This window comes from Chenopodium quinoa, unplaced genomic scaffold (assembly GCF_001683475.1).
Source record: "Chenopodium quinoa cultivar QQ74 unplaced genomic scaffold, ASM168347v1, whole genome shotgun sequence".
NCBI lineage: Eukaryota > Viridiplantae > Streptophyta > Magnoliopsida > Caryophyllales > Amaranthaceae > Chenopodium > Chenopodium quinoa.
This window is the reverse complement of record NW_018742720.1, coordinates 1,672,951-1,745,039: the sequence shown is the minus strand read 5'-3', so window position 1 is coordinate 1,745,039 and position 72,089 is coordinate 1,672,951. Positions and strand designations below refer to the sequence as shown.

Here is a 72,089-nt window from a genome sequence, read left to right as displayed (position 1 = left end):
ACCCCTACGGACTTTAGTCTCATCACAGGACTAGAGTTCACCTCTGTGCCACTGCCGTTTGACAGTGGAATCGACGTCTTTTCTTCGGAGGTCGAGGAGCTATTGGGGTCGATCGCTATTCGGGCCCGAGCTGAGGTCGAGACGACTCAGTTTAGCGCTAGGGGAATTCGCCGCTCGGCGCTGGCAACGGCTCTTGATGACGATGCGACCACCCGAGAGCAGCGGGTGCGCATCTTTGCGTTGATGTTGTTGTCAGGGACATTCTCCCCTGACAAAGGTAGTAGGGCGTTGCTTTACAATCTTCCTGCTGTCCGTGATCTTCATCGGATCGGGACTTATAACTGGGCCAGCTTGGCCTACGCTGACTTCGTTCGTGCACTTAGGGACTCGTGTCGGCACCAATCCTTTGGGACGAATGTTGCTTTATCTGCCTTTTGGAAGGTCGTAGAGGTAAACATCATTCCTTATAAGGTTTAGCTCTATATATTAGTTAGCATTTACTCACACTTTTAACTCTTTGTAGATCTGGTTCTACGAGCACTTCCCTTCTACTGCGCCGGCGAGACCATCGCCGCGCGGATTTCCAGTGAGCGCCTCTTGGGGTGGCCGCCATGTGGATATGTCTACTACACATGTCCGGAACTGGATCATCGCGGTACGACTTTTATTGTTTACTTGCTTTTCCGCGATGTTTTAGGTATACTCTCGCCTGATTGATGTTCGTTGTAGGGTCCTGAGGTGGTGTACCAGCCGTGGGGCGGTTGGACAGTCCCTGGATTAGCCGCACAGTATTCTGCTGAGCATCGCTATTTCTTGGGGACTTATGGAGCGATCGCGTACTTAGGAGAGAGGGTTGCTAGACAGCATTCCTATGATGTCTTCGTCGTTCCTACTCCTCCATCACGTCATATGTTCGATGACGCGCGTTTGTCGAGCATATCTGAGGGAGCTGGTACCCTTGGCAGTCCTATGTGATCCTCGGGTGGTGCTATGCTGAGGAGCTACTACCTTTGTTAGCTCCAGCCCCTGTACCGGCTGAGGATGTGAGGGTAAGATATTTCAGTTTTTACTTTCCATAAAGTAGCCCCAAAGTAACGTTTTACTGACTTTTTTGTTTTATCAGGACGGTGCTGCTGAGTTCGTGCCACCCCGTATGTCCATCCACTACCAGGGGATGTACGGGCCGATTGAGGAGAAGATTTCTCCGGCTCCCGAGGGCGAGCGCTTCGTAGAGCGGTCGATCCCTCGCCACCAGACTCGAGTAAGCCTAGTTATTCACAATTTTGTGTTCATATGTCATGCATGTTTACTGACTTATTTTTCTGACAGTTTTCGCGCGAGGTGGTTTCGGCGGTGGCACGATGCATAGATGCCTTCCGGAGCCAGCTCGTCCGGATGAGGAATGCGACCACTTGTCGTCGGGACGACGTCATTCGAGAGGTAGTCTTTCTTTATATTTTTTGTATTACCGCTTCAATTTTGTCTTGTTTCTGATTTAATTCTTTTTGCAGGGCCAGCCTATTGCTTCTCACACCCGGGCGAGACCTGAGGGGCGGAGGGATCCGGCGAGGTCCAGCTCGAGACGTCGTCGTACTTCGTCAGGGGGTAGAGGTGGTCGCTCTGAGGCTGCTCGTGCTGACGGTGCAGAGGGCTCGGGATCTTCTTCTGAGGGTGCTCATGCTGCACCGGTAGGAGAGGCTACCTCGGCTTTCAGAGGTGGTGGGATGTACGAGGTAGGCTCGTCATCACGACAGCCTGCGCAGCCTCAGCCTCAGGTTGATCCTGGGTGGAGTGGACCTACATTGAGTCTTCCTCCTCCTACAGAGACTGGAGCTGGAGATGGAGCTGGTGGAGAGGTGACTCCTCGTACGGCGCAATTTTATGATATGATGGGCCTACGTCCTCAAGCGTCGTAGTTTGTTCCTGCGTATATTTTATTTTGACTTTTCATAGAACTTTGCCTTAGACTCACTATTTATAGACACATTTTGTATATTCATGCTATTATAAGTTTATTTGTTTGTTATTATTATGTGTATGTTTGTGTGTGCAAGAGAAGTGTGATAAACAATTTTGCGCAAAAATTCCGTCATTTTTATTATTGATGGAGGGTATCCGACTCTCTCCCCCAAAAAGAAAAAATAAAAAGGAAAAAATAAAAAAAAAATGTCGGGTGTTTATAAAAAGAAAAAACTTGGAAATTAATCTAGATAAAATCCAAATAAAAGAATAATATAATTAATATAATAGCTATTTTAATTAATTAAGAAAGAGGATAAGAAAGATAATCGGAGCCATAAAGTCATTAGTCGACTTGAGTTTAGGATTAAAAACGCAAGTTAAGCACGCGCGTCTGTTGTGACAACTTGGCGCAAGCTGGCGCCACAATATGGCGCGTGGCGCCAGGCGCTACACTTGGCGTGTGGCGCCAAGCGCTGGCAGCTGGCGCCAATTACAGGGTTTTGACGCCAATTGACGCTGATACCGTATTTCATTCTGATTAAAACTTCTCGCAATTTGTGTATAAATAGCCCCCTGCCCAGCTGATTCTTCTCATAATTCCAGCGAAATAAAATAATTCTTTTCTTTAGAAAAAAATAATAACCATGTCTTTAGTCACCAAAACCTTCACCTAATACACTCATGAATGGTGTCGATCTTTTAATGCTAGGGAGAGAAAATAATTAGATTTATTTCACTTGGGGGGAATTTATGGCATCAAAGGGGTAGATCTTGATGACTTAGATTTCATACATACCGCTCTAAAATTTTGGAATGTTGATACTCATTGTTTCATAATAGGGTATGATGAGATTAGCCCTTTGCCAGAGGAATTTGATGCTATTTTAGGCTTCTCTGCAATAGACCTCATAGTAATCCCTAGAGTAGATGCATACTATTATAAGGATTTTGAGCGCTTCTTTAATTTAAAAGAAAGGGATTTATCAAAAATAGTAGATGGCAACATAGTTAATTTGAAAGAATTTTCACGCCATTATTTTGATAAACCTCTTTCTAAATCTTTTCATATATATAGAAGAAGGGCGTTCGTATTTTGCATGCTTAACCAATTTTTTCTTAGGAGTGGTAAAAACAATGAAGGCCAATCAATTATAACCACTGTTTTAGAACAAATTGAATCAGGGAGAAATCCAATGCCATTGATAGTTGGAGAGACTATGATTAGTCTTGATGAACTGAAAAGGGACCCAAAAGCACCTTTTCGCGGTTCTCCAATTTTATTACAGGTAGAAAAATAATATTTTTAATTACAGAAATCAAAAAATATATTTTTGTATTGTAATAATGATTTATTTGAATTGCAATTTTTACAGATGTGGCTAATGGAAAGGCTAGGATTAATTAGCCCTCCGGACGATATTGAGAAGTATACTCCTAATTGCTTCGTGAGAAGGAAGAAACGTTTCCCTAAGATTGGGCGCCATGGGTGGAGAAAAGTCTTCGAATCACGTGATTTTGCTATCAAGTGGGTCGTCCCATGGTGGAAAATAGAAAGGATGGTTGGTGTTAACAAGCAACCTTTCTGCCGTCTTCCAAGCTTGTCTCGTGTGACTTATTATTACCCCTGCAGGGTAAAAAGACAATACGGCTTGCTTCAGAATATTCCTTCCGGGGATCTTCGTCCACCCTATGAGTACCCTGTTTCTCAAGAAGTAGACAGATTTGATGCTTACTGGAGTGCTAGACCTTTATGGGAAGTGATTACCCAAAAGGTTCCTCCTTCTTTGCCCAATGATGTGAAGACGTGGTTGCTGAAGAAACCTTCGAAGGATTCGAAGAAAGATCAGGGTAGAACTGATGTAAAGAGTCGTCTGGGTGACAGGGTGATTCCTGCCAAGGAACGTCTAGGTGCAAGAATTGAATTCAAAACACCTGCAATGCCTAGGAAGAAAGGTGCTATCAAAGATAAAGGAAAAAGGAAAGCTAACACCACAAATAAAAAGACTTGGGTGGAAAAGAAACATGGAGTATTAGCTGAAGGGGAGACTATCTATTCTAAGATTGAATGTAGGTCCTCTAAAGGGTGCCTACTAGCTAAAGTTATGGATGAGGAGGAGGAAGCAGACAAGAATTGGAAAAGGGCTAGAAAGGAAAAGAAAGATTAGGAGCATTGCTTGACTTTCAATTTATTAGACTTAGTTTATTATTTTTTATTTAAAATTTATTTCAGCTTTATTTAAATTCCATCAATAATAATGTAATCTTATTTTATTAATGAAATTTCAGCTTTCAATTAAATTATTTACTTAAAATTTATTTTATTAAAGCAACGGAAACCGAAAAATTAATTTTCCAGAAATTCTTCGAATACGGAAGTCGAAAATTTTCCGAAAAAACACTGAACTTCGCCCAGAATTTATTTCCAAATTGGCGCCAGTTATTTTCAATTGGCGCCTGTCATTGAAGTCCGATGGCTGTTGGCTGGCGCCAAGCTCTTCTCTGCGACGCCGATAATTCGCCGATCTTCTGTTGAATTTTTAATTAATTCTGGAACGCGGAGATGTCGAAAAAATAAAGTGGCCGCACCCGTAAAGGTTGCCTACGTATCCTTTCTTAAGGAATCAAGCCGAACGTAGCTCTCTTGAGTATCCTACTCAAGTAATTATGGGTAGTATTTCTTAAGTTGGTCAAGATTTGTCATGTTTGAGAATTCATTGTCATCTATATCAGTTAGTTTTGTTGCACCTCCTGACAGGATTGTTTTGACAATGTAGGGTCCAGACCAATTAGGTCTAAATTTACCCCTTGGATCTAAAACATTTTTCCTTAGTGCTTTTAACACCAAGTATCCTACTTTGATATTTCTCGTCTTGACCTTCTTATTAAAATGCCTAGCCATACGAGTCTGGTAACACTGAGTGTGATGTAGAGCTTCTAGTCGTTTCTCATCGAGTAGAATCAATTCTACATATCTTGCCCTAGTCCATTCAAATTCATCGAGTTTACTCTCTGACGCAATGCGTAGAGATGGTATTTCTAGTTCGACAGGTTGTACGGCATCCATTCCATATATCAAGGAAAATGGCGTATTTCCTGTTGATGTACGGATTGACGTGCGGTAACCCCACAATGCGAAGTGAAGTTTGTCAAGCTAATCCTTATAATTCTCCGTCATTTTTTCGATGATAGTTTTTAAATTTTTATTAGCTGCCTCGATTACTCCATTTGCTTAAGGTCTGTAAGGAGAAGAATGATGATGTTGAATGCCGTATTTTTGTAGCAATTCTTCACATTCGGCTTGAAAGTGAGTTCCATTGTCACTTATCATTTCATGTGGGACTCCGTATAGACAAATAATATTTCTCTCGATAAAGAGTGCTACATGTTTTGCAGTGATTTTAGTGTATGATTGCGCTTCGACCCACTTTGTGAAGTAATCTATTGCTACTAGGATATATTCATGGCCTCCTGTTCCCGGGGAAGTGATTTTGCCAATGATGTCAATTCCCCATGTAGAGAATGGCCATGGCGATGTGTAGGTGTAGAGCAAGGATGGAGGGACATGTTGTAAATTGGCATAAATTTGGCACTTAGGGCATCTTTTTACGTATTGATGGCAATCCCTATTCATTGTAGTCCAATAATATCCTTCTCGCATTATCTTCTGGACTAGCATTTTGCCATTTATATGAGTGCCACAGATCCCTTCGTGGACTATTCTCATTGCTCTTTGCGCATCCTTCTTTCCTACACATAGGAGAGCTCGACCTTTAGGTACCCTTTTATGTAGCTCGTTGTCTATGAGTACATATTGGGAAGCCAAAAGCCTTAATGCTCGTTTTGCTCTTTTGTCAGCATGAGGAGGGTATTCTCCTTTGGTGACATAATTGAGTATGTCTGTGTACCACGGTTCTTCTTCTTCTTCTTCGCCTTGGATTACTTCGTCGTCTTCTATAGATTGGATGTATGCTGGTTTGTGCCTTTTTTCTATAGTTAGGGGCAATTTCTCGATTTCCGTGGGAATCCTAACCATTGAGGCTAATCTTGCCAAGGCATCAGCAAACTGATTTTCCTCTCTAGGTAGATATGTATATTTTACCTTGTCTAATTGATTGGTAAGAGTTTCCAGATAGGTTTGGCAAGGGGCTAGGCTTTCGCTCCTTACTTTCCACCTTTTAGATATCTGATTGATGATCAAAGAAGAGTCTCCGAATATCCTTAAATTTTTTACTCCTAATGCCAAAGCTGTTTCAAGGCCTACCACGCATGCTTCATATTCAGCAGAATTGTTGGTAACGTCGAAGTCAAGCTTTATGGAGATTGGAACATGCTCTTCTTTAGGTGATACTAGCAGCACTCCAACGCCACATCCCTTTTGGTTTGAGGCTCCGTCGAAGTACAAGGTCCAAGTATCATCTTCGGTAACCATTAGGCTTCGTCTGGAAATTCATTATCTTGCATTGGCGTCGAGTCTTCTATTGGAAAATCTGCTAGGAAGTCTGACACCACGGATCCTTTAATAGCTTTTTGTGGCATAAACCTTACATCAAACTGGGCTAGATTGACTATCCATCTTGAAATGTGTCCATTGAGTGTAGATTTCTCAAATAGATACTTGAGTGGATCTAATCGGGAGACTACGAAGACGGTTTGCACCAACATGTAATGTCTTAACTTAGTTGTGGCCCACACCAAGGCGAGGCACAACTTCTCGAGCGGTGTATAGCGTGCTTCGTATTTGAGCATCTTTTTGCTTAGGTAGTAGATTGCGTTCTCTTTGCCTTCTACTTCTTGTGCTAGCATAGCTCCCATTGTCTCTTTGGTAACCGTCAAATATAACCTAAGAGGTATTCCGAGAAGTGCTGGTGCTAATACAGAAGGATTTGCGAGATAGGCTTTTATCTTTTCAAAGGCTTTTTGACATTCGTCATCCCATATTACTAGTACATTCTTCTTGAGCTTTTTGAAGATTGGTTCACATATTGTCGTCAATTTTGATATGAACCTACTTATGTATTGTAACCGGCCAATAAATCCTCAAATCTGTTTCTCAGTCTTGGGTGGTGGCATTGGCATGATTGCTTTGATCTTGGTTAGGTCTATCTCTATTCCTCTAGAGCTTATGACATATCCCAAAAGCTTGCCTAAGGTGACTCCAAAAGAACACTTAGCTAGATTCAACCTCATATTATATTTTCTTAGCCTTTCGAAAAATTTCCTTAAGGCTACTTGATGGCCTGGACGGTCTTTTGATTTTACAATCATGTCATCAACATATACTTCGACTTCTTTATGCATCATGTCATGGAGTAAGGCAGTTGCTGCACGTTGGTAAGCAGCACCCGCGTTTTTCAACCCGAATGGCATTACTGTGTAGTAGTAAGTGCCCCATCGAGTTATAAAGGTTGTTTTCTCCATGTCTTCTTCTGCCATAAGAATCTAGTTGTAACCTGCGTATCCATCCATAAACAAAAGAAGCGCGTGATTTGCCGTGTTATCTACCAGAATATCGATGTGTGGCAAAGGGAAGTCGTCCTTTGGACTTGCCTTATTTAGATCTCGATAGTCGACACACATCCTTACCCTTCCGTCTTTCTTCGGAACTAGGACGACGTTGGCGACCCATTCGGGGTATTTGGATACCATGATGAAACCTGCAGTTATCTGTTTTTGAACTTCTTCTTTTATTTTAAGTGCTACGTCGGGTTTCATTCGACGTAAATTTTTTTTTACAAGTTTCATTCCTGGAATTAGTGGTATAGTGTGTTGAGCTATTTCTCTCTTAATTCCTGGCATATCTTCATATGACCAAGAAAATACATTGATAAATTCTTTAAGTAAGTTAATTAAATCGGTTCTTTCTTGCTTATTCAATGTTAATCCGATTTTAACTTCTCTTTTATGAGTTAAATCATTTGAGATATCAACTGTTTCAGTTTCTTCAATTATCGGTGTTTTCTTTTAGAGTGTTTCCATTGCTTTAATAATCTCTTTGCTTCATTGTTAGTTAAGCAATGCTCGTCATCTTGGGTTAGAGAAGAACACGAGAGGTAAGGAGAATGAGAAATATTATTATACTCTGAGATCATTACATCAAAGAGTGATATGTCCTCAGGGACTAGATCACTAACTATCCTAGGAGAAGAAATAAGAGGGGGAGGTGTTACTACTAAAGACTTAGAAAACTCTAGAGGGAGAGACTCCGACTCAGACTCTGACTCAGACAACTCCTCAAACATCGGTCCTTGCCCTGTCGTGATGGATATCTTCCTTCCGCTTGGAGTAGTCACCTTGATAGTCTTGCGCCACCCTTGTAGTGATCCTTCAGCTGGAGTAATTAGCTTCGAGGGATCGAAGCTTTCACTTTGTAGGATTGTTTGAATGAGTGAGGAGTTATCTTCTTTATAAGTTGGCTCATTCTTTTCTTGCCCGAACGTTAATCCCATGACGTTAAAGTCAAAGCATGGGGGTACTTTCTCCTTGTGGATAGGAGTTGGAATTTCATCAGTGAAGTAGCAATCCAAGAAAATCTCGAGTCCTGGTTTTCGTATGCCGCTTACAACAAATGGCTCGGGAAATTCATGGCATGGATAGTCCTCTCCTTCTTTTATGAACTGGCCATTAAGCGTAAGAGGGTACTGATCCATTGGAATTGCTTTCTTTTGAATGCGAGTGTCCCTACGTGCCTTTGCCTTTTCCTGGGCTCGCTTGAGATCTTTCCGAGTCGGTTCGAAACCAAGTCCAAAAGTGTCTAATTAGGGAGGTAGGTGACTCCAGCGGTTTTGCCATTCCTTTCTTCTTCCCTAGGGTCATCCCAGGAAAGTGTCCTTGTTTCTTCAGCATGGCGTTGACAATCATGTTAGAATGGGGGTCATGGGAAAGAGGCCTAGATTAAGGAGACTTCTTCGTTAAAGCCCCATAAATCTTCATCATCCTCTTCGTGCTCCACATTAATAATTAGATTCTCTATGGATTTGATTCTCATAGGCGAAGCATCTATGGTGATTGGAATTCCCCCAACTATAGCTTTTACTTGTTGGTGGAGAGATGAAGGGACGGCCTTTAGATCAAGAAGCCAAGGGCGTCCCAGCAGCAAGTTGAAGGAAGCTTTGATGTCCACTACTTGGAAAGTAGTAGCATGTTCTATTGCTCCTCCCGTTACATTTAGGGTAATCTTGCCAAGAGCTTGACGACGAGTGTTATCGTAGGCCCTTATTCCTTGTGTGGACGGAGTTAAGTCTTCGTCCCTTATGCCGAGCATCCTCGCATTTCTAAGTGGACAGACGTAAATGGCTGATCCATTGTCTACAAGAGTCATAGGAACATTCGTCCTCTTGCAAACTACCGTGAGATTTAATGCCTTGTAGTGTTTGTCACCTTCTGGGGGTAAATCTTTTTCAGAAAAGGTGATCAAATTAATCGGACTAGGAAGGTCACTTGTGAGGAAGTTGGATAGTCCCTCAGGAGTAGTGTCAGAGTCTATCCCAATTTTGTCCAAGGCATTCATTACAGCCAACCTATGTTCTCGAGATGTTGCCAGAAGTTTCCATACATTCATCTCAACTTTTGTCTTCTTAAACTACTTAACAATACATTGTCTTCAATGATAGGTATGGGAACTTGTTGTGTGGTTGGCATAGGTTGTGTTGAAACGGGAGGTTGCATTCTCCCAGATCTTGTGAGGACGTCTATTGATGAGTCTTCTTCACCCCAAATGTCATCTGTGGTATATGACACAGAAGGTGTAGGTCCTACTACATCCTTTAGATAGACATCTTCTTCATCACTGTCCCAAACTCCATTAATGGTTGCATCTTCTTCTTGTTGAATTTGGACTAGTTTCTTTTCATCAATCATTTTATGTACCAAATCCTTGAATTTGAAACAGTTTTCTATAGTGTGACCCCCTGATTAATGATACTGACAATAATATCTATCTGTCCTTTTCAATTATTCGAATGGTCTTGGTTCGAGAGGTTTGACCTCGCCACTCTTGGAGAGAATTTCGAACATTTGTGCATATGGATCCCAATTGGAGTGTAGATTCTATTGCTCTTCTTGGGTTTTTCAGTGACTTGTAAGGGAAAATGCTTTGCCTTATAAGTCGTTCCCTTGCCAATTAGAGGTAATGAGATCTTATTAGCTTCCACAAGATCTTGAATGAGGTTTTGAAACCTGTAGCATTCATCAGTGGTATGACCGTTTCCTCGATGGTATTTGCAGTAGGATTTGGGATCCCACCTTGGAGATCGCTTTTCTAATATTGGAGCTTCTGTTGGACCAATAGGTTTGATTAGTCCTTGATCATAAAGATGATAAAAAATAGCATCATAGGTCATTCCTATGGGTGTGAATTCTCTTTTATCTTTCGGAAGTGGAAGCTCATCATATTTCTTATGGAGTTCGTTCATAGCTTTGAGAGCTTCACGTAGTAGTTGCGATACTTCCCTCATAGACAGTGTGAGCAATTGTATATCTTCCTTATTTGCCGGTTCTGGAAGGTTATCCTTAACATCGAAAAAGATTTCCTCTTATTTTTCTTTGACACGGATTTCTTTGACAGGTCTAATGAGAGATGAGGGGTCAACCTCGTTTTCCTCATCGGAGATAGCCAGGGTATGAGCGAGAAATGCTTGGCTTCTTACTGGCAGGGGGCAACGGCAGCTTGTTGTTGTCGATTAGGTCTTGGATAGCTTCCTTAAGCTTCCAACAGTTTTCAGTGAGATGGCCCCTACCTTGGTGATACTTGCAGTGTGCATTGGGGTTCCAATTAGCCGACCTCTTATCAAGTGGTGGGTCCCCAAATGGTCCAATAGGAGTTATAAGACCTTTTGCATTTAATCGATCAAATACGGTGTCATAACTCATACCAATAGGAGTGAAGTTCCTCCTAAATGGTTTCTTCTGTCCTTGATTGTTCATGGCAATGACTTCTCCTAAATTAAAGGTGCTAACATTGTTTGAGTGGGCGGTTTTGGAAGAAGAAGGATTATCTATCTTCTTTCCTTTCCAGCCACTATTGGAGTTATTGTTGGCAGCTTTTAACTTAGCCAAGTCATCTTCAATATTGATCCCAATGTCATAAACGGCTTTGAAGGTATGGAGGTTATTTTGATATTTGAGATGCTTGGAATATTTTTCTTGGAGATTTTTGATGAACAGTCTCACAGACTCTTTTTCACTTGGCACCTCAATCATTTTTGCTGAGTTTTCTCTCCACTTGTTAAAGAAAGAGGTGAAGCCTTCATTCTCTTTCTGCTTGAGGATTTCAAGTTCTCTATGGTTAGTCTCGACTTGAATGTTGCACTTGTACTTATCAACGAAAGCGTTTGCTATAGACTCCCAGGTAGAGGTCTTTTCTTTCTCGAGAGAAAAGAACCATTGTTGGAAAACGGTCTCGAGAGATAGTGAGAACAGAGAAGGGAACACTTTCTTATCAATACCCTTAATACTCATTATTGTTTCAAATGCTCTTAAATGAAAGTAAGGGTTGTCAGTTGCTCTGAATTTTGGGATGTCGTTGGCGTTGAACTTCTGCTGAAGAAGGTCTTTGTCCACCGAGACCCCTTGTGATGTAAGCTCTTGAAACTTGTAGTCGCTAGACAACTTGCTTAAACTCTCTTGCATGAGGTCCATCTGTTGTTGCTTCACGGGATCATCGATCTTGAGTGCGAGAAGTTTCAGTGTCTCAGTCACGGTAGCTAGTTGGTTCTTAAGATCATTGACTTCTTCTTGTGTTGCCATTATAGTCTTAGCTTTCCTCTTACGAGCTATGGGTTTGTCGAAAAGTTGGACTTGTACGAAGAGGTTGTCTTTGATTAACCGTCCTTCCTTTCTTGACCACGCGCTGTAAATTAAACCATTTTGCGTTTTAATTACTCGACTCGAATCAACTTGACTTTACGGTTTATTTTAAGGAAGAAAAAGAAAAAAAAAAAAGAAAAAGGGTGCATATTTTTGGCAAAAATAACGTACATATTTTTAGGGAACTAAGTATAGTTTTTTTTTTTTATTGGAGGATTAATATCCGACTTACCCCCCTAAAAAAATGACGGAAAAACGCGCACACAAGACTCTCTTAAACATGGACAAAGTATGTGTATTGGTGTGTGCGTTGAGTGTAAGTGACATGCTTGGAATCTTGTGTAAGACCATGGGACTTAGTGCCTAAACTCGATCATTGACTCAAATAAATACTATTGACAGAAAAAATTAACCGAATTAAATAGAAAGCTGATTAATTAGACTCTAGTTGATGACTTTACCAATAATCCGAACTGTCGGCCAAGCGACAGGACTGGCGTCGCATTGTGGAGCTTGGCGCCAGGCGACAGAACTGTCGCTAGGCGCTACACTCCATAATGTGACGCTACAACTCAGACCTTGGCGCCAATATTGGAGCTTCGATCTGGGACTGTTATCGGTGTTATAAGTCAATTAGGATATGCCTAAAGTCGTACTAGGTCAATTTCGATTAAAAATTAGACTTTATTGACTCAAATTAATTAATTAATTAATTAAATAGGCAAAGTTCTTTAAGTCATTAATTTTTTAGTCTCAACACAAGTCAACAAACGGTTAAGAGAAACATAGAATATATATGCACAACAAATAATGCACACTTAGTCAAGTAGGCACAATATGATGCAATGCGTTTGCAACCTAACCATGGCTCTAGTTCTCTAAAGTTCGGGATATGGTTTAGTCAATAGAGGGTCCATGGTTAATTTTCCGGATGCACCGCGCGGAAGCCTAACCGTGAAGGGTTGGCGCGAGTGGATGGGACACCGCGAGTTTTAGAAAAAACTCGCTTCCATGGTTTGGTGAATTCAACATCTCGGATGTACCCTTTGTTGCACGGAGCGTTCAATTGGTTAGATGGAGCATGAATTCCCAGAGGGTTATGTCCATATGTAGAACACATATGGGTTTTAAAAAAGTGAGAAAAAATTCAATCAGGAAGTAGGATCGAGCAAACAATACGAAAAATCGGTCGAAAATAGAACGCATATTTCTGGCTCGGTATTAGAGGAGGTTGGCGCCAGCTTTTAACTGTAACGCCTGGTGCCAATACTGGCGTCTAGCGCTACAATTAAAATACTGGCGCCAAGCTCTGGCCCCTGATGCTACTTCCCACATGCTTCAGCAACTTTCTGTGCTCGATAAAATTTTCCAGTTTTGCACGGTGTTATTTCGGTCCTAGTTGTGAAAGATATTTCTCAAATTTCCTACGTGTAAAATCCTATGTTTTTAACTCATTACGGATGGTCTTTCCAATGAGATCTTTTTTATGCATATGACAATAATGTTAATCAAAATTACGCACATGAAATACTTAGAACGTTTCGAGTCTCATCCACTCATTCTAAATCATTGCCGAATAAAATTCAGGAATTAAAATAGAAATCCTTCCCAGCGGAGTCGCCAAAAACTGTAGGGAATAATTTCAAGCTTTAAATCCCACTAGCTTGAACCCCACTGTGATCATACACTAAAGTACGGTGGCGTCCAAAAGGGAAGAAGATAGAGCAAAAGAGTCGCCAACAAGTTTTTTAAGGAACTTGTAAGCCGTTCACGAGGTGAAGGTTACACCCCTTAACGATCCAAGAGATCGTCAACTCCATAAGGTCTAGAAACAAATAAGGGTTCGGGGATGAAGGTACAAATCCAACCTAAAAGAGATTGAACCTGCCCTAATAATAGGCCTCTACTTTATTCTGATCGTACTCATGTGCGCTTTTTAATTAACATGCAATCATTAGGATTAGCCCTAAACCTGTTTAATCTATGTTGGTTGAATTTAATGCACAAATAAATCTATTATTGGTGATCACTTGAAATTTTAATCACAATTAACCCTAAACAAGATTATTAAATATGTTATTTAGCGTGATTACAAGTACAAATTCCCTTTAAACATGCATAAAAGGTGTGATCAAGAAATAAAAATAAATAATCAAGCAACATAATAATAATAATAATAATAATAACCAATCATTAAAATAGTCATAATAATAATCATGTTCATGTTAATATTAAAGCATAATAATAATAGCAAGATCCTAGGCATGATACTAACAAGATTAATAACAAACCCTAGCATGTCACTAAGCAATAAAAATCAAATCTTTAGCCCTAACATGATACTAACAATCATAAATATTAGGAAGAACATAGGAAGCATCATAACAATCATATTTAATATTAAAGTTACCGTAGACATGACACTAGGAATATCATAATAAATTTAAACATGATTTCTACATCATAATATCAATAAATCAATTAAAGTACTTACTTCGATGCCTCGTACCTCTTTCTAATAACAAAATACACACGTTAGTAACTTCAAGGAAAATAATAAACCAAACAATTAAATTAAATAATTGAAATAGAGATTTGGGACCAAACCCTCAGAAATTAAACCTTTCACGTCTAGGGCGAAGGCAACTTCGAATATGGCTAGGTATTTCTAGATCTTGCGAATACGGAATTTTGTATGTAAAAAGCAAAGTTTAGAGAAAGATAGAAAGAATTGAAATATAAAAGAATGCTAATTAAAACTGATTGTAGATGAGAACTTGTGAATGAAGAGAATTGGTGAATTAAAGATTGCGAATGAAAACTGATTGTAGGTGAATCTAGATGATTGAAAACGGAGTTTTTAATACGATATTTATAGAGAAAATCAGCCAAAAAGATAAAATAAACAAAACAAAGTCTGACGCACAAAAAACAGAGTTGGCGCAAACCCTAGCTAACTGGCGTCAGGCGCCAACACTGGCGCCAGACCTGGTTCCAAGCGCCAAAGCCTGGGGTCAGACGCCAAGCCTATTTTCAACGCGTTTTCGAAAATCAGATAAGTTTGTCGTACTGGAGTATAAAATTATATAATTTCCTCGAAAATGCTATTTGATTTTGATTAAAACTCTGAAAAGTCAAAAGTCAATTTATCAATGCTAATTGAATTAGGAATGAAAAGAACCTTCTAGAAGATTCTAGAAGACTAAAACCATTCCTAATTGCATTAGGAATGATAAATCATATTAGGCCCTCCCCAAGATCATTGGGCCGCACATAAAGCTCAATATTCATCGGAATTGGGCTTATAATATATCGTTGGAAAGGTCTTTGCAAGCCCCATCCAACTACACTACTATTGGACCCATATCATGGACCAATCAAACTAGATTGGCTGTTTTCTTAAAATAAGTTTTCAAAAACAGAGAGGAGAGAAAAGAAATTAAAACTTTCCGCAACACTAGACTTTCAACACTTTCGCTTCATTCGATTATGATTCGACGTGAAAGGTACTCATCACCGGGTTTGGTTTTGGGGAGACACAAATGGGTGTCTACAAGGGGTGATCAATGAAGTTGGGTCAAAAGCTTCATCTTGGATGGCATTTTGATTGGTCATCGCAGCGACATGATTTTGTTCTAGTCCAAATAGCAAGTTAAATGCTTGCCTATCATAGCACCCTAGAATTGGGTATTTTGATTTGACGATACTAAAATCGTCATCCAAGAAGTAGCAATCGTGAAATATTTCAAATACAGGCTTCTTGATTCCTTCCAAAACTAGTGGTTCTGGAAAGTCATAGCATGGGTAGTCTTTTCCCTCCCTAATGAATTGTCCATTAAGGGTTTGTTAGTAGGATGGGAGTAAAGTGACTATCCCTTTCTTGTTGTTATCTCTACGAGCTTTGTTTTTCGCATCGTGAGACTACAATTCTTCTTTGGTTGGTTTATATCCCAATCCAAAGGAGAAGCTTTTCTTTGGGATAGGAAGTAAGAAATATTTCTTCATTCCTATTCCTAAAGGCATCCCAGGAAAGTAACTACTCTTGAGTAAGATGTTGTTTACTATCAGAGTGGAATATGGATCAAGCTTGAAAGGTTCTTCCAAGTCTTCTTCCATTTCTATTGTGTAGATTGGCTTCACGGAAAATCCCCACATGTCCTCTTCATCATTATCGTGGTTTATTTCTAAGAGTGATGGATCATTTATTGCTATTTTAAGTGGAGAAACATGTATAGTCATAGGAAGCCCTTGATAGTTCAACCTAATCATTTGATGAAGTGAGGATGGTATTGCACCAAGCTCATGTATCCAAGGACGTCCAAGTAGAAGTTGAATGTAGGTTTCATAACGTGGAACTCAACCATCTTTTGTATTAGGCTTTTGGTAATTGGTAGCTTAACAGTTTCACACACCGATCTTCTCGAATTGTCATAGGCCCTAATGCTTTGTGTTGTTGATTGAAAATCTTTTTCTGGATTAAGGCCTAAGTATTTTGCAGTTTGCAATGGGCACACGTTTACAGCTGACCCATTGTCTACCAAAGTTAGAGGGATGTTGTATCTCTTGCACCCCACAGTTAAATATAATGCATTATTGTGGGTAGTGTCTTTTGAAGGCAAATCATCATTGGTGAAAATGATTGATTTGTTATATTTCTCGCTAGTAAGCAAGCTAACGAGATCTTGAGGGGTTGTGTCTGTGCTTACAGACAAAGCCGTCAGAGCGTTCATAAGGGAATTCCTATGTTCTTTAGAAGTACTAAGGAGTTCCCAAATGCTAACATTCGCCTTGGATTGGCGAAGTTGTTTGACCAATGGATCTTCCGCCTCAAGTGGAAGTGGTATTATATTTTGCATTTAACCTTGAGTTTGATTTTGTGTGGTCGAAGATCCATTTGGTGGTGGTGCTTGGTAAACTCGCCCAGAACGAGTTAGATGATCTATCTCGTTTGGAGTAGCTGTAGGACTCATAAACCAACTTTCTTCTAGAGGCTTTGAGCGTGCCTCCATTTTAAGATGTTCCATAAGTTGAGCTTGATGCCATTGTTCATCAAATGAGATATTTGATAAGTCTTGTAACTTCCCCAAGAAATGATCTCAATCAAACGCTCCATTTGTTTCATTTTGTAAACAAGATGGAGGTGGGACGGCGGCATACTTAGAGACATATAAGTCTTGAAAGTCGTTGTCCCATAGTCCACATACTTCATTAGTTGCCCCTATGAGTATTGTGGATAGAGGTTTTCCTATAGGTGTGATATAATTCAAAGGATTGAACATATCACTTCCCATATGGTCCTCATTGATGTGAAACACCCCTAAGGGGGATGCATTATTATTAGGTTCATGCGTGGGAATTCTCCCATCGTCTACCAAATCTTGTATTTTATGCTTTAAGACAAAGCAACGTTCAGTATCGTGCCCATTGCCTCTATGATAAGCGCAATACGCATTACCATCCCAATTAGCAAATCGTCTTTCTGGTGGAGTGGGCGGTGTTGGTCCTGTTGGTGCAAGTAAACCTTTTTCATTTAATTTCTCTAGCAACTCTTTATAGCTCACGGGAAATGGAGTAAATTTTCTTTCTCTTGTCATCTTTTCCTAGGATCATTGTATTGATTCGTGTTATTGTATTGCGTGGTGGTCGCAAATACATCAATAAAGGATGATGTTCTATCATTCCCCTTCTTGTAGTTATTTTTGGGTTGATGATGATGATGGGGTTTATTTGCTTTTTCTTTAGCAAGATCATCTTCAATCCTAGTAGCCATGGAATAGACCTTTTGAAAAGTGTCTAAACCAAGGTAACGTAGATGTTTATTGTACTTTTCATGACAGTTGTCAATGAATTTTTGTACTAATTCGAGTTCAAGTGGCCTTTGGGCAAGGTGGGCCGCCTTTTCTCGCCATCTACCATAGAAAGCAAGGAAACCTTCATCGTCGCCTTGCTTTAGCATTTCGAGTTCACGTAGAGTGGATTTGAACTCTACGTTACTCTTATATTGGGTAATGAAAGCCGAAACTACATCTTCCCATGTTGCCTTGAACTTTGGATCTAGCCCATAGTACCACACTCTTGCGGTTGGGTCTAGAGATAAAGGGAAAGTCAAAGCATAAAGCTTAGGATCAACTCCCTTTAATGCCATGGTGCCAGTAAAACACATTAAATGATTTTGAGGATTATTGGTCACCTTAAATATTGGCAAGTCCGTAGCTACGAACTTTTCTGGTAAAGCAAGTCCTGTGGGAGGAGAAAACTTTTCTACGTCGAAGTACTTGTTCCCCATTGTAGAACAAAGAACTAGCTTCTCCAACGACTTTTCTTTGATGGATAATTGTTCCATCTGTTCTTGCAAGGCTAAGGCTTCAGCATTTTTCTTATTAGCCTTTTCAATTTTCTTAATTCTTTTCTCCTCGGCTTCTTGATCCTTTTTCTCTCTCAAACGAAGAATCTCCTCTTGAAGTTCTTCAATGGTTGACATTGTTATTGGACTACGACTAGTTGTCAAACAAAAATGGTTTGAAAGGGGTTGATCTTTGGATGGTAAACGTAGAAGGCGAGTGCCCGGGAGTCTTCTTTCCCAAGATTGGAAACCGGCCCTAAAAGAAGTACGAAAGAATACGTAAACCGATACGCTTGTTTAGAAGGGGAAAAAAGAAAAAGAAAATGACACAAGATATATTCGAACGGATAACATCACCCTTAACAATTCTTGAATAAAGATATCGTTTTGACGGGTCAATTTGTTTTTTGAAAAATCAAAATTGATTCGTACAGTGGGCGCGCGCAAGTGATTCAGTTGCGCGCGGATGTCGCGCGTAACGAAATGACTTGCACTGGGAGGGGTCACGCAACTCAATGAGTTGCGCGCGCCACCTGCTCGTATGATTTTTTTTTAATTCGAGCGCTTTTTTTTTTTGTTTTCCTTTTTTTTTTGCATTGTTCTTTTTTGTTTTTTTTTTTGTTACCCTTCGAATATGACTCTAAATCACGAAGAGACAACTTCGTAATTGGAAACCTAGACCAAACTAAAAGAAAAAAAAAAAAAAAAAGACTATCCTAACACGTTGCATATAGTCACATAATCACATAAACATGCCACAAGTCAAGATTCACGTATTGCCATTCTAAGGTCAAAAAAGGCTTGGGTGTCCAAGGTACCATATCTTAAGAAACGAAGCACAAATCAATCACTCAACGAGTTGACCTATGACATCGTCCTCCCAACATTTTGTTGGCAATATGGGTGGGATGATTGTTATTGATTTCGGGATAGAAGCCTAGTGTTGGCAACCCCTAGTCAATGAGCCAATCCCCAATGTTTAAGTGTGCTATACTTATGCATGATGCAATGTTGCTTTTTTGGTTTTTTCTTTTGTGCAAAAGGAAGATATTATGCGTTCAAGTCTCTCTCTCTCTCTTACTAGAGATTATCCAAGTTAGTTCTCGTTACAACCCATAGGCAACCTGGTGTTGGAAACCTTGGACAATAACTACGAACTAATCATGTAACCTCTAAGTCCCCAGTGGAGTCGCCACTGTAAGGAGGGTGATCCCGTCTAAGGGGTACTCTCCTTAAATGCCCATGGCCCTTTAAAAGCCTAGGATTGTACACTTGTTAGGGTGTATTAGGATTTGAATTCCTGACTGATTGGGGGACCTTGAATTAGAAATGATTCTATCATACACACTTTTTTGTAAGGAACAAGTAGGAGTCGCCAATGAGTTTTAGGAAAACCCATAAACCTCATTCATGCCTTTCTCCCAAGTAGAGTTCAAAGGATATTTAGCATGAATCATAAGTTTACCCATGCCCAAATTGGTCTACATAAACCATAAATGAGTTCGGGAGCGAGGGTACTAAGATAACGTTCCCTTTAGTGGAGAATCGCGATCCTAGCCCTAGTGCGGCCTCTACTAGCTCTTCCTTTTCACAATTTCATCACCAAACAATATGCAACGTGATACCTAAAGCTATGTTAATTGATTTTATTTACACACATCAATTCACGTAGGAATTACATCGTAAGGTCATTATTCTTATTTAATTAAATTCGTGAAACGAACAAGAAAAAAAATAATATTCGCCTTGGCTTAAGTGATCAACCAACAATTATTTTATTCAATTCTAATCTTTATTTAACAGAAGATACTATATGGAATTAATTAATTATTTATTTTAAAGGTGATCACTTAACACTAATTAATTAATTAAGGTTCTTTTAAACAAGAAAATAAACGTGATTTAACTAAGTGCTCGTGAATTTACCACTTCTCTTTGCTAGATCTCCTTTTAGAACACTTATAGATTCCTTCTTATTGGGGAACCTCCACCGTAGTAACAAGGTATCAAAGGGGTGAATGTTTAGGAAGCACAAGTTCACAAGTATTATGCCAGCGTTTTAGGTTATTTTCTGTGTGTTTAAGCCTCGGGTTATGAGGTCTTATTTGTAGGTAATGATTAGGTTTAGGGTTATGAGCATTCTGCCGTAGCAGGTGTCGCGAGCAACTGAATGAGTTGCGCTCGGCTGTCACGCACAAGTGAATACGTCGCGCGCAAATGATGCGCGCAGTTATTTGTCTTGCGCGTAGCTTTATGGTAAGATTCGATTTTCAAATATTTTGATATTCTAAATCTTTTGCGAGCGCATCTCCAGAAGTTGCGCGGAGTGCTGCGCGCAACTGAATAAGTTGCGCGGAGTGCTGCGCGCAACTGAATAAGCTGCGCGCGATAGCTGAGTGCGACTTAGTGAGATGCGCGCGACATTTTCCGCAGCAGCTTAAATTTTAACCTAGAAGCTCCTAAATCCGTCATTATTGGGTTTTAAGCACGGGCTTAATCCTAATTATGATCAAGTTTAGTTAATTAGACCTTGTATTGGCCTTGTTCTTTTATTCGGGCTAGTCTTTTGTGTTTTGTGGCTTAACCAGTTATCCATAAGTATTCTTCACTTTGATGCAACACGAAGATGGCTTTATTTATCGTCATTGCACTTCCTTTCGGGACAGGAGGCCAAAAGTAGATGTCTACAGTGCACTTTTGGAGTAATGACAATCAAGGGTTAGGGTACACGGGGTATTAGCCGTGTACTTTTCTCGAGGTCGTCTGATCTATGAGTCTCTTATTTCAAATATTTTTCAAAACTAGGAGTTAGGTGAGATCTCATACTAACTACGGTCACGGAGTCGCGCCCGTGGTCGTTGGTTGTTTATTGATGTTTCCGAAAGGAGGCATGGGGTTTTTCTTTTATTGATGTTCCAAATGGAGCATGGGTTGGACAACCTTGTCTATTGTGTAATCCAATGAATAAAAATAACGAATTACCTACTATTAATTAATGGAGTCTTAGTAATATAAATAGTTGAGTCATGTGTCGAGTGTATAAACTAATGATGCGTGAGATTGATTATTAGTAGCATGTTAGGGATTTCTTTTATGTTTTGCAGCTTGTATGTACTCAGCTTTGCTGATTGCGTGCTTTGTGTGTCTTTCTTTGGTCGTGGCCTTCGCCTTTCAATGACCCTGTAATGATCCAATCTTTACACTTGTAATATTGGGGAGCAGACTCATCACAGGTGTTTACGTAGTTTGGACTTGCATCAAGGTGGTGGGATTTTGAGTGGAGTGTTGATTACCATTCACAGTTTACTTTATTTCTTACTTTTGAATTTATTTAAACTCTGGTTTTATTTATTTACTACTTTTGTGGGGTTTTGGATAAGGGCCTTAATGGTTCCAAGTTGTAAGATTTAATTTGGTTTTAGTTATTGGTTTTGAAATTTATTTATAACTGATTTAGTTTTTCCGCTGCTAATTTCTGATAAAGCCTTAACGTTTGAACACGTGGCGGTAGCACGCCAGTAATTCTCTTGGATTTTGTTAAGGGTATTCACAGGTTTAAAGAGAGAATTATTGGGGTGTTACAAAGTGGTATTAGAGTTTAGGTTCGATTTAACTACCACTAAAGTCAATTCAAAGTTTTTAGGCGCCTATTGTTTTTAAATCTTACAATTTTGGATTTAATTACTTGATTTAAAGTTCAACTTTTATTTTTAAAAAATTATTTTATTTAAAAAAAATTAATTTGGAATTTTATTTAAATAATAGTTATGTATTTATATATATAAATTATTGTGTTACTTAATTATTTTTGAAGTAAAATTAATCATAATTCTTTGAACCTTAGTATTATTTATTTATTTTTATTGGTGAGTTTTGGGTATTCTTAGGATGGACATATAGGATTGATGATTTCTTTCTATGTGCATTGTATTTAATGCTTCTTGTGTTGTCTATTTTTGAATGAAGTGATTATGCAAGGGGTTTAAAATTATGTATGTGTTATTTAATTTTGCAAATTTGAGTGTTGTTATCACCTAGTATCATGTTTATGGATTAAAGAATGTAATATAGATTAATTTGTGATGAATTGTGCAATGTAATAGGTTTGTGTGATCATTATGTGAAGCTTATATTTATGTGACTATTAATTTACGTTTCTTGAATGATATTATTTATTTAATGCCTGGCTTTTTAGGGAGGATATTTCTTTCTTTAATTTGACTAACCTCCAAACCTTACACCCAACGAAAGATTATTATTAAGAAACCCTGTGATGTTATTGTGGATATACTTAGAGAAGTGATGAAACATTTGGTTATGATGGACTATGGAGGTTGACAATCAAGGAGAGCTAGAGAGATTATTAAGTGTCGTATTAATTGAACCGTCCATATTTGGGGAAATTGGAGAAACGCAAGTTGAGGATAGATTATTGAAGAAATAAGAGATGGTAAGGAAGTGTCTAGTGAGTTGTTTATTAATGGAGGTGAGTTATGGGGGCGTAACACTTTTCTTTAAGAGGGGTAGAATGCGATATAATTTCGCGCTTTTTACCTAATTCATGCTATTTATTGCTTAATTTTGCATGATTTTTCTCGTTATTGCTTAATGGTATTTTGTTTACATGCAATTAAAGTATGTAAACTTTGGCCAAGTACGAGTTTATAGAGTATAAAGTTTAGTTTGTTGAGTATACATGTTGAGGATCAATCAATTTACAACAATATAAAACAAAAAAGTTTGAATAATTTTGGAGAAATTATGGTTTTTGGGTTAAGTTTCGAGGACGAAACTTCTTTTAAGAGGGGTAGATTGTAATCCCCCATATTTTTAAATATTTTATAAATGAAAATTTATTTTATTTATAAGATTTATTTGCATTTTTCCGAAATTTAATTTCAAAAGTTTGAAATTATTAATTTGGGTCGTAAATTATTTTGGTACAAATTATTTTATGCACTTTTATTCTACAATTTATGTCAAAACAAACAAAGCTTAGTCCATTGTTATTCACTTATTTGGCCCATTGATTTCATAAGGCCCAATCTTCCTACTTACTCTACAACTCTCTCTCCTATAAATACCCCATACATCCCCAAAATTTTTCCCACACAAAAAGGTTAGTCTTATTTTCTTTTCTCTTTATTTTATTTTATTTCTTTATTTTTCTTTATTTTTCTTTTCTTTTCTTTTTTCCTTCTTTCCTTTTACTTCTCGTGAGAATTCACCTTGCTGCTCACCATTGTTGCAGCTGTTGCCACCCGGGCTGCCAGAGTTGACGTCGACCACCAGTCCGTCGGCGCACCACCACTGACCAGCTATGGCCTAGCCGTGCTCCCCTTTTTCTTCCTCCTTTGTTTCTTTTGCTCAATATTTAATCTAATTGTTTTAGGTTTTTGTTTTAATTGTTTGAAATTGATTAATTTAATATGAAAAATTATATTTTGATAGTATAAAGATTATAATTTCAGATTTATAATTGTTGTTAATTTTTCAGGTTTTATGAATTATAAAACCTAGGGTTTTAATTTATTTAAATTGAGATTCTAGGGTTCTTATGATCAAATTAATTTGGGGCTTTTGTTCTTATTGCATTTCTAATGATTAATTAAGTATAAAAACATGTTTTAAAGGAAGTTTTAAGGAGTTTTAATCAAATATATATTGCTGGAATTTTATTTAAAGAAGTAGTGTTGTGATTTTAATGAAAGGGGTTTGAGGACTCATTAAAAGAGAGATTAATTAAGTGTTTTAAAATAATTTTCAGATTTTTATAAAGTTTTAAACTTGCTCTAATTCCATTAAAAAGGTGTATTTTAAGGTTTTCATGAAGGAAATTTAAAGAACTATATATAAACCTTTAAAAAAACTAAAGGGAAGGTTTTAAAGTGTTGTTTGATTTGGAGTTTGAAGGTTTTAAAAGTAAGTTAGTATTGCTGTAAATTTGATTGATTGGGTATTGATTGAGATGTTATTGTTTGGTTTAGGAGAGGAGTTTACTGAAGGTGATTTCTAGATAGTAAAGTGACATACCAATTCGTTTATTCAAGGTATGTACAAGTTACGAAACCTTGCTTTTAGGTGCATGTTTAAGGACGGATCGAGAACTTAGTATCATGTATAGGGATGACTGAGTTAAATTGTTTGGTTATACATTGTGAATTTCGCATGACGTGCACCATTTTATATTGCAAGAATTATTTGTGCTCTAATTATGCAAGGTGCGCTTAGAGGCAAAGGTATGTGATTTGTGGAATGATTTATTTATTACTCATTCATGATTATTGAAATAGGATGAGTAACGGAAGAATTCAAGTCTTATAAAGACGAGGTTAAGGTTTTGGGGTGCCTTATGCACTCAAGGTGTTTATACACCGAGGTAGTTAAAGGAATAAATAATAAATGTTGCTTGTCACTAATAAATCAAGAATTGAAATTGAAAAGATGTTTTACTTGATTGAATTGATATTGGATTGATTGTATTGTTTGCATATGAGTCATCACCAAGTCTAAAACTGTAAATCATGTAAAGTGCAAGATAGATGAGCAATAAAACTCTGGATTGGTGCACTTCTGGAGTAATGACATTTAGGGGTTGGGGTACACGGGGTATTAGCCGTTTACTTTTCTAGAGGCCGTCTGATCTACGAGTCTCTTATTTCAAATATTTTTCAAAACTAGGAGTTAGGTGAGATCTCATACTAACTAAGGTCACGGAGTCGCACCCGTGGTTGTTGGATGTTTATTGATGTTTCCGAAAGGAAGCATGGGTTTTTCTTTTTTTGATGTTCCAAATGGATCATGGGTTGGACAACCTTGTCTATTGCGTAATCCAATGGCTAAAAATAATGAATTACCTATTATTAATTAATGGAGTCTTAGTAATATAAATAGTTGAGTCATGTGTCGAGTCTATAAACTAATGATACGTGATGATTGATTATTAGTAGCATGTTAGGGATTTCTTTTATGTTTTGCAGCTTGTATGTACTCAGCTTTGCTGATTGCGTGCTTTGTGTGTCTTTTTTTGGTCATGGCCTTCGCCTTTCAATGACCCTGTAATGATCCAATCTTTACACTTGTAATATTGGGGAGCAGACTCATCACAGGTGTTTACATAGTTTGGACTTGCATCAAGGTGGTGGGATTTTGAGTGGAGTGTTGATTACCATTCACAGTTTACTTTATTTCTTACTTTTGAATTTATTTAAACTCTGGTTTTATTTATTTACTACTTTTGTGGGGTTTTGGATAAGGGCCTTAATGGTTTCAAGTTGTAAGATTTAATTTGATTTTGGTTATTGGTTTTGAAATTTATTTATAACTGATTTAGTTTTTCGCTGCTAATTTCTGATAAAGCCTTAACGTTTGAACACGTGGCGGTAGCATGCCAGTAATTCTCTTGAATTTTATTCGGGGTATTCATAGGTTTAAAGAGAGAATTATTGGGGTGTTACAAGAGCAATCTTATCCTACACCATTTACTAGAGGTGATCAAAGTTAGCCCGGCCCGCTAGCCTAGCCCGACTCGATTTTGGGCGGGTTTTGGGTAGAATTTGCCCAAAAATTTATTTTTTTTGGGCGGGTTTGGAAATGCGTTTTTATACATATTTAGTTTTAGGCCCGACCAGAAAATGGCCTGAAAAGCCCCCATGACATGAGCATTTTGGGCGGGTACAAAAATTCCGTCCAAAGCTTGGCCTGACCCGACCCGACCCGACCCAACTTGAGAAGTGGGCTTATATTTTGGCTTCGGCCTGGCCCGCCCAATGATCACCTCTACCATTTACCTACTTGTTCTTTGCCAAGTCAAGGAAGCATAGTCATCTTCCGTATTTATATTGTATCCCCTCTCCCCGGTATAGTTCTTGTGTTAGTTTAGTAAAGAGAGCTAAACTCTCTTCTTGTTTATCTTGTAATCTCAAGTCTATTGGGAGCTAGCCTCCTTTTCTGCTCGTTGTCAAAAATAATAATAATAATAATAATAATTTAAAAAAAAACGGATATAGTCTATCCAAAACCAAATTGAACATAAAACCCCTCAAAAAAAAAAAAAAAATTGAACATAAATGTTCATCTATTTTAAGACTGCACATCAAGTGAACAGTTATATCAATCAGGATGATAAAGCATAATTCAGGCCTAATTGGGGCAATAGACCAATAGTACATTACTTTATACAGATAAAACTTGCGAGGAGCCCGAAAATGGCTTATTGTTGTGCGAGTCAAAAACATAGATAAATTTTACAGGTTAGAATTTTCTTATCCTAAAATAGTCACTATCAGAAACTATTCCTAATCAAAAGATATCACGCAGCTCTTTGCTTTGTTTTCTTAATCTTCATGTTACTTGCTGTTATAAGCTTGTAGTCAGAGGATGGCATTTCACTGAATTTACCAAAGTGTAGCTCATAGAAATTCCAAATTTCCCACCTGATAACAGCAGCACACGAAAGAAACAATTCCAATCAGTGTCTTTGAACACCCGCTTGGGAATAAGAAAACTAAAATCCCTCGATTGGGAAAAAGAATGAGTACCAGTATGCTAAGAATTGATATGGCTCGTATCTTCTATACATCTCTTCAACAACTTTTTGAATGTTCTTGACAGTGGTGGTTTTCCCATGAACCTGCAGTAAAGAAAAAGTTGAGATTAATAGATACCTGTAAATCAACAGCAGGAATAGGTGAGTAGAAGCTAAAGGAGCTGTGCCTGTTTCAGATGCCTAATAGTTTCAGAATCACTTGGTACAACATTATAAAACCCTAAGCACATCAGCACATTCGCACGTGTGAATGGACCATAACCCTCAATCTCTTTCAGCTTCTCATCCACTTTACTGTAGTTGTTCAGGCTAGCCTCCTCACAGAGCTCTTCAAGTTGGTCAAGTTGGATCCTTCCCTCAATAACACCCTGTGCAAGTTTTGATACACGACCAGCTCTGTACCCGAGACCACAACGCTTCGCTAGATACTTCTCATCTAAGCAAGCTAATTCTATTGGGCTAGGAAAGTTTCCTATGGACATCACTATTTCTTTAGAAGCAACTCCAGAACTTTCAATAAGACCAAGACCAAGAGTAGACGACTCAGAAATTTCATCTCTAGTTGATGAGCCAAGAGTTGTTACCACATTTCCCTCAACCTGAATCCCATTTGCTATATGGGCAGCATTTACCTTTGCAATTACAGAATCATTGGAATCATACACAACACCTGCATTTTCCTTGCTTACAATTTCATTCATTTTGCGCTTTCTCACTGACTCTTTTACTGCTGGTGTTCCTGGAGCAAAGCTTTCAGGCCTGTTTGTAGCAACTTCTGATTTTGTATTACCAAGAGAATTCACAGATACTGTGGATGAACAACGCTGCAGTTCCAGCTGAAGATCGCAAAGAGCTTTAGCCATGCTTAGGGTTCTAGGCCACCTACAAGGAGTAGGGAAGCTTAATGTAAAATGTAAATAACTCTCAATAAAAACAAGATATACAACCAGACATCTGTAAAACTAATATTTGATATCAAGAGAACAGAAATACAGAATGTAGATAATTCTATGATAAGGTGTCAGTCACATTCTGTATCAGCATGGAGTATTTATTAGGAAATCTCAATATGCTACTGTACTTCGTTTCATGGTAGCAGCATAACTGAGCTTTGATTTTCGGTAGCTATGCAAAACACAGGGGCTACGAAGCCTATGATCAGATAACGGCTCAAAAGAAGATACAGTAAATGCCCTGCAAAAATGGAGTATCAATTTTTAAAAAGTTTATTAAAAAAAAAAAGAATCATTTATAGAAAATAAGCTTGGTTATAGATGGGCTGGGTCAGTTCTGCTAGTTCATAATTAATAACGAGTTAGCCACAGCAAATAGTCAGTTCACTTAGTTGTAAATGAATGATAATACTCACTTTATACTTATTTGCTTTGTCCCATTTGTGGTCCACTTTACTTAAATGCATTTTCATATGATCGATCATCTTTCACAAATTTCACTATTCTATAACTTTGCCAAAGGTCCAAACAATTATGTGGAATTCCCTTGACATTAGTGCAATAGTTAGATAAATACTCCACAATTAACAAAAAATGGAGTAACACAACACTGAGTCAAGTCAGTCAACCTATTTAAAACACCTTATAATGGAAAGTGAGTCAAATTTTCAGCCACAGACGGAGTAACTCTGCAGACATTTAGCAAGAAAATGGACCATATATCACCAATCATTGGCCCAATTCCTATTTGAACTTGCAATCAAAATTGATTCGGTTCACTTCCTAGGGAATGAACCTTAAAAATTTAATCAATCACATCTGCATACACTGAAATTTAGCTAAACCTCACCGAGATTTCTTAACACATATATCCCCACTTCTTGGCCCTCTAATTTACCTTTTCACCTTGCTCATAATTAGAAGCATCTAAGCACGATTAGATGGGTGCAATGAATCAGACTACTACAACTAGGGGGTGTTAACGACCTATGCATGTTCGTGAACTACTCGAGACTCGACTCGATCAAAACTCTGCATAGGCTCGACTCGAGCTTGGGCACGGTTTGGGCTCGAAGCTCATGAGCAAGCTCTAGTTTTTTATTTTTGTATACTTCCTCCGTTTTTCAATTATTACACCATTTGCCTTTTACGGAAGTTTCACAAATATTGCACCATATCTATTTTAGGAAATAAAATATATGTGTTCACACTTCAAATATCAAATATAGCCTAACTTTTAACACTTGATTCTATAGTTTATGTTTACATCACATGGATAATTTTGTACTTTTACCCCTCTCTCTTTTTTTTTTTTACACTATAAAAAAGAGTGTGCCCAAACTATATGGTGTAATATTAAAAAAAAACAAAGCACGTAATATTATTTTTTGTAATAAATTAATTATTAGCATAAACTTTTCATCATTTTTAAGACTTAGGGACTCAAATTAATCTTCAAAACTTTAGTGTTCTTGCTAGGTGTTGGAGCTTTTGTTGATGATTTTGGTTGTTTATATAGGAAAACCAAAAAAAAAAAAAAAAAGGAGAGAAAATAAGTAGTCCTCATTGAAAGATAGAAGCAAGTGAGATATAATATGAGAGTAATAAAAAGAAACTTTGATTGTCTTAGAGTGAATGACTAAGGGCACCACTTGGACCTTGGTTAAATGGACTAAATGCTTAAGTCTAGTTGTATTATGATAAAAAAAAAAAAAAAAAAAAAAAATAACCTTATTTAAAATTTGTTGAGCTTGACAAGCCTTGATAGAACTTTGAGCTGAATGGAATAGAATCGAGCTAAGTCGAGCCTTTAGGAGTCTCGAGGAAGGTTGTTGAGCCTAAAAGCCTGAAAAATCAAGCTCGAAGCTTAGCTCAAGCCGAGCCTACACCTAGGCTCAGTCTCGGCTCGGCATAACAACACCCCTAACTACAACCTTCCCATGTGGCTACCCGATTTGCTGCCCTCATTTCCACTAATAATTTAGGAAACAGAGAAAATTTGTTCTTTGAAAATGAACTTGCTACTTTTGGCAAACAACACTAAAGCCAACACAGTTGGTTCTAAAACTCAGAGCACTAAAGAATATTACAGGGCTACATGCTATAATTCTCTTTTCAATCTTAAACTCATATATTGCCAATTATTTAATACACAATTCTAACTATCTAAAACTTCACCATGTAGTAGACTAGTAGTGACACATCTATCTCCAAAGCATTACCAATAATATAATATCTTTCCTATACAAAATGGCTAGCTTATTAATGTAATATCTTGGTGTAATCTAAACAAAATAGCTAATTTGTAGGGTGACAGTACTGATACAAGGTTGGATAGTGTGTTTAATGTTTCTAAAGCACAAATCAGCATGAACTTTAGAAAAAGCTATCACTGAAGACTTAGATGGCTACAATAAGCATGGAGCCGAAATGCTACTCAAATGATTGATTACTTGAAAAAGATGACAAATCACAAGGTTCTAGGCACACTAAGCATCAGATGGAAAAACTTGATAATAAACAAAAAAACAGAGATAGTCACACATTTTCTTTGTTTAATCGATACAATCAAATTCAATATGGAGAACTACGCTACACAAGTAACATTAATAATGTTAACAAGAATGAAAAACAATACAAAACAAGAAAACAAATGTACAATGGAAGGATTCATAAGGTTGTTGTTAATATCATACTTCGTATGTCTCATGTTAGTGAAAGTAAAACAGAAAACTAACGGAAAAAGCATGTTGATGATGAATATGATTATACCAAATGCACATTATGTGGCTTTTCAATTTTTCATCTTTTGTTAAATCCGACCCAAGTTCAAAAGTTTTAAAACAGAGGAAACACACATGGAATCCAAATGATGTTCAAATAAACGCCACAACGCCGTTAGTGAAGTTGGTTTATAGCAAATGATCACACACCATTTCACAAGCTACAAAATAGTTCATATATAGAATTGAAGACCAGAACAACTATTCCTAACACTATGATTTCAATTTTCAATCTGAGAAAAACTATACAATATAATTACAAAAAAAAAAAAAAAAAAAAAAAAAAAAAAAAAAAAAATGAATGTAAAATGTAAAAATTAAAAGAGAAAAAGAAACATACTGACAATTGCAAAAGAGAATTGCCTTAACCATATCTTCAAACAAAGTGGGTGACCTAAAAACCCTACCAAAACCCACCATCTTAGCTTCACAATGCAATTCATTGAATTCCCTCACTTTCCTCTCTTCTTTCTCCGACAATCTCAGCATTCTCCGCACTTGAGACACCACAGCTTCCTTCTCTTTTGGAGAGAGACACGGCACACCGTAGACGCGGACGAGGACCGTGTCACGGCACTGCCCGGAAGATATGCGGATGAGGACGGAGGCAGCGGCGGCGGAGGAGGAGAGAGAAAGATGGAGGGGTCGGAATAGGGATTTAGAAAGTGGGTCCCAATGGTTGGGTGCCATGAGGAAGAGGCCATGGCTGCAAACTGCGTTTTGGAGGTTGAAGGTTGAGGAGGATTCTTGCAATGGTATGTGTATGTCGTAGTAGATTGATGGGGGTTTTGGGTTGGAATTTGTAGGATTGTTGTTGTTGTGTTCTTGGTCGTTGGGGTTTTTGGGAGTGTTGGACATTTTTGTTGAGTTTTTTTGGTTTTGAATGCATAATCGATTACATTAATAACAAGAAAGTCCAACAGTATCATGGAATCATGGATTCTTTGCAAAAAAAAAAAAAAAAAATAAAATAAAATAATAATCTTACCTTTGTCAATTTTGCTTAAAATAATCTTAGCTTGTTAAAATCTAAAAACAATCTCATCTTTTGACACTATCTTCTCAAAATAGGCCTTTAAGCGAATAATTAAATTGGTTACCTACTAACCTATTAGAGAAAGTTACTAACCACGTGTCACCTTTTGATTGAATTTTTTTTCAATTTTAATTAATTAATAAAAGTTAAAATAAAATAACAATTTGCAATCCAACCCCTCTTTCACCAACCCCACTCCAAAGTAACACCAATCGAAGCAACAACCTCCACTGCTAGAGCAACCCTCCTTCCCGCCAAACAACAATCCCCCTTCACTGCCTCCGTCAACCAACTAATAACAGTTATGGTCGTTTAGATGTGGGGTTGGGTTTTTCATTTTTTTTTGGGAAATTTTGATTTTTACCACCTTCAAATAACGACTTTGTCGAATTTACCACCTCCAAAAAAAAACATTTACTTTACCACCTCATAAAAAAATTAAACATCAGTTTTACCACCAATCACCTCCAACTAACGGATTCCGTCCAAAAATCCGTTAGCGGGGCCTACCTTGCACACGTGTCGCCATATTATTGGTTAAGTTTTAAAAAAATAAATAAATAAAACAAAATAAAAAATAAAAAATCCCCATCAAGCAACCGATGGTTGCTGCCACCGTCGGGACCCCCACCGTCGGACCGGCTACGACCAGCCCCACCACCTAACCGTTACAACCAGCCCCCACCACCTAACCGCTACCAGCCACCGTCGGGACCCACAGCCACCGCACCGATTTGGACCTCAAAACCCTAGCCACCACCTAATAGCTACGACCAACCCCACCACCTAACCGCTACCACCGCACCGCACACCACAGCCGCGCCGATTTCGACCCCCTTTCCACCAATTTCCGACCTCAAAACCCTAGTCAACACCTAATAGCTACGACTAACCCACCACCTAATCGCTACCACCGCACCGCACACCACAGCCGCACCGATTTCTACCCCTTTCCACCAATTTCTGACCTCAAAACCCTAGCCACCACCTAACAGCTACGACCAACCCCACCAACATCCAAACCCAGACAGAAACAACCGCCACCCAGACGCGAAACCACCCCGACTCAAAACCACCACCACCCAAACCCAGACCAGAAATAACCGCCACCCAGACGCGAAACCACCCCGACTCAAAACCACCACCACCCACCAGAAACCACGCCAGCCAGACGCGAAACCATCGCGACTCGAAACCACCACCACCCAGACGCGAAACCCACACGAAATTCCGACCAACCGAGGTAGTTGATTTCGTTGCTGGTTGGTTGACATGGAAGATCGGGGAAGATGAAGAAGAAACGTCAAAAATGTGGGCCCTACTAACGGATTCATGGACGGAATCTGGTAGTTGGTGGTAAAATCGATTTTTTGGAAATTTTGGTGGTGGTAAAGTAAATCTTTTTTTTTTGGAGGTGGTAAATTCAATTAAGTGGTTATTTAAAGGTGGTAAAAATCAAAATTTCCTTTTTTTTGGGATTTTGTAATTTTCTAATGAGATGTCGTATGTATTTTTGTGAGGATATTTTTTGGCAAACATTATCTATTATATTTTAGTTAACTACCTAGGATTCTAGCATATCATTTGATTTTATTGTTAGGAGGTGTGACTATTATATATTTGACATTACGATCAATGAAAACTCAAGTCATTCTATTATATTTTCTATAGAATTTTTCATGGTTTCAAGAGCATGTTGTTTTTTTTTCCTCAATAAACAACCATGGCCGGTGATAATACACCATCACCATTGCCACCAGAAAAACACGAACATCAACCTCCATGTAAGATGGATTTGGCCGGTTTTATGGGTAATACAAAAAGTTCTCAAAAATCGGCTAAATGGTGACTTTGATGTACTTGTTGGATTATCAATACCGGAACTACTCACCATGTATCCGGAAATATATCTTGGTTTTTTGACACTTACTCCATTAATGTCTTGTTGGCTTTCCCAATGGTGCAATGTGCTCGCAACTTTGGCCGGCTCGGTTTACTTGTTCAATAAAATTACTATCCGTGGCCTTCTTTATGTCCCAAATTTGAATTGCAATTTAATTTCCGTCTCTCAACTCAGTGATCATTTAAAAGTTGTTATACAATTTAACTCACATATATGTGCCATACAGGACCTAATGAAGGAGTTGATTGGAACGAGACTTCGATGCGACAGACTCTATTGTCTTAGCAAACCGGATGTGGTGCAACGTGTGTATGTGATAGAAGCGTCATCTGATTTGGATCTTTAGCATAGAAGAATAGGGCATCCCTCGGAGAAGGTAGTTAAAATGTTTCCTCATATTAGCAATAATAAAAGAAGTTTAGCAAAACGATGTGAAGTTTGTTTTTGTGCTCAACATCCTAGAGGCAAATTTCCTCTTAGTGATAATAAAGCTTCTAAAATTTTTAAAAAATTCGTTGTGATTTATGGGTTCCATATCGACATGTTTCATCCATGTAGGGCTCGTTATTTTTTTAACTATTGTTGATTATTATTCTCGAGCTGTTTGGATTTATGCTTGATAAAAGTGAGGTTTTTCGGATGTTTATGGCGTTTGTTGCTATGGTTGATAAACATTTTAATCAAGCAATTAATATTGTGCAAAGTAACAATGGAACCGAATTTAATTGTTTACATGATTACTTTGTCACCACTAGAATTATTTTTTCAAACCTCGTGTGTTGGAACCCCTCAACAAAATGGGAGAGTAGAGAGAAAACACAAACATATTCTTAATGTTGGGAGAGCCTTGAGATTTCAAGCACGACTACCAATTTATTTTTGAGGGGGAGTATGTTTTAGCTGCAGCTCATTTGTGTAACACCCCAATAATTCTCTCTTAAAACCTGTGAGTAACCTGAACAATATTCAAGAGAATTACTGGCGTGCTACCGCCACATGTTCAAACGTTAAGGCTATATCAGAAATTAGCAGCGAAAAAACTAAATCAGTTATAAATAAGTTTCAAAACCAATAACCAAAACCAAATTAAATCATACAACTTGGAACCATTAAGGCCCTTATTCAAAACTCAAACCAATAGAAGTAGTATGAAAGAAAAATTGAGTTTAGGTAACTTCAAAAGTAAATAACAATAAAAATAACAAAAGCAACCAACACTCCACTCAAGATCCCACCACCTAGATACGGATGATGCATGTGTAAGAACCTGTGGTTAATCTGCTCCCCAATATTACAAGTGTAAATTAAAAATTGGATCGTCACAGGGTCATTGAAAGGCGAAGGCCATGATCAAAGAAAGACAGACACAAAGCACGCAATCAGCAAAGCTGAGTACGTACAAGTTGCGAAACATAATAAGAAATCCCTAGCATGCTACTTATACTCAATCATCACACATCATTACTTTGTAGACTCCACACATGACTCAACTATCAATTTACTAAGACTCCACTAGCTAAAAGTAGTTAACTCATCATTTTTATTCATTGGATTAAGCAATAGACAAGGTTGTCCAACCCTTGCTCCATTTGGAACATCAATAAAATAAAACCCCATGCCTCCTTTCGGAAACCTCAAAAAAACATCCAATGACAACAGGCGCGACTCCGTGATCGTAGCTAGTATGAAATCTCATCTAACTCCTAGTTTTTGAAAAGTATTTGAAATAAGAGACTCGTAGATCAGACGACCTTGAGAAAAGTTCACGGCTAATACCCCGTGTACCCCAACCTCTAATTTTCATTACTCCCTATGTGCACCAATCTAGAGTTTTATTGCTCATCCATCTTGCACTTTATGTGATTTACAAATTTAGACTTGGTAATGACTCACATGCAAACAATACAGTCAATCCAATATCCATTCAATCAAGTACACTGAATTTCCAATTCAATTCTTGATTTATTAGTCACAAGCAATGTTTATGATTGATTCCTTTAACTACCTCGGTGTATAAACACCTTGAGTGCATAAGGCACCCCAAAACCGGCCTTAACCTCATCTTATAAGACTTAAATTCTTCCTTTTCTCATTCTATTTCAATAATCATGAACGAGTAATAAATAAATCATTCCACTAAATCACATACCTTTGCCTCTAAGTGCATCTTGCAAAATTAATGCATAAATAATACTTGCAAAGTAAAATAGTGCACAACATACATAAATCACAATGTATAACCAAACAATTTTGCCTGATCTTCTCTATATATGATACTAAGTTCTCGATACAACATCCCTATACATGCTTCTAAAGGCAAGGTTTTGTAACTCGTACGCACCTTGAGTAAACGAATTGATATGCCACTTTACATACTAGAAGTCACCTTCTATAAACTCCTCTCCTAAACCAAACAATAAAACTTCAATCAATACCCAAACAATCAAATTTACAACAATATTAACTTACTTTAAGACCTTTAAAATCCAATTAATAAACAACATTAAACCTTCCCTTTAATTAAAATCAAAAGTTCATATATAGTTCTTAAATTTTCCTTCATGAAAAACCTTAAAATACACTTTTTTCATGGAATTACAGCAAGTTTAATACTTTATAAAAACCTGAAAATTATTTTAAAACCCTTAATTAATCTCTTTTTTAATGGGTAATCAAACCCCTTTTCATTAAAATCACAACACTATTTCTTTAAATAAAATTCCAGCAATATAAATTTGATTAAAACTCCTTAAAACTTCCTTTAAAACATGTTTTTTATGCTTAATTAATCAACAGAAATTGAATAGGAACATAAGCCCCAAATTAATTGATCATAAGAACCCTAAAATCCCAAATTAAAAAATAAAAACCCTAGGTTTATATTTATAAAATATGAAAAATTAACAACAACAATTATAAATATGAAATTATAATCTTTATACTATCAAAATATAGATTTTCATACTAATTTAATCAATTTAAAACAATTAAAACCAAAACCCAAAACAATTAGATTAAATATTAAGCAAAATAAAAGAAAACAAAGGAGGAGGAAGAAGAGGGGGCAGCCACGGTGGGCCTTGGCTGGGCCTGGTGGGTCGGCAAGGTCGCCAGCGGTCTAGAGGCAGCAGCGGTAGGTGGTGAGCCGGAGGTGGCTGGGCGGCAGTGAGCTTGGCTCACGTAGGAAGGAGGAAAAAGGAAAGAAAGAAAAATAAAGAAAAAAAAAAGAAAAAGAAGAAAAAAAAAAAGAAAAAGAAGAAATAAAATAAATAAAAGAAATAAATAAAATAAAAGAAATAAAATAAAGGAGAAAGAAAATAATACTAACCTTTTGTGTGGGGGAAATTTTGGGGATTAATGGAGTATTTATTGGAGAGAATATTGTAGGGTAAGTAAGAAGATTGAGCCTCATAAAATTAATGGGCCAATAAGGTAATGAAATGGTAGGCTTTGTTTGTATGATCATGAATTGTAGAATATAGGTTCATAAAATAGTTTTTGCTAAAATTATTTTCGACCTAAAATAATAATTTGATGTTTTTGAAATTAAATTCCGGAAAAGTACAATTAAATATTATAAATAAAATACATTTTCATTTATAAAATATTTAAAAGTACGAGGAATTACAATTTGATTAACCGAACTCCTACTCCTCTTCTCCAAAATAAAACACCGTTCGAACTTTGAAATTCTCTTCAATAAACTTCCTTCTTTTAGTGATATCTGTTAGTAAAATAACCGTTGAATCAATAACAAACAAAAGAATTAGAAAATTCCTAGATTTGAAGATCCCAAACTCACAGTCGCGCCGTGGAACAATAATCCACTGCCTTAGAAGCGAAATACGCCACTACCGGTACAAGTTTCCTAGGGACGCACACCCCCCAAGTTTAACGCAACTCTCTCCGTAATCTGTGCACCCAAACCCGAAGAGTGGAATTGCTCAAGACCTGTTTAGATCTCAAAGGGTAGGATTGTGTTTTTGGTTTGAAAGTGAATGAATCAAGATAGAGAGGCAATGCTCATATTTATATGAGTCTTGAAAATCGGAGATAAATAAAATAAACCGACCTAGGAAAAAAGGCGGGCCTGATCGGGCAAACAACCGCTCGATCGAGCGCGAGATAAAGTTTTCCAGACCTGGTGTCGCGCCCGGTGGGGCGAAATACCGCCCGGTCAGGCAATCTAGAAAACCCACCTCGGGCGAGCAATCGGACGAGAGCCGCCCGATCGGGCGAGAGCCCTCCTATTTTCCTTAGCCAACTCCACCCGGTCGGGCGAACCACCGCCCGTTCGGGCGCGAGAATCCGTTTGCATTACCATTTCCAACAATCCCCCACTAATGCGAGCGGATCTTCGACATGAAATCTGAAAAGTAAATGAAAGTCTTAGTACTTAAATGCTAGTATCCAAAGGTTTGAACTAACACATTAGTGCACAAGGTTTTCAACACTTTCCTAGTGAGTATCCTAATATTTGATCTCCTAGGAGCGAGGAAGGGACCTTGAATACACATACCTTGACTATAGAGCTTAAGAAACTCCGCCAATCTTGGCCAACACTTGGGCTCTCATGAGTACTTCAGGAAAACTATACTCCAGTTTTCCCTTGAAGGAGGCCACCCCTTGTACTCACGTAGGTGTTCAACCTATGTGTTATACACACACATTCCCAGCAAATTCAAAGGTCTTTCCCTGCAGGCTTAAACACATTTAAGCACCTTGCAAACCAGAGAATTACATGCAATGGAATTAGAACATTAAGAACATAAGTTCAACCCTTAACTTTCGGTGTCATTATCAATCCTGTTTCAAGAGCCACTGGGATAAAGGTCTTAACTCACTTAAGAACCTCCATCAATCCTTGCTTAGAAAACAACTTGACTAATGACATTAAGAGACAGGATCATCCTAGCATAATCTAACTGGTAAAACTTACCACTCTTATAGAGTAATAGATTCAAACACATGATACATAACTAACAAATCCAATGATTCATGCCAATGAAACAAATAAACCAAAACAGGTTTCAGATTTATTAAAACCAAAGTATCATGTCACATAGCTTGAATAGCTACAACTTCAAGTCATTACAACATAGATCCTAAACCCATACCAGTTGATGACTCCACCACCAGTCTACGACTTAATCCCTTAGTAAAGGGATCTGCCAGGTTCTTCTCTGTCCAAACATTTGTCCGAACATAGTCCAACGAAATAACCCCATTCACAATAAACTGCCTCACAGACTCGTGTTTGACTCTTATGTGTCTGTTCTTACCATTGTAAACGTTGTTTTTAGCAACACATATAGCAGCTTGTAAATCACAACGCATCGACACAGAACCAAAGGATAACCAACAAAATTCAATCCCCAAGTCATGGTTCCACACAGATATCTAAGCACACGCCTCAAAGCAACCCAATGTTGCTCACTAGGACAATGAGTATACCGACTAAGTCTACTAACTGCGAAAGTAATATCAGGGCGAGTGCAGTTCATTAAAAACATCATACTACCAAGCACCTTAGCATATTCAGTTTGCTATCTCCCACATTTTTCACTAAAGTTCCAGAAGGGTCAAAGGGCATTCTCAATGAAGGCAAATCAAAATAATTAACGTTCTTCAGAATTTTCTCCACATAATGAGACTGAGACAGAAAATACCCTTTCTTGGTTTTAGTAACTTTAACACCTAGAATCACATCTACCACTCCCAAATCCTTCATCTCAAACTTTGAATTCAAATATTTCTTAGTTTCATTTATGACATACATATTTGTACCAAACAGGAGCATGTCGTCAACATACAGGCATAATATCACATATCGCGCACCAAACATCTTAGAGTACACACATGCATCACTACCATTGACGACAAAACCAAAACTAAGAATAGTTTTATGAAATTTTTCATACCATTGCTTCGGAGCTTGTTTCAAACCATATAAGGATTTATTTAGTATGCACACCTTATTCTCCATGCCAGGAACTACAAAACCCGAAGGTTGCTCCATGTAGATCTCCTCCTCCAAATCGCCATTCAGAAAAGCTGTCTTAAAATCCATCTGATGCACAATCAATTTGTAATATGAAGCTAAGGCAAACAAAACACGAATAGTTGCAATTTTAGTCATAGGAGAATAAGTATAAAAATAATCAAGGCCAAATTTTTGAGTGAATCCTCTTATCACCAATCTAGCTTTGAACCTTTCCACAGTGTTGTCGGTTCTCATTTTTCTCTTGAAAATCCACTTGCACCCAATAGCCCTACTCCCTTTTAGCAAGTCCACAAGCTCCCAGGTCCCATTAGACATGATTGAATCAAGCTCACTGTTCACAGCTTCCTTCAAGAAGGTTGCATCTACTAAACTCATAGCTTCTTTGAACGATTTTGGATCTTCATCCACAACCTGTAGACACAGCATGACCTCATCTAGATCATCCTCGAATTCACCCAGATTTCCACACTCTGCTATAAAGGCTGTTAGGAAATCCGACCCAAAGCTTGTCTCCACTCTCTGCCTTTTACTTCTCCTAGGTTGAATCTCACTTTCAATTCTAGGGGAAGCATCTTCTGGCTCTACAGATGAAGAAATTGAAGAAACATCGTTAGTAACTAAGCTTTTCTTCAACGAAAATACCAGTTCAAAGAACTCTGCATCACGGGATTCAAATATAGAGCGATCTTCCAGACTCATAAACATGTATGCGGAACTATTCTTAGCATAACCAATGAACACTGTATCATAGGTCCTAGAACCTATAGTAGAGCGCTTGAACGATGGATACCCCACCTTAGCTAGACACCCCCACACTTTCATGTGATTTAAGTTTGGAGCATAACCCTTCCATATTTCATATGGAGTCTTGTCTAACTTCTTGTGAGCTACTCTGTTCTATACATAATTTGCTGATAGAACCGCTTCACCCCACAAATTGTCTGGCAACCCGAAACTTAGAAGCATTGCATTCATCATTTCCTTCAAGGTCCCATTACTCCTTTCTGCCACACCATTTTGCTGTGGAGTATACGGGGCAGATACTTCATGAATGATTCCCTCACTTTCACATAGATCTTTGAGGAAATCGGAGCCATACTCTCCACCCCTATCTGAGAGAACTCTCTTTATTTTCCGCTCCAACTGATTTTCTACTTCTGCCTTATACACAAGAAACTTGGACTCAGCTTCATCCTTTGTCCTCAAAAGATACACCTTGCTATATCTCGAACAATCATCAACAAAAGTGATGTAGTAGCGTTTCCCGCCTCTACTTTCCAAGTTCTTAAAGTCTGCTAAATTTGAATGAATTAGCTCAAGTGGTATGGTCTCTCTCTTTGTGACAGAATTGTAAGGTTTCTTCACAAATTTAGACTCCGCACACACTTCACATTTTTCAAGTCCATCTAATGACATGTTTGGGAGCAAATTTAAACTCTTCATTTGTTTCAATTTTGTTGCACCAACATGACCCAATCTATTATTCCATAATTCAAAGGACTCAACAATATAAGCAGAAGTAGAAATCTTATTCATTGAAGAAATATTTACAATCTCAAGAACAAATAGGCCCCCACTAAGGTAACCTTTTTCCAACATACTCCCCATTACGGGTTAACACAAGTTTATTAGCATCAAAAACTAACTTAACTCCTACTTTGTTCAATAAAGCACCAGAAATTAAATTTTTTTATGAAGAGAAGGAACATACAACACATTATGTAGAGCCAAGGTCTTCCCTGAAGTCAGCTTCAAAACCACTTTGCCCTTCCCAAGTACCTCAGAGCTGCTTGAATTTCCCATGTAGACTTGTTTATCTTCCTTTGCCTCTTCCATACCGACAAACAGGTCCTTGTTAGCACAGAAGTGTCTAGATGCACCAGTGTCTACAATCCATTCAGTGTTGTTCTCAACCAAGTTGACTTCAGAGACAACTTCAGTGATGACATCTTCATCCTCATTCTCAGCCAGATGAGCCTGACCCTTGTTCCCTCCACTCGATTTCAGATTTTTCTTCTTTTTATTTTTGCACAGTGAAGCAAAGTGCCCCACTTCACCACATGACCAACACTTGACAGTGTTCTTCTTCCCAATCCTGCCCTTAGCTTAGAGATTTCCCTTCTTCTCAGAGTTCCCCTTCTTGGCATGATTGTCACCTGATTTCTTGTCAGAGTCAGCACTAGATTCAACAAGGTTATATTTGATTGATAACACATTCTTTGGCTTATAGGAAACATCCTTAAGCCTATTGGCTTCCTCAATCTTCATGTGGCTCACAAGTTCTTCTAGGGTTAAATCCCTCTTTTTATGCTTGAGGTGATTTTGATAATCAGACCAGGAATCTGGTAATTTTTCAATTAAAACATTGGCCTGAAGGATTTCACACATCTTCATACCTTGAGCAAGAATCTCAGCAACATAATTTTCATACACATGGACCTGGTCCATGATAGGCTTTGTATCAACCAATTTGAAGTTCAACCAATTTCCAGTCACATACTTCTTTTTTCCAGCATCATCAGCACCATATTTCTTTTCTAAAGATTCCCACATCTCCTTTGAAGATTTCATATTAACATACAAATCAAATATTTTGTTTTTCATGCTGTTCAAAAGATGACCTCTAACAAACTTATTATCATGATCAAATTTCCTGATTTCAGATTCATTAACAATGACAGTAGTGGTCCTTGGACTAGTACCGGATTCTTTATTCCCTGGAATAGGAGTACTAGGAATTTCAATCATAGCATTGGTTTGTTTAATAGGTTTTGGGGCATCCCTAAACAAAACATAATCAACCTCTACTTGTTCAAAAGCAATCAACATCCTTTATGACCATCTCTTATAATTAATTCCATTAAGAGATTCAACCTTAGACAGATCTAGGTATAAACGAGTGTGAGAATTGCTAGTCATGATATCAATAGAATAAATAAAAATTATTTCGCTTCTAAATTGTTGGTAAAATAACTGTAGAAATCAATAACAAACAAAAAATTTAGAATTTTCCTAGATTGAAGATCCCAAACTCACAGTCGCGCCGTGGAACAATAATCCACTGCCTTAGAAGCAAAATACGCCACCACTGGTACAAGTTTCCTAGTGATGCACGCCCCCCAAGTTTAACACAAGTCTCTCCGTAATTCGTGCACCCAAACTCGAAGAGTGGAATCGCTCAAGACCTGTTCAGATCTCAAAGGGTAGGATTGTGTTTTCGGTTTGAAAGTGAATGAATAGAGATAGAGAGGCAATGCTCATATTTATATGAGTCCCAAATATCGGAGACAAAAAAAATTAAATCGACCTAGGAAAAAAGGCGGGTCCGATCGGGCAAACAGCCGCCCGATCGGGCGCGAGATAAAGTTTTCTAGACCTGGTGTCAAGCCCGGTCGGGCGAACCACCGCCCGGTCAGGAGATCTAGAAAACCCACCTTGGGCGAGCAATCGGGCGAGAGCAGGCCGATCGGGCTTGTCAAAACTCAACTCCGTCGCCCGGTCAGGCGAGAGCCGCCCGATCGGGCGCGAGAGCCCTCCTATTTTCCTTAGCCAACTCCGCCCTGTCGGGCGAACCACCGCCTGATCGGGCACGAGAATCCGGTTGCATTACCATTTCCAACAATATTTGTACTTTTGGTTGTTTGTGTTTCGCACATAATCAAAAGAGGGGGGATAAGTTTGCTAGTAAGAGTCGTAATACTCGTAAATGTGTCTTTATGGGGTATCCATTTGGTAAAACAAGGTGGATGTTGTTTGATCTTGAAACAAAGGAATTTTTTATCTCTTATGATGTGAAATTTGTGGAATATGTGTTTCATTTTTGTTGTCCAGAAGCTAATAATGTTGATCTAAATTTTGGTGAGACGAGAGATGGTGTTTATGTTGATTTTGTTGGTTATATTGTGAGTGATGATGATTTGATTGCTTATAATGCTGAAATTGAGCATGAAATAATTAATAGGGAAGGAAATGATTCACCTCAAGTAGATACGGAAAAAGTCCATTCCACAGGCACTCTGCGACAAAGAGATTATTCCTGCAAGGAGGCTGTGGAGTACACTGCCCTTGCTAGGCAGACCGCACAATAGCAGGTCACGGCACAACATCACGATGAGGCTGCTGCTGTTGCCAGCCCCAACCTGCCCATGTTAGGCACTCTACACAGCAGCATGATGAGGCTGCTACTGCCCAGCTGCAACACATCGAGCAACTCGCAGTTCCACAACCACCTGTGTCCGAGCCTATACAATGACACAATTCCAGCCGGGGTTCGCGTAATAATGATGAGATGAGCCGTGGTTTTCGAGAAAAATATCCTTTAGTTTTACTTCGGGATTTTGTTACACAACGGTTTTGCTAAGAGTTTGTCTCGTTCTTCAAATCAAACTCTAGCTACTTCGTGTTCCCTAGTGCATTACATAAATTGTAACACCCACTACTACAAAAACACCCTACGGAGTCGCCCTTTTGGAGTCACCTCAAATTAATAGGTGACGCGTAAGGTTTTAGTGTTATCTCTTACAAATCATGTGACACATAAATATTGATAAAAGAAATCTAAAAATAAATTAAAAGGCATAGGCGTGTTATAACACTCCGTCCTTTTAGAACTGGAAGCGTTAGCGGAAATACGCTTGAACGAGAGGCTACTTAACTTCGATTGGCAAAGTCAAACTTTACCTAGGTCTAAATTAAAAGCTGAATTTAAGTCATTCAAACATCCAAATTAAGTTATTCAACTTAAGCGCGAACTAAGTGATGAAATCGAAATAAACAAAAGAACATAAACATAGACAAATCAATTACATTTAAAAGCTAAGGGCAGAACAACCCTTATCGGCCAAATTGAAATCCATCAAATTAAAACCGATTTCAAAGTACTTAAACAATCAACTAACAACAAAGGCACACAAGTCCAAAGGTTAGTTTCTAAACTCTCAATTCCTAAACCATCATCATATAGATCAAATAAATAAATAGAACATGCAAATAATAACAATGTTCCACAATTAGTGGTGAGCAACTAGCAGTTCTCCCTCAAATCAGAAATAAAAGATTTTAGACTTAAATTAATAGAAAGAAACCACAATCACAAACAACTTGTAAACACAAATGAAATCACTTAAAACCATCAAACCATAAAACTATAAAATATTTCGCAATAAACTTAAGATAAGAATTTGACATTAAAACACTTAATTTCATTCATAATTTATGTAAGCTTCAAAATAAGTAATAATTTCAAAGTTTCAATATTTCAAATTCAAAACATTCAAAACATCAGAACTGCATGGAGGGAACGCTAGTGGCATCGAAATCCACTTCCTAAGGTTTGTTAGGACGAACCCCCGGTCATCTTGCAGACACTTTGTCTAAGATTGACCAACTCCCGGTTATGGGTAGATGCCTATAAGGTCTTACACACCCCTGGACGACAATAATTAACCCAGGTTGAGCTACCTAAGGCTCGCAATCCAGGTAGTTAGCATGTTTATTAACCATCGGGAAGCAACTCGGCCTCACACCTGACTATGGCCCCACACACAATTCAAAAATCAATTCAAACTGCATAAGAAAATCATATTTCTTAAATTCAATTGAAACCCCGTTTCAAAACACACTTCAACATAATAAATCACAAAAGGTATCGTCTGAGTTTGGGAATATAATTAATTTTCAGAATACAACTATTAAGTCCATTCCCAACTCTTGGCGAAGTAATGGTAAAGACAGTGTTATTCTTCTCTACAGCATTACGACGTCGACAATATAATTACAACTCACACTTATTCAAACACACATCAAAATATTTTTTTGTAGGGGTTTATAATACCCAAATATTCCCACATCACTTAATTAAAATTACAATTTCAGCTAATATATAATAGTTATAAAAATTCCATAAATTCATTTGATAAAATCAAAAATCCAAACTACAATTTCATAAAACAACCAAGACAGGGAAGCAAGATACGAGTCCAAAAATCATCATAAAAACCCAATCAAACATACTTCAAATGCAAAATAAAAATTAGGGCACATACATATACTCAATAAGCACCATATATAACCATTTTGGACTTAAATTTCTAGAGTTAACATGCTTAAATAAAATCATAAACACAAAAACTCCAATAGGAGTACCATTCACACAAAACACCCCCAAAACCAACCTTAATCATGAAACTAAGCCACTAGTAGAAAAAAAGGAGATTGGTGTAGACACCTAAAAATGTCTCCCCGAAACCAAACCCGATGATGAACAATCTTTCACCGCCATTATTGGTCGGGTTCAATATTTAATCCCGAGAGTGGTTAAAAAAATCGTATTTAATTAAATGCAGTTTTTAATAGTCCATGGATTAGTCTTTATGTTTAGTCAAAGCATAGTTTATTTTTAATTTTGGCCCAAACATTTTATTTTATTTATTATTTTGGCTAAATTAATAAATAATAAATCAGAAATGACCTGAAATTATCAATCGACACTTAAAAACGCTGAACAAAATTAGGGCAAAAATGTATTTAGACGGAAAAATGAACACAAAGTCTTCCGCGTCATGGGGCTCACTGGCGCACCACGGTGTGATTTCCGCGTTAACCCTTCACGCGTTTTATCTCCCGTAACCTAATTATTCCCTGCGTCACAGAATATTCCCCTGAGTCCCAGGATTTTCTATCGTGTCGCGGCAAACCCTGCCGTGTCGCGGCATGCTTTGCCGTGTCGCGACATTATTTTTAAGGTTTTTATCTTTTTAAGGTTCTGTGTGTTCCCTCTACTCATTTTCCCTATAAATACCCCCTCATTTATGATGTACGGGGCATCAATTAACTCTCTTTTTCTCTCTTCTACGCTCTGGCCTAAACATTAGCCTACCCTTCTTCTTTCAAAATTCCCTCTTTAAGCACTCCAAGGATTCCATACTTTACTCGAGGTTTTCTCCTTAAACCAAGGCGTGAAAGGTAGAACTGTTTGAGGGTTGGGCCCCAAATCAACTCAATTTAATTTCATTTAATTTAATTATTGTTTTATTAATTTTCCTTGAAGTTACTAACTCGTTTATTATTTTATAGTTGCAAGCAAACAAAATCAAAGTAAGAATTATTGCAAGCAAACAAAATCAAAGTAAGAATTATGTTCCTTTTATTTCTATTATTTTTATAACAATTTTATATTGTTGGATTTATTGTTAAATTGCTTCCAATATTGATGTTAATTTTATTATATTTATTGATCATTATATTGCATGTTAAAGGGAATATGTAATTGAAAATCACGCCTAATAAGACAATTTGGACAACCGATTTAGGTTCCTTTTTTATGTTGTTATTAATCGAAGTGAATACTAATACTTTAGAATAATGTGTTGCATTAATATTTAACCAATTTAGCTTAATAATAGTTTGGAGCAAATTGAATATTTTTTTTGTATGCCTTTGAGATCGCAAGAATCACTTTTCACTATACGAATCGAGTAGAGGCCAATACGGGCGAATGTGACTCCTCACTCACTTCATACCATCATCCCCGATCCTCCTTTCATGGTTCTGAACCATATGGAGTTAGTAATCTCATGGATTATGAAAGGGGTGTAACCTTCACGGGTTAATCGTTGTTACCTTTTGTTGTCCCTTAATGGTGGTTGCCTTTTATGATCCGTGAATGGTTTACAAATTCCTTAAAAACTTGTTGGCGGCTCTCTACTTTATTTGTCCCTAATCGTATACGTCAATTCCCACTTCCTATGAGTGCCAAGCATATTCACCACATGCTTTAACGTAGGCGCACTTCAAACGACGCCTACAGTACCGACTTTCTCCCGAAAAAGAAAGACGCGAAAAAAGAAAGAAGCGAAGTTTTTGATAGTGCATGTTGAATGAGCTCCATCCGTTAACGTTGTCTCTCACAGTACAAGGATTGTAAAATCTTAGACTATCCTAGTTGACTTGATAATGAAAGTATTTAGGTGACTTAGGCGCGGAGGCTAAGTACTTCATACTTTGTGGTGCAATGATGATTGATGTTGATATGACAAGACATGCTTCAGCGTCGTGTTAAGATTTCATGACAAAGGGTTCCTAAAGGTAGGATTATTTGGTCATGTATTTGTGATGTGTGTGAAAGTCACACTAAAGCTAGGCCGCAGGGGCTAAGTGTGTGGAAAAATATATTGAAAAGAGTCAAATGGTGGTGAGTCTTAGGCTGGGTAGGCTAAAAATGTAAGATCAAGCCCCCAAGTCTAGCTCTAAATGAATAGGGATGAACATTAGAGATTCATAGATATGATCAATTATGAACGTAAATATGAATGAATTTTTTAATACGGGTTGCCTACGTATCCGTTAGGAATCAGGCCGAACGTAGCTCTAGCCGAACCTCGTATAAGTGTGTGTATACCTCTAAGAGGTCTTTTAAGGGTTGTAACGTTGTTAGGCTAAAGGTTGAAGAAGAAAGGGATAAAAGCTCAAGACCTTAGATAAGCCCCCAAGGTGTGCAACCTTGCTTTTGAATCTTTGTATTATTATGCTTGAGGTATCTCACTTTTGAGCTCTTTCTTTTTTTTTTTTTTTTTTTGCTCTCTTTTTTTTTTTTTTTTTTGCTTTTGCATTTTTTTAATAAGTGTGGGCAATCACGATCATGCGGTCTTCAAGCGTGCCATTTATGGCACTTTTAGGCTAGGTTTTTTTTTCATATTTTTATGCTCGTTTTTAGTCGTTTATGTCCCGTTTTTAGGGAATAATGCTTGATTTTCGTGTTTGCGAGTTAGTTTAGAGAAATACATGCTTTTAATGGTTTTCTTATTATTTTATTCATTTCTCGGCTATTTCTCTTGCTTCTCCGTTTCTTTGTCTTGTTTTGTAGGTATGTCGACTTCCCCGGAATCAAGGAGGGAGCTCAAGTGCATTTAAGGAATTTAACGGAGCCAAGTTAGGGAAGCCAAGCACGTAAGTCAAGCCAATCCAAGCAAACTCCACAAGCACGAGTTCCAAGCTGGCGATCCCGAGCATCAAGGAAGCGAGCCAAAGCTCCTAGCCGCATCAGCCCGAACATTCTTGATCGTAGAACGAGCAACCATGCTACCTGCAGCTCAGTCGCGCACACAGCAGCGTAGTAGCACAGCCTCGGGCTGGTTGCGGGCGCGGGCTTTGCTGCCGTGGGTGCGGGGTCTGCCACCGCGGGCACGGGGTTTCTACAGCATCAAAACAGTCGTTTTCGACAAGGAACTTGGAGAGGGCAGGCCGCGGGCATCCCGAAGGCGCAGCTCTAGCCCTGCGGGCGTAGGTTCCAGCCGGGGGTGCGGGCGCGAGGGCTTTCTCCTCCGCAAGCGCGGCCGATTTCTCCGCGGGCGCGGGTTTCCGGGTTTTACTTGAGATTTCATTTATTTTCTCCTTTTTAATATATATTAAATAGCTTTTTTTATTATTGATATATGAAATTCTTTAGATTAGAATAGTTTCTCTCTCCTTTAAGAAGGATTAGCTTAGATTAAGAGTTCCTCTCTCTAGATTAGGAGTAGTTTTAGAGAGAGAAAGTGAAGGATTTCAATGGTGATTGAGATATTGAAGATACAAGGATGACAATTGTGTTGAAGATATTTTCTATTATTAATGAGCATTCTTAACTCTATCTCACCTTATTGCTTTGTTTAATTTCATGTTTGTTTGGTTTAATTTTGATGTTTGATGCTTGATTAGTATAGTTGTTCTTGATATACTGTTGATTCTTGTTTCTTTAGTTGTTAGTTGATAGATGATGATAGTTGAGTAGTTGTTTGGCTAGGAATTGGATGAAACTTGTATGATTGAATTGTGATTTGTTTGGGAATGATGTTGATTGACTGTTGAGGTTAAAGTGATTAGTGAAGGTTTGCATGTGTGTAAATCGATTAGGCCATGAGAATTATGCTAGATTGCATTGTAATTTCTTATGACACGAACAATTGATTTAGGAATTGCAATTATCGATTGCTTTTGATTATGATACTCTTGGTTTGTTATTCATAGTGAACCCTAACTTAACAATTAGGAGATAGCTCTTTGATTCCAATTGATTTCTCTTATCATTAGTCTTCACAACCTTTGATTGGCTTGCTCTTCCCAAGTTGTTGCAATTGACATGATTACTTGTTGATCCCCCGTTCTTAGTGTTTTATTTCCTTGGTTACTTGTTTCTTTAGTTGTTAGTATTCTCTCTTACCTTGGTCTTCAACCTATCTTAGGCGCATAATTGAAAGTGCTTGAACATTACATTTCCTTTGGGTTCGACCCTTGAGTTGCCTCTATACTTGTATTTTGATTTGTTAAGTGTTTATAAATTTAGTTTGACTGAGGGAAGATTTTATAACAACCTAGTTTTCCCCTTGTCAGGTCTATCACTCACTTGGCATTCGTGTTTCTCAGGCACGGTACCGAGCACTCGATAAGAGATGCAATCTGAGACTTGTTCTTATCAAAGACATGTTCATATCAATGACATTGGAACACTTTCCCTTTTGCACACTTTTATTGCTATTTGCTATTTTAATCTTTTGATTCACTCAAGCTTTTGTTCTTTGAAAATTGCATAAGTTACACACATCCCATCCCAAGGTTAGGTAGATGTGGGTTGAAAAATGAAAGGTCTATCGTTAGACAAGGCTCAAAGTGGTTTATCAAGAAAGGATTGTATATTTGAAGGGTGAAAGGTATAACATGGCTACAAGAGGTGCCTCTAATCATGGGTATACCTTGTGTTTAGTTCGAAATGGTTTTTTTTAATGCAATACAATTCGATAATCATATGCGAGAAAACAAATGCTCATTTTATTAAAAGGGAAAAAAAAGGAAAAACCTATAAAGTAAATCTAAGGAAAATGCAGGGTGCCTATGCTAGACTTATTGGGGAAAAGAAGAATGAAAAAGAAATAGAAAAAGAGGTCATGGAATCTTATCGTTTAAGCCCGCCTTGTGTCTAGTGCTTATCATCACCCGGTCTTCTTGCTAGCTAGAGGCAATGGGATCTTATTTGCTTCTATGAGATCTTGAATGGATTTTGGAATATGTAGCATTAATCGATGGTATGACCATTTTCTTGATGTTACTTGCAAAACGAATTGGGTCCCATCTTGAAGATTGCTTTTCTGGCATTGGATCCTCAGTAGGGCCAATAGGTTTGATTAATCCTCGATCATAGAGACGATTGAAAGCAACATCATAGGTCATTCCAATGGGTGTGAACTCTCTTTTGGACTTCTTTTTAGATCCTTGATTATCCATGGCTAAGACTTCATTGAGATCAAAGGTACTAACATTGTTACTAGAGTGGGCGTTTTTGGAAGAAGAAGGATTGTCGTTCTTCTTTCCTTTCCAGCCACTGTTGTTACTATTGTTAGAAGCTTTTTGTTTTGCAAGGTCATATTCGATTTCGATACCGATTTCATAGACGGACTTGAAAGTATTAAAATTATGTTGATATTTTAAATGCTTCGAATACTTCTCTTGGAGATTCTTGATAAACATCCTTACGGATTCTTTTTCTGTGGGCACCTCAATCATCTTAGCGGAAGTTTCCCTCCACTTATTAAAGAAAGAAGTAAAGCCTTCATTCTCTTTTTGTCTTAGCATCTCAAGTTGTCTATAGTCGGTTTCCACTTAAATGTTACATTTATATATATCAATGAAAGCGTTTACAATAGCATCCCAAGTAGAGGTTTTCTCTTTATCAAGGGAAAAGAACCATTGTTAAAAAACGGTTTCATGAGATAAGGAAAACAAGGAATGAAAGACTTTCCTATCAATCCCCTTAATGTTCATTATGGTCTCGAAAGCTCTTAAGTGGAAATAAGGATTGTCTATTTCCTTGAACCTAGGGATGTCGTTGGCATTGAACTTCTGTGGAAGAAGCTGCTTGTCCACCGAGACCCCTTGCGAGCTAATGCCATGGAATCTATAGTCATTGGATATTTTGCTCAAGATTTCTTGCATGAGCTCCATTAGTTTTTGTTTCACAGGGTCATTGATTTGAAAGGTTAAAGCCTTCAACACCTCATTCATGTAAGCCATTTCCTTCTTAAGCTCATTGACTTCTTCTTGACTCGCAATTATCTTCTTAGCTTTTTTTCTTTTGATGAACCGGTTTATCAAAAAATTACTTGAATAAAGGTGTTGTCCTTGATTAATAGCCCTTCTCTCCTTGACCAAGTAATGTGGAAAGGGAAATTAGGGATAAGTTTTTTTTATTATTTATTTTGACTCAATTAAGCTCTATTAAACATGGAATAGAATGGGAATAGATTGGACCCCTCCACTCGAATGGCGGAAAACGACTCATGCATGAACCTAAGACATGGTCATGATGTACATACATATTAGTGTGTGCTTTATTAGTGAGTCCAAGTGACATGCTTTGACTCTTGTGTATGACCATGGAACTAAGTGCTTAGACCCGAACAAAGACTAAAATAAGACCTCATGTATGTGCACTAACTGGGCATATTGTAGTATTTTAGTCATAACTTTTTATCTGTGAATCCGATTAGGACGAAACCAACGCTAAATTAAAATAAAACTCGGAGCTACAGATCCATAGGTTGTACGGCTCGTAACTCTTTCTAGAACTCCGGTGATGACCAAAACAAGTTGACGTTTGTGCAGGATATAGGAATAAAAATCCGGGTTGACTCAAAGGAACTATGACTCGATTTTAGCATATTTATTATTAGCTCAAATTAATTAATCAATTAATTAAGCAAAGTCCTTTAGTCCTTGGTTAGTTTATTTAAGCATATTCATGATTACAAGTCAAACCAAACGGTTAGTTTTATCACATGTAAGTATGCACAAGCAAATAATGCACAAGTAGTCAAATACTCACAACATGATGCAATGAGTTTGCAACCTAACCATGCATGGCTCTAGTTCTCTAAAGTTCAAGGATATGAGTTAGTCAAAGAGGGTCCATAGTTACGAGTCCGGATGCACCACGCGGAAGCCTTACCTTTGGAAGGGTTGGCGCGTGTGGATGAGACCCTGCTGTTGGGGTTTGGTGAGTCCTACTCACCGCGGAAAAAACCCGAGCCAAGGATCACACTCGCAATAATTAATATCACTAATGCATAAAATAAACATAAAAGGGAAAAATAGGAAATATACCTTTATCGTGTGCTTCGCCCAACTGATTGGGCTCTTACTTGAAAGCAAGCCCCGAAAACACGAAGGCCTCCAACGGAAATCCACCCGCAAAACGACTACCGACTTCAAGGTCCGTTGTCCCGGAGTTAGCGAGGCCCGACCAAAGCCTGAGTATTATATGAGCAAAGAATTCTCAAGCCATGCTTTGGCTATTTATAAGGAAGGATAACTTGTGAATTCCACTCATCTTTCAATGTGGAACTTTTTCACAAAAAGATCCCACATGGAAAGATTGATGAATTCAACCCTTAGTTGAATAAACCAAGGAACAAGTAACAAGTGTCACATGGTTAGGTGAGGACCAACTTCCCACTTGGTCCCCAAGGCAACTCACATGCATTGTGAGCTAACCATGTGTCACCCAACCTTGAGCCCCAAGTTGGGTTCGATTGGGCCACTTTTTTTTGTTTAGGGTTAATACAATTATAATTAAACCCTTAGTTAAATAAACCAAAGAACATCTTCTTTATTATCACCATTAAGGCAACAATATTCTCAACATATATTTTAGTAGAATTCATGATGATGCTTTGCTTGGGTTTCACTCCAAACGACTCACAATGATTTGGGATACCCTAATCACTTGTGATCATGGAAATTTTCCTTAAATTCCTGCACATTACACATGGATCCACGTCCATGTTACCATTCTCAAGCAACGACTTATTGTTAGCTCGTGCTTATAAACGACTTCCTTGTTAAGGATCTAATCCTTGTTAAGGTTTGTGCTTGCAACATCAATTCTCAAATTGTATTTGTTTCCACAAGTCAAGAACTCATCCTGTTACTTATCCAAGTACTTTGGATGTTCTTGGCAACAATCTAACGATCTATTACATAGATTCAGGTTGATTGGTACTACATACATACTTCACATGCTCTAAGCAAGTAAGTCGTAAGACGATTCCATATCATAGCACACATGATGGATTAAATTGCAGAGTAATTCACAATCTTATTCCATCCATGTGACATTTTAGCTCATTCAATATAACTGAGTCTTGCTTAAACTGTTTGCTGTGTGATATGGTTAAAAGTCTCTATTAGAGTCTTTCATGTTTGACTTAGTATCTAGCCTAGATTATACTTAGTTCAAACATTTATTACTTAGTTTTATACATTGTAGACACCCATTTGTGTATCCCCAAAACCAAACCTAGTGATGAGTACCTTTCACGTCGAATCATAACCGAATGAAGTGAAAGTGTGGAAAGTTTAGTGTTGCGGAAAGTTTTAATTTCTTTTCTCTTCTCTCTGTTTTTGAAAACCTATTTTAAGAACTTTCCAACGATATATTATAAGCCCAATTCCGATGAGTATTAAGGAAGTTATGGCCAAATTACTAAACTGGGCCTAGTTTGAGCCTTATATGCGGCCCAATGATCTAGGGGAGGGCCTAATGTGGATTTATCATTCCTAATGCAATTAGGAATGGTTTTAGTCTTCTAAATTCTTCTAGAAGGTTCTTTTCATTCCTAATTCAATTAGCATTGATAAATTGACTTTTTAGAGTTTTAATCAGAATCAAAGAACGTTTTTGAGGAAAATACGATTTTATCCTCCTGTACGGCAATTTCTATCTGATTTTAAGAAAACGCGTGAATTTCTGAGTCAGCGCCAAACGCCAACTGTAGCGCCTGACGCTACGCTTGGCGCCTAGCGCTAGCCTTGGCGCCTGGCGCTAAGGTCAGCGTCTGGCGCTAATGGCCGGCGTTGGCGCTAACATCCTTTTATCCACGTCAGAACTCTGTTTTGGTTTTTCTATCTTTTTGGCTGATTTTCTTTATAAATAGCGTTCTAAAAACTCCGTTTTAAATTCACCAATTCTCATCAATTCTCATGAATTCTTATTCTTTCTAATTCTCACCAACTCTCATTAAGTTTTCTTGATTACTCTCTCTCTCTCTCTCTTTTCTAAACTAGCCTTCTCTCAAATATAAAAATTACGCATTCATTAAATGTAGACACACCTAGCCATATTCGAAGTTGCCTTCACCGTAGACGTGAAAGGTTTTAATTTTTGAGGGTTTGGTCCCAAATCTCTCTTTCAATTATTTAATTTAATTGTTTTAATTATTATTTTCCTTGAAGTTACTAACGCGTGTATTTTGTTATTAGAAAGAGGTACGAGGCATCCAAGTAAGTAATTTAATGGTTTAATTGATGTTATGATATAGAGTTCATGCTTAGGTTGTTATTATGATTCCTAGTATCACGTCTAGGGTAAATTTAATACTAAGTATGATTGTTATGATGCCTTTTATGTTCTTCCTAATATTTATTCATGTTAGTATCATGTTAGGGCTAAATATATGATTTTTATGCTTAGTAACATGCTAGGATTTGTTATTAATCTTGTTAGTATCATGCCTAGGGTCTTGCTATGCTTTAATATTAACATGGATATGATTATGATTATAATTGTTATAATTTTTGATGATTATTATTGCACTGATTATAATTTAATTATTATTATTATTATTGTAATTATTATTATGTTGCTTGATTTTTATTGTTATTGCTTGATCACGCCTTTTATGCATGTTTAAAGGGAATTTGTACTTGTAATCATGCTTAATAAGATAATTAATAATCTTATATAGGGTTAATATGATTATAATTCAAGTGATCGCCAATAATAGTTTTATTTGTGCATTAATATTCATCCAACATAGATAAACAGGTTTAGGGTTAATCCTATTGATTGCGTGTTAGTCAGAAAGTGCACATGAATACGATCAGAATAAAGTAGAGGCCTATTATTAGGGCAGGTTCAATCTCTTTTAGGTTGGATTTGTACCTTGATCCCCGAACCCTATTTGGTTCAAGACCTTATGGAGTTGACAATCTCTTGGATTGTTAAGGGGTGTAACCTTCACCTCGTGAACGGTTTACAAGTTCCTTAAAAAACTTGTTGGCGACTCTTTTTGCTCTATCTTCTTTCCCTTTGGACGCCACCGTACTTTAGTGTATGATCACAGTGGGGTTCAAGCTAACGCTTGAAATATTCCCTACATACATACAGGTCGAAAGTCTTTCAAAGTCCTTCAGTTCATGTTTAACACGTCAAATCCTTTACACGTTCAAACATTTATTAAGTCTATACATCAGATCTTATGTAACGCCCCGTATTTTCGAATCATTATTTATGTGTGTTTCAACCTATAAATCCTATTTTCTAATTTAAATATCAATTTCTAATTGAAATTTTAATTTAATTATTAAAATCGTTATTTGATTTAAGGGTCATCCCAAGCTTTTGAAATCCTTATTAAAACGTTTTAACAAACGATTGAAAGTTATTTAAAAGGTTTATGTTTGAGTTTTAACCATTTCAACTGTATTTGACTTGTATGAATTGATGTTAGCCTTAAAGGGTGATTCCTTAAGCTTAAGCAGTAATTCAGTAAGTGTTACTAAATTATATATAATTTTGATATTTAACCTATTGCAATTGATACGCGTCATCATGTGTGATTCCTTGACTGAAGTACCAATCTAATAGGTATAAAAATGGTTTTTGGAATTTTAAAAACGTTTTACGTGCTATCGTATCAATAACGATAAATAAAGTTGTATTAGGTGATTCCGTCAACTCGTTTATCAAATTGGTATTGTTTATAATGTGTTCTTTAATTCTTTATTTATAAAACTCATTATAATGTCCTTTTATTAATTAGGTCATTATAAATGAATAATATTACTGGTTTTGCTTTTCGTCTTTTATATCGCTTTTCGGTACATATGAACTTTATATATAATTTTGTATTGTGATTTAAATTATTATTTTCATGATGATTATTGATATTATTATTGAGATATCAATAATACAATCTATATTATCGTTTTTGAATGTGTTTTTAAAATGCCTCCCGTTACATTCCTTTCTTAGTCTAGTTTAGGGCCAACTAGCATTTATCAATGGGTCGGGTTTTTCCTCAAAGCTTTCGGGACTAATTATATTAATATATACTTGTTTATTAGATTTCTTAAACCCATTCTTAAGCTAATGTAATCATTTAATCAAGCCCTAAAGAAAAGCCTTGAACCTAGGTATTATGGGGCTTGTTTATGCGCTTCATTTAAGCCCAATTTAGGCTGATTTACACAGCAACTTTGAGGGATTAATGGCTGATTATTTTACCCTAAGTAACCTCCTCTAATCAATGGTAATAACACCTAATCATGGCTGCCCAACTCCTTCCCTTCTCCTTCTCTTATAACGAACAAATCAAGGCTAGCTTTCATCATTTTTCTTCACCAAAGAAACGCTGCACATACTCTCTTCTCTCTTGGTCTTTTCGTGAGTTTCAAAGGCCAATAAAGGGGGAAATCAAAGCCTAATTTTCTGAGTGTTTATAGAGTTTTAAAAAAATGGTTTTAAAATGTCAAGTAAGTTGTCGACGTCGTTGTGCTTTAAAGAAGAATAACACAGTTTTTAGCACCGCTTCGCCAAGGGTTGTGTACGAAGTGTATTGTGATATTTTGTTATAATTAGCTTCGTACCCAAATCCAGACAATAAGAGTGACACCTTGTTATGATATATGAGCTATTTTGTATATTTTGATAAATTTTGTAGTTAAACTCTTTTGAAGGATTTTTGTTGAAATTTGGTCTTAGAAGTAAAGACTTGCAGTATTTTAAATTAGGGTTGATGATCCTTAAAATGTGTTTGGATGGTTTTGAAGAAGTATTTTTACTATTTTATATGATAGTGTAAGACAACCATTGGGCTGCGGAATTCAATGGTTGGAACATGCCAACATCTTGGGCTGCGGAATTCGAGATGTAATTTTCTACGTTAATTGTTGTCGTCCGGAACTACTCGGGCTGTGGAATTTAAGTAGGAAAACTGGGAGTTTGGCCATTCTCAGACGCAGACGGCTGCGGAATCGTCTGTAGGTTCGCCCTGACAAACCTTTGATTGTGGGTTGTGGATTTCACCGGCGTTCATATTCTATATGCTTGCCTCACTATGGATTACTTTTCGAAAATATTAATTTCTCTATTTTAAAATTATTACTACTTTGAGAAAGTCTTCTTAAGTCAAGTCATGAATTTTTCTTAATCTCTAAAGAATCTTTAAAGGTGTTAACTAATATTTATATGAGTTTATCGCGTCTATTTTGGGTGCTATTATTCTTAATGTTGTTATCTGGTGGTAATATTTATACTTTGTTCAATATACGTGTTTGTCTTGTATTATAGTCATGTTTCAATGTTTTATTTATACTTTAAGTTTATTATGTTATTCTTGATTGAGGTAATGTTCCTTCTTATTGTTATGTTTTATGCTTGTATCTAACCTTTTCTTTACTTAGCTTTGTGTTTCTACAAGTATTGGGAGAACTGCTAGTTACTCCCCACTGATTGTGGAACCTAAATGTTATTTGCAGGTGAAGAGTAGTTCCTATTGAGTTGGGGCTTAGAGCAGAGTGTTAGTTTGTTCTTGGAAGTTTTATAGAATTTCTTTTGTTATCTTTTAATTTACTCTTTTTAGGATAGTCGGTTAGAGGTTGTTTTGCCTCGTTTAAAGTTTTCTTTGAGAAATTTATTTATTTATTTTGTTATTTATTTATTTCCTTTAATTTTTAGTAACCTTTAGAGTGACATCGCCGTCTCAACGTTATTTCCGCTAACGTCTTACCTTATGTTTTAGACGGGGTGTTACATCTTAATACCAATATGTACTAAGTATCGTCTTTTGCTTGGTCCATTGTCGAAAATACTTTCAAATCTAAGCATTTAGCATTTGATAGTTATTTCACAATAGAGTTCATAAACTTTTCGTTGGACCTTAATATAATATACTTTTGCTCCCACTAAACTTCTTATTCATAAATATTTCTATGTTTCTCCATAAGTTAATCCTCTTATTAAATTCATGAGAAAACATGTTCAAATTCCTATATGCAATGCTTCCATTAATCCCATGACGGATTGCTTGAGCTTGCTTTTAAATCTAGCATTTATTTAGATTTTCAAAACCCTTAGAATATTTTCATAGTCACTTCCAAAATCCTATTTTAGGAAGGCGGTTTTGGTATCCATTTTGCCATATTTCACATGAGCAATTTTTCTTAAACAATCACGAAAAGACTTTAGCATTCCGATTGGTAAATAGGTTTTTATTAAAATCAACTCCGTGAATTTAATTGTATCCTTTTCAACCATTCTAGTTATGTATGCATATACATTTCCACATTTGTTAGTTTTCTCCTTGAAAACTTATTTGCAATCGATGGGTCTTTCACCCTTTATGCAACTTAATCAAGTTTCAAACATGGAGTCTATCTCGGATTTTTTATCGCCTCTAACCATTATTCGGAATTTGGATTTGTCGTAGCTAGCTATCTTACAAGGCATTATTCCTTTACTATCTAATAGTAAATAGTATGCTTGTAAGTTTTAGGTTTCTTTCTAATTTAATAGAAAATTTATAGGATTCAACCCAAGCCTTTGGTGAATTCTATACCTATACGGGGTTATTGCATCAAACAATGAGTTTCAAGGCGCTTCCAAAGCCCTTTGATTTTCTTGATCTTACTCCAACTTTTCAAAAGTTTTGTGAGAAATTAATTCTCTTTTAAGGCACTTATAAAGTCTTTTGAGTATTCTTGATCAAGTATTCTCACGAAGCCCTTTTAAGGTCTTCTGAGATTCTCAGTTCTAGTTTGTTGCTAAGCTCGCTTGTCATCGAGTTCATTTTCCTCCCACTTGTCGTTTTGGAAATGTTTTACTTTCCAAAAAGACACCACTTAAAGCAACAAATAGTATGTTTTCAATTAGGTTGTGGAGGTAATGCCCGTTGTATGCTTACAAAGAGACATGTATATTGTCTTTGGGTAAAAGTTCGTTGTAAAACAAACAGTTAGCTCCCACTTGAGCTATCTTAGCCTTTAATGATCCATTAAGCTCCCACTCAACCACCTAGCTCTTTCTAAGTCGGTGAGCTCCCACTGAGCCAGTGAACTCCCACTGTGGCTAAGAGTTTTAGACATATACTTGAAAAGACATTTAGAAGATAATTCTATCCATAACTGAATATGGCGTCCTTTCTTAGCTTCAACATTTTGTTTAGTGTAACATTACTCATTCGTCAAATCTTAAGAACTTTATAGAAAGGGATGTGATCCATCATTGTTCGAGTCATTTTTAAATGGCATCGAGGTCTCCGCGAAGACACACTATGTTCTTTGTGGAGTTATTTATGAAAATTTCAATTTCATTACTTTGTGATGGTCACGCTTGGCTCAAGCAAAAATCGCTCTATCTGATCTAGACGTTTTGATATCTTGCCAAGCCGATTTTGTACTTCACTGAACTCTTGAACTATTCAAGGTCAAGTTTGTTCACATTTGATGAATATAGCCATATTCTTTCAAATTCTTTGTGAAACGTTGAAGTAAATGAATTCTATTTAGCTTTCGGAGTCAATTGTCTATACCAAGAACAATAGTTGTTTACTTTGTCGGTTTCAACAAGTAAGACTTTCTTGTCTTAGAAGGATTCCGAATTGACCAATTATAAAGAGCCTATGTAATAGAGCCTTGAGTACGTTCTTGTCGATGTGACATTGCTAAATATGTTCGGAACGCAAATCATTCCCATGACTTTGAGCTTTTGCCAGTTTATCATGTTAAGAAAATGTTTGTCTATAATCAAGCATTCTTGACTCATGGTTTAGACAACCATGTCATTCAAATAAATTTGCAACTATTGCTCATTGCTTTGAATGTGAGTCTTTTCGCGTGTAAACGGATCAATTGCTGATTAGGGAACACAATAACCATTTATTTGTTCCAGCCTTAGCTTAAAGTTCTTTAAATAAAGCATACGACCTTACAATTGATGTAGCACCACTTGCTTCATTCTAAGCTTGTAAGTCGATAACTTAGCTTATCTTCAATAGTTTAAGGTCACTTTTAAAGTGTAATACTCAAGCAGTATCTGATACTTTGTGAAGATAATGAGTTGCTAAGGTAACTTCAATAACATGAATTCTTTAGTAAAATGGAATCTCATTCCTTTTCTTTGTTCCTCGTTTCCTATTCTCATAATCTTTAAGAACCATTTCTTTAAGAGTCTTTGACTTTTACACTTTGTTACACATAATTAAGCATCTAATGCGTCGTAAAACAAAGTTCCATCTTTTCCTTTAATTCACGCTCAAATTACTACATCAATGTGTCCTACTCATCTATGTATTAAGCGAAAAGATATGTTGGTTGTCAATATTGACAATTTGAGTTTGCAACTCAATACTTCATATTTTATCAAAACTACCTAGTATTTTGAATTTATGATGTCCAACCGTCCTTAAAAGTCATTTATGAGAATTGTATTTTAGAAATGATTTGCTTTTCTTTGAGAACCATTCTCAAAGGTTTCCTTTACCAATCATGGAAAACAATACAGTTTGATTTGGAATTCTACAAATATAAGTGCAAAGTATAACCATTTTAGAGCTGATCAAGTGTAGCCCGACCCGTCAACCCGGCCCGACTCGCCTCGAAATTTGACCGGGTTTGGGCAGCAATATTAGGCCCGAATTCCGGGTTAAGGCAAAGGAATGGAGGCCCGATTTGTTTCTGGATGGGTCTGGGCAGCAGGTCTGGGCCGCGGGCTAGCCCAGCCCGGCCCGAATTTGCCACTTGTTCACATTTTCACATACCTGTTAACTTATGAACTATCAAGTATTAAAAAAAAACCTTACTTCTTTCTTTTCTTTCTCTAGAAGCCGTCACCCTTCTTCTCCATCTTCTTACTTTCTTTTTCATTTCCTCCTTCCTCCTAATCAACTATCAAGGAAAATACATCAACTAATCATCAAAAAAACGTCAACAATTGTTGCGGATCTATACCAGGTAATTACATTGCTTACAATTTCGTTTTTTTTTCTTCTTAATTTTCGAACACTTGCTCTGTTAATTTGGTTATTTTCGAAATCTTGCTGCTGTTTTTTTTTTTTTTACGAAATTGGTACAATTAGTGTTATAACGTTATTTAATTGTTGTTTCATTTTGTACTTTTTTTTTGTTGCTACTATTTTTATAATTTTCCACGGCAAGTAATTAGTAATACATTACTTACAATTTCATTTTGTACAATGTCGTTTTTTTTTTACAATTAGTGTTATAAGTGTTATAATTTTCAATTATGCTTACTGCTTAGTTGTAGATTTTTTTTTTCTTTTTGTTGCTACTTTGTTTTTATAATTTTATTTGATGTTTTTTATCATATTTAAAGTTTCTGTTTGTTTCTTTTCTTTAGTGTGTTTGGCAGATTGTATTTTACAATCATGGTTAAGTCCACGGCAAGTAAAAAACGAGCAATTGATGATGATGATGTTGGAGTTAAAGAAGAGGAAGATGCTAGTGTGCGTGATGGTCGATCGACAGTTTGGAATGATATGGAGAAGCTTGAAACTTCAGACAAGAATGAAACCAAAGCTAAATGTAAGCATTGTAAACAAATTTTTACTGCCAAATCTACCAATGGAACTTCCCATTTAAGAAGACATCTTAATAAATGTGTTGCAAAAAATAATGCTTCTATTACAAATTTTTTGCTTGGTGCTGAGTTCTAGAGGTCAAACCATGTCTTTAAAACATCCTAAAATTGATCCCGATGAACTTAGAAAAGCCATTTGTATGTTTATTGTTTTTGGAGCTCAGAACCTGGTTTTAAACACATGCTTTCTATTGCTTGTCCTAGCTATAAAGTATTGAGTAGACACACATTAAGAAGAGATGCATTAAGGTATTATGAAAAGGAAAGAAAACTTGTTGAATGTGATTTGCAAAATGCTTGTGGTAGAATTTGTTTTACTTCGGATAATTGGAGAAATGATAGTACACAAGATGAGTATATTTGCTTAACCGCCCATTGGATTGATGTTAATTGGAAGTTGCAAAAAAGAATTATTAGATTTGGTGCATTAACACCTCCTTTTGATGGGATTAGTATAGCCAAGGATGTTTCTCTTTGTTTGGCTAAATGGAAAATTGATGGAAAAGTAGGGTCATTTACGTTGGATAATGCATCCTACAATAACACTATGGCTAATCAAATTAAGAGACAACTTGTGAGGAATGGAAAGGAGCTTTTGTTTTTCGCTGAATATTTCCAAATTCGTTGTTGTTGTCATATCATAAACTTGATTGTGCAAGATGGTCTTAAGCTCATTGATAGTGTGGTGGATAAGATTGGAGCAATTGGTAAGAATTTTAGGTACTCCATTCCAAAGAAGAAAAAGTTTTATGAAATTGCACAACAAACTTATCATTTGGATCCTAAAAAAAGAATTCGGGGTGATTGTTATTTTAGGTGGAATTCAATTTACTTGATGCTTGATCGTGATCTTTATTTTAGGGCGGCAATTGATCATGTAGTAGAAAATGATAGTGAGATAAAAATGTATCTTCTTGATGATGATGAATGGAATAAAGTGTCGGTGATTCATGACTTTTTGAAGCTTTTTTTATGATGTCACAAATGAATTCTCTTCTTATAAAACCCCAACTGCAAACATTTATTTTAAGGGGGTTTGGGATATTCAATGCATGTTACTTGAAGCTGCAAATGGGCCACATTCATTTTTAATTGACATGGTGAAAGCAATGTAAAATAAATTTGACAAGTATTGGACATATTATCATACTTTGTTGTCTTGTGCATGTGTTTTGGATCCTCGTTACAAGTTGAAATTTGTTGAATATTCTTTCATTACTCTTTATGGAGAATTGCATGCTAGAGACAAAGTGAAGGAGGTGAAAGGTATGTTATGCAATTTACTTAAGGAGTATAGAGATGTTGATGGTGGGGGTGTTGGTGAAAGTGGTGAGGTTAGTCATGGTAATAGAGCGCCACGTGCTTCTTTTCCTTTTGGTAATGATAGGATGGCTAATTTGGGTTCTTGGATGAGTAGTCAACAACATCACGTGGAGGATAAAACTCAACTTGATCTCTATTTGGAAGAAAATAATGTTGATTTTAATTCCAAAATTGATATGTTGGGTTGGTGGAAAAATAATGGGGCACGTCGATATCCACAACTTGCGGCATTGGCTTGTGATATATTAGCCATTCCTATTTCTTTTGTTCCTTCCGAGTCGGCTTTTAGTATGGGTAAGAAGCTAATTAATCCATGGAGAGCTTCACTAACTTCCATGACAATTGAATCTCTTGCTTGCTATGAGGATTGGCTTCGTGCATTGATTCCAAGATCCAAAGAAACAAAGAGTGGTTAAGCATGCTTTGGCTTGTCTTAACACTCAATCTCCTAAGGTAAGCAATGCTTTGCTAATGGCTCTAAGTCACTCTTGGTTGAATAAATCGTCGCATCTAATGCTCTATCAACAATTTATTCACTTTGCTACGACATGTTAGGACTCCATCACTCATATAGTTGAGTACAACCAAAACCAACATGCACACATGTAGACACCTAAAAATGTCTCCCCAAAACCAAACCCGATGATGAACAACTTTTCACCGCCATTATTAGTCCGATTGAGTATTTAATCTTGGAGTGCTTAAATCCATATTTCCATTTCATAAACCAACCCAACTCCTATACCATTTCCCTAAACCATAACTTATTTTCCTCTTTTCGTGCCTTTAAACCCAAAATAGTTCATTTCGTGTCCTTTAAAATCATTCATTTCGTGTCCTTTTTATAAAAATGTTTAATCCACTTTATTTTGGTCCATATTCTGGGTCCAATGATTGAATATTTGAATGGGGCTTTAAAATAGCTTTCCAACAATATATTATAAGCCCTAATTCGAGTTATAACGAATAAGTTATGTTCAAAATATTAAACCAATTAGGATTAATTAGAAACTTCTATCTGTTTCTAAAATATCCTAATTATCTTTTTTGAAAAGATAAGATTAAAGAGTTTGAAATTGAATAAAACTCCTTTTTTTAAAAGTCCTAATTTTATTCAAATTAAAAGACATTCAAAGATAGACATATATTATTTTCGTGCCTCATAGTTTTTATCCAAATTTTATATGGTTGGATATCCCTTGAAATTATCTTTCCAATGATATATTATAATATCAATTCCGAGCTATAACGGAAAAAATATGAATAAAATATCAAACTCTATCCAAAACTGACACCGTCTCACTATTTCGGCCATATCTTCTATTATGTAAAATATTTTAATCTGATTCTTATTGGGTTAAAAATTAGACTTCAAGAGATTTCCAATGATATCTTATTCATCTTATTCCGATTTCTGGAACAAAAGATATGACAAAAACAAAAACCGCAAAAACTGCAGTCTATCGCAAGAGTTTTATCCGATTCGAATTCTTATCTTTTCTTGATTCTTCGACCCCTCTTTTTTCCTTATAAATAGAGGTCATATCACCCATTTTTCAATCATCAATAAGCTTGATCACAAACTCATTCTCTTCTCCCTATTTAGCCTAAATTCTCGCCTCCCCTTTCTTACATCATTCCTTTCTTTAAGCACTCCAAGGAGTCCATACGATACCAGAAGTTCTATACTTTAACCAAGGCGTGAAAGGTATAATTGACTGAGGGTTTTGACCAAATCAACTCTACTTTTAATTTAATTTAATTTTTATTTGATTTACATTTTTTATTGAAGTTACTAACAATTTGTTCATGATGTAGCAATTTAAAGGAACGTGCGGAATGTGAATAGTTAATTAATTAAATTACTTATCTTATTATTATTCTTGTTTCTAGTATCATGATTAGGGTTATTATTATTATTTGATTTGACTAACATTATTATTGTTAAATTGCTTCCAATATTAATGTTTATTCTATTATTATTATGATCACCATATTGCTTGTTTAAAGGGAATATGTAATTGAAAATCATGCCTAATAAGATAATTTAGACAACCGGTTTAGGTTCCTTTTTAATCTTGTTATTTAATTCAAGTGAATATTTTAGAATTATGTGTTGCATTAATATTTAACCAATTTAGCCTAATAATAGTTTGGATCAAATTGAATATTTTGTTTGCATGCCTTTGAGATTGCAGGAATCACTTTTCATTACAAAAATCGAGTAGAGGCCAATACGGGCGAATGTCACTCCATGACTCACTTCATACCATCATCCCCAATCCTTCTTTCGTGGTTCCGAACCATACAGAGTTAGTAATCTCATGGATTATGAATGGGGTGTAACCTTCACGGGTCAATTGTTGTTGCCTATCGCTGTCCCTTATTGTTGTTGCCTTTTTTTATGATCTGTGAACGGTTTACAAGTTCGTTAAAAACTTGTTGGAGGCTCCCTACTTTCCTTGTCCCTAATTGTATACGTCAATTCCCACTTCCTATGTAGGCGCACTTCGAGCGACGCCTACAATCTGGCGACTCCGCTGGGGAGGATTCTTGGTTATTTATCGATTTGAGTGATCGATATTTAATTAAGTTGAGTGGATGAGACTTGAAAGATTCTTGAATTGTATTCCTGCTATTTAATTGGCATTGTCACATAAGAATATGCTTTTTAGGTTACCTATTTTGCCACAATAGTACGTGTTCTATGTATGTGGCTAGCACGGGGGATTTAAGCTCTATCAACCCGAAAACGCTCATGGCAATAAGGCTTTATCCGAGTTTTTAAATCCACCCAAACCATGAAGTCGAGTTCGATTTCATCACGAACTCGCGGAGCCTTCCGTTGGCATACACCCTCAAGGGAGGCTGCCTTGCTAACACATCCAAACTCTTAACCATGGTACCCTTTGACACCCGGCTTGACCATAGTCGAACATAGAACTTGACTTTAGGTTGCAAACTTCATTGCATCATGCGTGACAATGTGTTTATGTGTGCATTTCTTTTTACTTTTCATTTATTTATTTATATTTTTCTCGTATCAAAACCCTTTTTTTTTATTAGAGTCGAGCCATGGATTTTTATTTTTTTTATTTTTGAGTCACCCGGATTTTTATTCCCGTATACTGCACAAGAGTCAATTTGTTTTGGTCATATCCGGAGTTCTAAAAAGAGTTACGTGTCGTGCTACCTTTGGATATGTAGCCCCAAGTTTTATCTTTAATTTGGAGTTGGTTTCGTCCCTATAAAAGTCACAGATAAAAAGTTATAATCGATATACTACAGCATGTCCAGTTTAGGTGACTTTTTAGCGTTACCTTTTTTATTTTATTTTTTTAAAAAAAAAGAAATTCGTGTCAAGCTAGTCTTAGCCAAGTCCTTTAATCCGTGTCAACTCATATAACATAGGATTATAGATTTTTTTTTTTTTTTTTTTTACCCTCGAGTCCTAATTCTTGTAGAATTCTTGTCCTCTCCCTAGCTTCTTGTGATTTTTTGTGCTAACCTTAACATGTGTTCTTTGTCTTTGATTGTGGTTGATCTTATTTATGACTAATGATTGACAATGGACCGTTTGCACCTAGTAAATAGCATAAACATTAATATTGGACAAAATTAATCAAGCTAGTTTGTCTTTTAGTCTTCAGTGCTATTTGGTCATTGGGTCCTTTGTTTTTCACAACGTCCTCATGTCTAGCCATGCGATCATACCATGAGTCTTAATATACTCACCTAATCGCACATGTTGAGTCATTGCACCACTTTTTCTTCGAGTAATGCACTATATTGTTTATGATCGTATACTAGGACCATGCATGCATCGTTTTCCGTCGTAATAGGAATGAGTGGAGTATTTCCCATCAGTTTTCAAAATCGTTTCATACACTCTTCCTATTCAATCCGAGTATTGAGTGAATGCATTAAGTGTGTTCTTCCTTACACAGTACTTGAGTCTAAAATCAATAGGCAATAGTTGGAAGAATAAGGGGAACGTCATTTCTTCCTTCTTTCCTTCCAATCAAAGCATCAACAACAAGAAACTTTTTTCCTCAGCAGGCGGCAAGAAGTAACTCATAAACAGCCATGAAGACAAAGCACGATGCAAGCTTCTCACCAAGATTTCATGTTTTCTTCTTCTTTTGTTTCAAACCCTTCCCCCTAAAAAGTCTAGCATAGGTTCTCCTTATCCACGTGTCTATGTGTCACATTTCTTATCTTCTTCATAATGAGCATCTCTTTCTTACATTCGATCATGTGATTAGCAAAAAAAAAATCAATTACCGAACTAAACACAAGGTACACCAATGACTTGAGGCACCTTTGCAACCCTGTCATTCCCTGTTAACCGTTCAATCACATTCCATTTCTTCATCAACCACTTTGAGCCTCGTCTAACGATTGACCTTAGTTATTCAACCCACATACACATAACCCTAGGATGGGAAGATATGTAATTGTATAACATTCAAAAAGCAAGTAAAAAAAAAAGCAGCAAAGCAACAATAAAACAATGTCTAAAGGCAAGTGTTCCAACGTCTTTGATATGAACACGTCTCAAATTGCGTCTCACATCGAGTGCTTGGTACCGTGCCTGAGAAACATGAATGCTAATTGAGTGATGGAACGCATGATATGAGATTGCCTACATTGATTCACAAGAAAAAAAAAGAAAAGAAATTCAAAACAAAAAATATATATGAAAAATAAAACTTGCAAAATTCAAAATTTTCAAATTCACAATTACACGTCTTAGGGATTCTCTCGGGTCTTGAGCCTTTTACCCTTTTCTTCTTTAAAACATCAAATTAACAACATTACAACCCTTGAAAGACCTCTTTGAGGAGTATATACACTTGAGCAAAGTTCGGCTAGAGCTACGTTGGCCTGATTCCTAACGGATACGTAGGCAACCTCACATCGAGGTGTGCCACATTCATATTCACATTTATATTCATATCCATGCTTGATCGAGTCAAAGAATATCCAATTCTTACCTCTCTAGACTTGGGGGCTTGAACCCACATCATTTAGCCTACCCAGCCTAAAGAGTCATCATCTTTGACTCTTCTCACATATATTTCCATCACCATAACCTTTGCAACCAGCCTTAGTATCACATTTACACACTTCACTCACACATCCATATCGATCATCCTTCCCTTTAAGAACCCTTTATCATGAAATCTTGTTTTAACACTGTGAATGCTTCATCATTTTCAAGACAACATTCTTTGTTTACTTGTTTAGCTTCCTGACCTGAGCAATGTTCATTGTTTCATGCATCGCATAATATGCTGAGCAACATTTATCAATGATTTTTAATCATACAAATCATATCATTCTTAGCTCCTTGACCTAAGCAACGTTCATTATGCAATAATCACTTCATCTATATACGTGCTTAGCTTCAAGACCTAAGTGACGTTAAAGATCGTTTCTTTATACCATATATGATGCTTAGCTCCATGACCTAAGTTTATTCATCTATCGTGTCACATGATGTAATTGTCCTTAGCCTCCTGGCCTAAGGACATGCATCATGCATACATTACTTTCAAGAAAAGCAATTGCGAATCATTTTGTCTTGCTCAACGAGGAAGTTCAAAACTTCTTTCCTTTTTTCGCGTCTTTTATTTTGGGGAATTTTAAAAAAACTTTTCAAAGTTTTCTCATCGAGGGAAGTTCGAAAATAAAAGTTCAGTTTTCACATCTTTCTTTTTCGGGAGAAAGTCGGTACCCTCCACTTATGACAAAAATTGACGGAAATTTTTTGCTTTTGCATCTTCGTTTGCTTATGTCTGCACATACACATATACACACACACACACTCATAAGTCATACACATATCTTGTCACATCAAGTCAAACTTGGTCAAGTCAGTGGTCAAGTCAATCACAATATATACGAGTCCATTGGCAAATTTATTTTTGCAGGTCTCATTTACAGCCCACGTTCGGGGACAAGGGAACCAACTACAGCCCACGTCCGGGGACAAGCGGACCATCTACAGCCCACGTTCGGGGACAATCGAACCACCATCATTTCATGACGCAAGGTTCTCGATACACAGAGACTTGTAATCTCATCATCTGTCGACTTTCCTCAACTATGGAAAGTATTATCCGGTGGATTTCTTCAAGCATAGAAACCGCCAAATTCCTTTGTCGGCTTTCCACAAGCATGGAAAGCATTATCGGTGGGTTTCTTCAAGCATAGAAAAACGCCAAAATCATATGTCGACTTTCCTCAAGCACGAAAAGTGTCATTCGGTAGGTTTCTTCAGTCTTAGAAAGCTACCAAACTCATCTGTCGACTTTCCTCAAGCATGGAAAGCATTTCAACAAACGTCATCCGGTGGATTCCTTTAAGCATAGAAGCTACCAAACTCATTTTTCACCGATACACTAGTGTTAGATAAGCCTTTTATTCCTTTACTTTTTTTATCTGTGGAACTAACATTTTTTTGCAGGTATCGGCATATACAGAGTGATTTAGGATCGCAGAACGTCTTAAATCATTCTCCGTCCCTATCGACTATTTTAACTATCGTTTTCAAAACTGGCGTTTCTACAAACTCAGTCAAAGTGGGGGCTTCTGTAGACACCTAAAAATGTCTCCCCAAAACCAAAATCGATGATGAACAACCTTTCACCGCCATTATTGGTCGGGTTGAGTATTTAATCTTGGAGTGCTTAAATCCATATTTCCATTTCATAAACCAACCCAACTCCTAGCCCATTTCCCCAAACCATGACTATTTTCCTCTTTTCGTGCCTTTAAACCCAAAATAATTCATTTCGTGTCCTTTAAAATCATTCATTTCGTGTCCTTTTTATAAAAATGTTTAATCCAGTTTATTTTGGTCCATAATCTGGGTCTAATGATTGAATATTTGAATGGGGATTTAAAAGAGCTTTCCAATGATATATTATAAGCCCAAATTCAAGTTATAATGAATAAGTTATGGCCAAAATATTAAACTGAGCCCAAAACGAACCTAAGCCCATCTTACCTACGACCCAATGATCATGTGGAGGGTTTAAATGATTTAATCCAATTCCTAAACTAATTAGGATTAATTAGAAACTTCGATCAGTTTCTAAATGATCCTAATTATCCTTTTTGAAAAGATAAGATTAAAGAGTTTGAAATTGAATAAAACTCCTTTTTTTAAAAGTCCTAAATTTATTCAAATTAAAAGACATTAAAAGATAGACAAATATTATTTTCGTGCCTCATATTTTTTATCCAAATTTTATAGGTTGTATATCCCTTGAAATTATCTTTCCAATGATATATTATAATATCAATTCCGAGCTATAACGAAAAAGATATGAATAAAATATCAAACTCTATTCAAAACTGACACCGTTTCACTAATTCGGAGATATCATTTATTCTATAAAATATTTTAATCTGATTTAAATTGGGTTAGAAAGTAGACTTCAAGATCTTTCCAATGATATCTTATTCATCTTATTCGAATTTATGGATCCAAAGATATGATAAAAACAAAACCGCAAAAACTGCTGTCTATCGCAAGAGTTTTATCCGATTCGAATTCTTATCTTTTCTTGATTCTTCGACCCCTCTTTTTTCCTTATAAATAGAGGACATATCACCCCTTTTTCAATCATCAATAATATTGATCACAAATTCATTCTCTTCTCCCTCTTTAGCCTAAATTCTAGCCTCCCCTTTCTTACATCATTCCTTTCTTTAAGCACTCCAAGGAGTCCATACGATACCCGAAGTTCTATACTTTAACCAAGGCGTGAATGTTATAATTGACTAAGGGTTTGGACCAAATAACCTCTACTTTTAATTTAATTTAATTTTTATTTGATTTATATTTTTTATTAAAGTTACTAACAATTTATTCATGATGTAGCAATTTAAAGGAACGTGCGGAATGTGAGTAATTAATTAATTTAATTACTTATCTTATTATTATTCTTGTTGCTAGTATCATGATTAGGGTTATTATTATTATTTGATTTGACTAACGTTATTATTGTTAAATTGCTTCCAATATTAATATTTATTCTATTATTATTATGATCACCATATTGCATGTTTAAAGGGAATATGTAATTGAAAATCACGCCTAATAAGATAATTTTGACAACCGGTTTAAGTTCCTTTTTAATCTTGTTATTTAATTCAAGTAATCACAAATATTTTAGAATTATGTGTTGTATTAATATTAAACCAATTTAGCCTAATTATAGTTTGGAGCAAATTGAATATTTTGTTTGCATGCCTTTGAGATCGCAGAAATCACTTTTCATTATAAGAATCGAGTAGAGGCCAATACGGGCGAATGTGACTCTATGACTCACTTCGTACCATCATCCCCGATCCTCCTTTCGTGGTTCCGAACCATATGGAGTTAGTAATCTCATGGATTATGAATGGGGTGTAACCTTCACGGGTTAATCGTTGTTTCCTATCGTTGTCCCTTATTGTGGTTGCCTTTTTTATGATTTGTGAACGGTTTACAAGTTCGTTAAAAACTTGTTGGCGGATCCCTACTTTCCTTGTCCCTAATCGTATACGTCAATTCCCACTTCCTATGAGTGTCAAGCATATTCACACATGGTTTTACGTAGGCGCACTTTGTGCGACGCCTACAACACCCGGTGTGACTTACGTTCCTTGGAGTAGTGATGGTACCTCGCTTTGGCGTAGCCCACCATCACCCTCTTTCGGTTGGTAAGTGTTGTTTTGGAAAGACAAGTTT

The 72,089-nt window shown here is 36.9% G+C and overlaps 2 protein-coding genes across 3 annotated transcripts; both read right to left on the bottom strand.

The window, feature by feature from the left end:
• Positions 1-26,161: 26,161 nt before the first annotated feature.
• LOC110723129 lies at positions 26,162-31,813 on the bottom strand. Of its 2 annotated transcripts, none has more exons than XM_021902439.1 (4): positions 30,734-31,813; positions 26,825-27,539; positions 26,650-26,741; positions 26,162-26,544 (listed from the first exon to the last, which is right to left on the bottom strand). In XM_021902439.1, the coding sequence occupies exons 1-4, from the start codon at positions 31,249-31,251 to the stop codon at positions 26,421-26,423; spliced, it is 1,449 nt and encodes a 482-aa protein (XP_021758131.1). In that variant the 5' UTR covers positions 31,252-31,813; the 3' UTR covers positions 26,162-26,420. The 2 variants fall into 2 exon arrangements, with proteins under 2 accessions (XP_021758131.1, XP_021758132.1); XM_021902440.1 differs by having other exon boundaries at positions 30,738-30,830.
• A 9,203-nt stretch (positions 31,814-41,016) lies between these two features.
• LOC110722971 lies at positions 41,017-42,165 on the bottom strand. The gene is made up of 2 exons (XM_021902244.1): positions 41,493-42,165; positions 41,017-41,387 (listed from the first exon to the last, which is right to left on the bottom strand). The coding sequence occupies exons 1-2, from the start codon at positions 42,163-42,165 to the stop codon at positions 41,017-41,019; spliced, it is 1,044 nt and encodes a 347-aa protein (XP_021757936.1).
• Positions 42,166-72,089: the final 29,924 nt, after the last annotated feature.

What these genes read in the sequence shown, in the direction of transcription:
- LOC110722971 (XM_021902244.1), bottom strand. Translation starts at nt 42,165, where the DNA reads ATGTTGATTGCTTTTGAACAAGTAGAGGTTGATTATGTTTTGTTTAGG. An exon ending in TGACTCTGACAAGAAATCAG is followed by an intron (nt 41,388 to 41,492) that starts GTGACAATCATG and finishes CATGTGGTGAAG; the next exon opens with TGGGGCACTTTGCTTCACTG.
- LOC110723129 (XM_021902439.1), bottom strand. Translation starts at nt 31,251, where the DNA reads ATGTCCAACACTCCCAAAAACCCCAACGACCAAGAACACAACAACAAC. An exon ending in ATTCTCTTTTGCAATTGTCA is followed by an intron (nt 27,540 to 30,733) that starts GTATGTTTCTTT and finishes TACTCCTTGTAG; the next exon opens with GTGGCCTAGAACCCTAAGCA. An exon ending in CTATTAGGCATCTGAAACAG is followed by an intron (nt 26,742 to 26,824) that starts GCACAGCTCCTT and finishes TCTTTACTGCAG; the next exon opens with GTTCATGGGAAAACCACCAC.